The following is a 69,619-nucleotide window of genomic DNA, read 5'->3' as shown; positions in this document are numbered from 1 at the left end:
AAAAAAAAATATATATATATATACAGATAACTAATAAATCAAAGTCAGAAAGCTGTATACGTTATGTTATGTTACGTTTATGTGCATAAAAAGGATGTATGTACCAATAGTGCAGGTTGTGATAATCAACATGACATAGTAATACAGTACATTTGGAATATATATATATATATCATGAATATAATACGAACAATATATGGAAATATGAGTATGTAATACATGTTTATACAACACGTATGCAATATGTATGATACATATAAATACAAGATAACAGAATACAATGGACTACAGTAGCATTGTATAAGAACATATTAAGGACATACAGTATGTTCTATTACTGTACAGTAGGATAGTGTAGGTTATGTATAATAACAGACATAGATAATAATTAAATATCGATTAATTGATTTTCTATTCAACAGAGCATTGTAGTAGCATTGTAGAGCATTGTATAAGAACATATTAAGGACATACAGTATGTTCTATTACTGCACAGTAGAATAGTGTAGGTTATGTATTATAATAGACATAGATAATAATTAAATATCGATTAATTGATTTTCTATTCAACAGAGCATTGTAGTAGTTATATTTGAGGCTGTGTAAATACTTGAGATATTCAGGAGGTGGAGCAGTTTATTAAGGGAAGGTTGGACAATTTGTAGGTGTGTTTCAAGGTGTGAGTGTCCCAGAAAGCATTTCCAAACCCTTTCAACTGTTCATACCACCACCTCCATGATGGTGGACAAATGGCTTGTAAGTCATTTTAGCTACTACTGCAGTCACAGTTTCTGTTTTCTGTTCATCTCTGGATTATCTCAACAGAGCAGTTTAATACAAGACCAGCGGTCACTGGAAGCATCCTTCCTCATCTGTATTTTCACAAAACATGACACCAGCCAGCAAGAGAATTCAAGGTTGTATACTGACGGAGTCTTTCCAGAGGTAAGTGTCCAATTCATTTCCCGAAGACAGAGTGTTAAATCTACAAATAAGAGAACTCTTTCACACTTTCACCTTTTCTCAAAAAGAGGTGACCTCCCATGGACCTATCCATTATAATAATAAATAATAAAGTATCCTGAGGTGCAACAGTTCTGTGATGGGGTGCCCATTGTCCTTGTTGGGTGTAAAGCAGACCTACGAGAAGACAAAGTCCTGATCAAGAAGCTCTGGTCATCAGGCCAGATTGCAGTGACATATATTCATGTATGAAGCTAAACAAACGCCTCTGGGCCCAACTCATCGGGATTAGCCATGCACTTTTACCTATGTACACTTGGTATTACTTTACTAATATTGACTATGAGTGTGTAATCACGAAGTCAAAAAAGTCACACATTCACAACTCATTCGTGGGAATTAAACTCTATTCTGACAGGGAGAAGAGGCCAGAAGGAAAATCAATGCTGTGCTGTAGAGTGCTCAGCCAAGGACATGGAAAATGTGAATGACTTATTCAGAGAGGCAACGAAACAAGAGCTAATGGTGACAAGAGCGCCGGAAAAAGTCAGAGAGCGGGGGAGTTTGTGTGCTTTGTTGTGATGCACGCTCATGGCTCTGACTCACTGACAGTCTCCACTCAAACTGCACGCATGGACACACCTCCTGTGTGGTTTTCCTTTTGACTTCATAGTTTAAAATACATTTTGTGTGAGATTCAAGTGTTTCCTTGTTTGTTTTTCCTGGCTTTTTTATACAGAAAAATGTTAAAAAAAAAAACAACAACAACAACAACAACATATTAATAAAAGATTCATATAAAACTCACAAATCATCTCAGATGTGTTTTATTCTCAAACCGGCAACAAAAAAACAGGCCTGGTGACTCTCAACAGGTTAAAAAGCTGCAGCTCCATGAGCTGCTAACACCACACACAAGCAAAACTTACAATTCAGTATACTGAATATTCACTTTAAAACTGTGCATTGCCACAAGCAGGGAAACCCCTCTATATACAGTAACACGTGTTGAATAAATAAACCACAAAAATGAACCAAAGCACCTTCATTTGCATTGATTCGTTTTTAAAGAAGGCACATGTGGCAAATCCTATGAGAAGTGTCCCAGAGTGTGTGCAGTTGACCTGAATAAACCTGTCTTCTTTCATTCCTTGTAAAAAAAAAAAATTAAAAAAAAGTCATAAAGAAACATCATCAGCAGGTCTTTGGAAAAGCGTAATGACCATTTTACTAAACAGTCTGGAAGTTATTAACCCCTTATGGCTCCTTGTTCTCTGCTACGTGTCACAGAGATATTATCATCTGGTCGGGACATTTGAATGTAAATTTTGGGAGCTCGTGTCCCACAGAAGCTGTTACAGTAGGCGGTGGGTAATACAGACAAAACTGACATTTGAATAATGACCACAGCATTACCTCGATATAAATACAGTATGTTACAATATTCAGTTAAGAATTAAAAATTCAAACTGGTGTTCATCACATGGATTAAAATGGTTGTACTTTGTGTTTGTTGATCAAAAGTTGAAATAAAACATGTATATATTCCCATATAATTAAACTCTCATGTTGTGAAAGATACTATTTCAACATATTTAGGAAAGAATATTTTGGGATGTGATATATTGATGTGAAAATTGTGTCATGACCATCACATGAGAGAATAACTGATAATAAGGAATTGTCTTCCAGCTCTAAATATGTGCACATTCCCTCATTTGAGCTTGGACAAAGATCTTGTACCAGGGTTACAGTAATCCAACCAAAGTAAAACAATTCAACAATGTGCCACAGGACAAAAAGAACACACCCTATACTCCACACACACACACACACACACACACACACAATCTAAAACCTAAACAATGTGCGAACACACTCGAGCTTGTAAACTATGAAAAGTACAAAACATACAAACTTAAAACACAACATTTCCAATACGGACATGCTTTGTAATAATACATTCAGCAATACTTCTTCAAAGCCAGTAACCATTTGAAAGGATTACAGTATATTGGAACTGCAAGAGTAAATGTGAAAATGAGCAAATGTCTCAACTCTTTACCCGATATTGATTTTATAAGAGGATGACTCCTCTGAAAGAACACAAACTCTAATAACTCATTTTGATTCTCCCTTGCTATAAAAAGATGTGCACTGCAGTAACACAGTTAAAAGTCTGCCCACAGAAGTATTTATTTCTAAGAAGTGTTCTTTTGCCTCAGATTGTACACAGATACTGTTGGATGTTAACATTAAGATATTACTTTTAAAGACTTAAAGAATGTTTAGCTTCTTAATTTTCCTATGCTTTCAGATTATTGGAGCTCTTCAAAAATGAGGATTATGCAAAAAGCAAAATGTAAATTGTTCAGAAGATTGAAAAATCTAGGTAAGGGAAAAAGAAGGGAGCAAACATTTGGCACAACCTAAAACAACTGGTAACTAAAATAAAAAGGCCCTACCAGCAATCATTCAGTCCAGTGAGTTTGGACGTGTGTGTTTCAAACACAGCACTAAGGCCTTTTAAAAGGACGCAACTTGTCCCATAATTTTGGTTTTAAAGCATGCAGAAAATGATTCTAATATAACTGATACTTCAGTTTGACAATTCACACCTTGAATATGAACATCTGTATTGATAATAAAGGCTTGGTAATGCTCCCTACAAAGCCTCATTTAAAGCCGAGCAAACGTGAGAACAGGAGTAATAAATGCAACCCACCATGGGGCACTATTAAGACCACAGGCAGATGCAGCAGTGGCGGTGAGTTATAGACTCCATCGGCAGCACAGAATAAAGTGTGAGTTGTGTAAATTACACATTGAAAAGCCCAAACAGAGCCGCGCCACAATCTCTCTACCTGAACTAAACTCAGGTAAACAAAGGGAAGTGCACCTTTAACATACTCATTGTCATTGTTTTGAGTGGATCTTCCTCAGGTCTTTTGTTATTAACAACTAAACAACAACATATTTTTCATTACTGTACAATACAGCTGTGTCGTAATTTGTAGAGGGCTATTTAACTCCATAAAAACTCAGAACAAATTGAGTATCACTCCAATTTCTATGACAGTACACTGAAGTGCAGATGTGAAGTGGCTTTAGCCCCAAAATACGTAACATTACAATATGATATGTTGTTATACAAGTAGGTGAAACGTTAGCGCCTGAGAGCAAAGGTTAAAGGAATATATAATGTGTAGAAGATTATGAGCATGCATTATCTAAAAGTGGACTGAGCCGAAACCTGCATCGCTCGCCAGATGAATGCTTGCAATTTAAAAAAAAGAAAGCATCTGAGCTCAGTTCATATTGAAATAAAGCTTTTACAAGAGATTTCAATATTAAAGCACTGTTGAATGTCCACTGCTGTTGTACACTAACTGGCCATGATCACGGGTAATGGACAGTGGCCTTCAGGTCGTCATTCTCAGCCCGGTGGTCCAGTTGGTTCTGGAGCCGAATGACCTGCTCCAGCTCTCGGATCTGTCGGTCCGTCTTGTGACTGACGAGTGTGCGGTAGAAGTGGACGGCGAACACGATAAAAACGAGTCCAAACGGCACCATGATGCAGGTGGAAGCGATGGCCGCGGCCTCACCGGAACTTATGGTGCCGTTGTTTTCTTCTGTGGCGCTCTTGAGGGGCAAGAACTTCACCCAGCACAAGAGCATCACCTCGGTCAGGAAGAGGAGGGTGCCGATGACCGTGGAGAAAGCCCAGGCCAGTTCTATGTGGAGGTGCATGCGCTCGTGGGGTGACTCGTTGACAGAGTTGAGGTTGTGGACATTGCTGACAGCCTCAAGGTTAGGGAGGATGCAGGTGCTGATCATGAGGGCAAAGAGGTGGACAGCAACCAGGATTGTGGTACAGGCGCTGAAGGCTATCAGCAGCCCTGGAGGATACTTATATTCCCGCTCCAGCTGTACCTCCACCATGGCAACCTGGGAAAATCATACAAGAAAAACATATATAGTGTCTGCATTAATCTTAATGTGCAATTGGGCAATTTTATGATTGCTTTGTGTACATTCAGAGCAGTGATTTTTGCATCCTGCACTCTTTAAGTGGTTCTTTGTGTGTCGGGCTGATGTCAGTCTTACATGAGTCTTTACAAATGTAGTAAACTGGCATAATTGAATACCAACGATACAAATATGACTATACAAAAAAAATGACAATACAAAAAAAAACCTTTTAAATGAGACTACATCAGTAAGTAACGCAAACATGGCTGTCATGTTTACATTACAGTGCATGTTTGTACACAAAGATGTCTCATCAAGACAACGTTGATCACAAAGACAGCTTTCTATATCAATCTAATCATATGTAACAATAAAAAAAAAAACTTGATGGGGTTTCTTCTGTGGACAAAAGCTAAATTCAGTTATTATGAAAAGGTTTGAGGGTTGTAATAAGAGCTGCATTACTGTAACTGCATTGCTTACATACATACGTACATAAATTAAACACATGACTGGCGAAACAGAAGAATAAGAGACAAACCCATATCTGATCAACCTAAATGATTAGCATATGCATCACATGCATAAAATACTTTTTCACAAGTCATCACCCTAAGGAGTTGTCTAAGGAGAGAGGAGCACGAGTATATATATATATAATTATTTACAGTATGTGGTTGTTTTTAATATTTTAATATAGAACTGAGTCATGTTGTTTAATAATTTGCATGTTTATGCTTATTATTAGCTCATAGTTTTATAAATATCTTACTGCTTACTATTACAATTTTGTGGTTTTTGGTTTTCTGTTTTTATATACTTTATAAACCTTTACTGATATTTTACAAAATATAACTAAAGTTATATCTTATCTTAATAGCATCATAAATATTGGCAGTGTTTATATTGCTGATATAAATATGGCTGTTTAGCAACTTTTTGTATGGAAATATATGAAATCTGTGTTGTTTTGTACGTTGAAAAATAAAAAGAAGGAAATTAAAAAAAAAAGGCGTGGATGTTTCAGCGGTGCTGCTGTGCGGTCTACTTGTTACTGCGGAAGACACACGCGGACTTGAGGGTGTGTGAACAATAAGCCCTCTGAAGTTCAAGCAAACCGCTTTACTTTGTCCGTTATTGTGCACTGTGAGAGACATCTCGTGCAAAATCGCACATGACTAAACGGACGAGTCGCGTTTATTTTTCATACTGTGACCTTTGTGTTAGCACGTCCTGGCGGAAATAAAAACGGTTGTTAATGGTAAATATTAGCGCCCAGCGGCCGTCATTAGGCCCGTGAAGTGTCATGATCGCCGCAGCCCTTGAAAACAATCATCTGCGTCACATATGCATCTGCGGCTCACGCCGACGGCCTAAGTTTTGTTTGCATTCATGCAGTAAACAATGCGACGGCTGTAAGAGGAACCAGTGGAGTCAAAGATCACTTACCATTGCGAAGCCCGACAACAGAGCCGAAGTGCGGCTGGTGGCTTTTAACTTGGCTCGGCTCAAGTACAGTTTTCTCCATGACAGAGCCTGCATGGAGTGCTCGTTTAAACTCATTCCGAAAGTTCTTCCAAGTTACCAATTTTATTTTTTTTCTCTCTAAAATACGTAGTTACAAGCCGGATGGATTTACAGGATGTTACTCGGTGAAGTAGACAGATGAAAAGTGCACGCAGGAAATCTGGTTCCAACGATACACGACATCTAATGAACACTGGACACAGATACTGAACTATGCCAAAACTTTCCTGCAACAGCTGACTGACTGTCAGGAAATACAAGCTACCCACAATCCAATGCTCCTCTCGGCCGCTGCAGCAGGTCGCCACCTTGCGTCACATATTCGTCATGAAGCTGAAAGAGTGTAGAAAGAGATGGTTTCAAAATACTGTACATTTAATTATTACATCATTTTTTTTATTTTTATTGATGTATCCCCTTTTCCCTTTTACATTAATTGAGTGATATTAATTATGTACTCATATTAACTGTCTCCACGCTACAGTAGACTGATAGAGTTATTTGACAATAGTAAAAGTAAATACAAGCCTGCATCACCCTCTCCTACACATACAATGACATTAAAGTTAGAAGTCAGTTGTGATGCTGCAGCAGCTCAGGAGAAAGTTTGAATAATCTGAACTGTGTAGACAGAGAAGCTGCAGGAATCAGAAATGGGGAATTGATTTGAGAAAGGGTAGAATAAGGAGTTTTCTGTGTGTGCAAACATATATGTGTGTGTGTGTGTGTGTGCTTCCCGTTACCCTGGTGGAAACTCTGCCCACTGCACAAACAGATGTATAGGAGTACATTCGTCACACATCATGTTCCCTCATGAAAACAGATGTGTACCACAATAAAGGAAGAAAAGAGTTTTTCATAGTTTGAGGTGCAAATGTGTACCAATTAATTTATAAACGAGGCACCTGAGTGGTGCTGGCGGAAAAAAAAAGCACTCATTCTCCACCACAGGTATTCAATCCCTGGCTGCAATGCTTTTGGCTTGGCCCTTATCAAACGCAATTGGCAGTGTTGGTGAAGAAGGTGGTGAGGGATCAAGTCTTTTTAGTTGGTCTGTCTAGGTCAGTAAGGTGCTTGACAGCCCTCAGTCAGGGACCTCTGTGTGACATCATAGTCAGGCATACCATCATCACCATTAGCAGCGCCAGTAAAGAGAAATTGTACAACAACCTGTTTTAATTCAAACAATGTACATATTTAAGATAGACATTGTATGCAGTATAACATCCTGCAGATGCTGGATCTGTTAGTGTTGTTCTCTGAGATACACTCAGATCGTAGTGATGCAGTGTAAACTGTTCCTGTTTAGTAAACATGTAGAGAGTGGACTTTAAAACTTAAAAATTATGCTGCATCTAGAAGTATTCAAAGGCTGTGGCTGTTTTTTGTCCATGGGCCAGCAGCCAGATAAGATTTAGGTAAAGAAAGAAAAAACAGATGCAAAATCCAGTTAAATGTTTTAAAAGATACATGTTTCTAGATCACAGTTGAAAAGTTCGCACTGGCACAGGGACAGATTTATTAGTTTTTAGTGAATTCCTGATTTTGAGCACATTGAAATCTGACCTGACATCAGTCAAGTTCTAGATTTATAAAGGACACCTGAAGAGGTTGTAGGAAGAAAAATTAATGGAGCCCTTCAAACAAACAGGCGTAGGTGTAAGAGAGCGTGCATGCTTAGTCAACCGTTTTTATATTAGGTATATACATTTCAGAAATAAATCTTTTAAATTCTCCTTCACTTTTATTTCAGCTTTAGTAGTCTTCCCAAACTGTCAGCCATAGACTAATTCCTGATACTACCACTGGATGACGACAAAGTGGGACATTTTCAAACCATCAACATAGTGGCTTCATGATTCATTATTATATCATCATCATTATATCATACAGTCCAGTCCTGAGTAAAAGAGTGACACATTTCTTGTTGAGTTGGCTCATTGGAATTAAGTGAGGCAATAACTTTGAGGTTAAACGGCTGTCGCTCACCTTTAATGTGGTTATCAACAGTGTGAGTAAGGTCTTTGTAAACATTTAATTAATAAATAGTCCCCCAATATTATTGGACAAATGAACAACTAATCACAATTAATATCTGGTAGCAAATCTTGTGCAAGGGGTCGGGGTCAGGACACTTGAAATACTGGTGACACCTGTACTTCAGCTCTTACTTATTTCGATGGCTTTTCGCCTTTTGTCTGGTGGTCAGCAGGTGAAACACCAGGTGAAACACCTGCTCAGGTGAACTGAGATCAGGTGACTGACTTAGCCAGTAGAAATTCAAAATAATTGTCCATTAAGCTACAACATATAGAAAATATGAATAACAATTACTGACATCAAACGCATTACATATAATGTTAAGTCAACTAACTCAAAGCCGTGCCGCGGCAGTATAAAACCATTAGTAACCTACTAAGTCATTGAGGATTAAGATGTTAAATAAATCAAATTAACCTTTGAAGAATTTAACTCGTACCGTCACGGATTGACTCACACAACCCAAAAAAACACGCAGAAGCGAAGACGGACGTGTGTAGGAGTGTACCTTCTTGTGTTGGCTGCATATCTTCTTATCCTGTTAGCATCGATGCTGCGGTCAAGTCACACGTTAATAACAGTCGCGACGTATGACAAGGTTCTTATATTATTATTATTAATAATTATTATTAATATTGTTATATTTACTTAGCTTTTTGCATACTCGTTTATATTTACAACACGTGTATAATCACGGTTGCCTTCACGTGTTTCGGTCGACTGTTTTTTTTTGCTAACCTGAATGCTGCGGGGGCATTAAGTAAGCAGGAAGTTGCTGTTTCCCATGTTTCCCATGGTTCCTGAACACAGCATAATGAACATAGCGAGCAGCTGCCTGTGTTGGTGTGATGTGAAGGCGGGGGGGAATGAGCTGAGCTGAGCTGAGCTGGAGCCTTGTTCAGCCATGTTAGTTTTCTGTGCTGTTCACGAACGATGAGAGAGAGGAGCCATGGCCTTGTCATTGAGCGGAGACGATGAGGAATATGATTCAGAGTCTGAGCAGGTCAGAGCTCGTACATTTCATTATGTGACCTCTCTGTATGCGTGTGTTTGTTTTTGTCCAAGTGTGCTGTGTGAAAGAAAGCCTTTTGTGAGCGGGATGGTGTTTTTCTTCAGTTGCTTCAGGTTAACGTCAGGGTTTCACTCGCTCTTCCTCGCTGTAACGTTTTCTAGGCGAGTTGAAAGGAGAAAATTGTCATTTAAACCTTCTTCTACCGTTAGCCAGGCTATAGAGACGAATACCTAGCTAAATGTTCCGTACACAGAGTTTAATAGACTCGGGCTGCTTATCAGAATTGATACCCTGACCGTCCAAACACACCGTGTCCTCTCCACCTTGGACACCATCTATCATGTTAGCCACAACTGACCCGTTCTGTAACGTTACTGACCACCTCTTAATACGGAGCAGTTTCATCCAGCAATGTTACACATTCGTGGCTGTGGACCAGAACCTCAATGTCCTCCATTAGCTTCATACTGCTGAAAGCTGTGATTTACACATGTACACTAACCTCCCATATGCCCTCCTAGAAAATGCTTTTCCTGTGATTAATTTCCTCACACTTCCTGAACTTGCCCCACCACTCTGTTGCTTTAAGAAGACTTTAAGAAGGCAAAATGTTGTTTAGGCAGGGGCCGAGGAGGGGGATGGGGAGAGGGAACAATGAAGTGACTCCACTTCTGTTGCTTGGTAGTCCAGTGGTTCCCAAACTGGGGTCCGGTGACCCCTCAAACCCCAAGTTGTGGTCCGTTTGATTTCAACAGTGTTTTGTCCACTCGTTTTGCACCAAGACAAGGAATATACTGGCCTGGTGATTTTGGTCAATATATTGCCTTGTGGGGTTCCATAGTACTAAGTTTTGATTTGTAGCATGGAGTGCATCTATAGTGGGGTCCACTGCATGAATACTTTCTAACAGGGCTCATGAGGTATTGCACAAGTCTTCATTAGACACTTGACCTGTACAACTCAGGAGAAATATGAGAGGTGCTGGCATGGGAGTCAGCTCCTTGTGCTTACACAATGTTTATACCTACAACACTCCCTAACAGTCCATCAGAGAGGGTGTTTAGACCTCTGTTGTTGTGACACATCGTTGAAGACAGTAACACATGCTTTTATTTGTGTTTGGGATCACTGTACATGAGCAGCAAATGATGAGCCTTGTGACTTCCTCCCACTGAAATTCATGCTGAAGCTGAGACAGAAGACTGCGCTCAGAATATAGGCCATGTTTTTGTTCACAGGCCTCAACAACCAATCCCAAATTCCTGACATATTACTGCACAGAGTTACAGTAAAGACGGGTCAGCTGATAGTTGCTTTGGCGACCACACTTTTGTAAAGTGGCCGATGCTGCTCTGATGTGTTTGTAGCCACAATTTGGTGCTGCTTATTTATTGAGAAGTAGCATGTTAGAGGTCCAAGGTGTTCAGGGAATGGAAGAAACGTCAATTATTTGTTGTGGTGAACACTTGTCATGGACACTTTTTAATTCAAATCACTTTGAATGCTTAGAGGCTCTGCAAACCTGACTTAAGATTTGATATTAGAAAAGCAGTTGTGTCAGACAAGGTCAGGAAAATAATGAGTCAGCTGATCTAAAAAACACTGTGTGATTTTGACAGTCACAGCCACCCCTGCAGCAGCAGCCCTTCCTTTGATGTCTCCCCCCCATATTTGCATGGCAGTCACAGGAATTTATGGTAAGCTGTCAAATGGATTATTCCCTATCTCAGCTGAATTCTCCATCACTAACAGCAGGCGAAACACCTATTGTGCTGGATAAACATACAATTTTAAAAGAAAACATATCTTTCCAAAATCCTCCCGAGGGAAAAACAATATTGGTTCTTTGTCACAGTCGACAGATTGAGGACTGGTTTTCTTCCTGGGTAATATAATTTATATGAGTAAATCATATGCATTTGTCGAGATTGTCGTTATCCTGGAATGTCTTGTTCTATTTCCATCTTGTTTGACCTGTTTGACCTGTCCACAGCATTGTTATCTAGAGATGAAATCATTATGTACTTAAATGCTCTGCTGTTGTGGTAATTATTAATACAATAAGAATAAATGACATCAGAAAAGTGCTCACAGCCTCACACTACACCATCACCTCCTCCTGTGAGCTTATTTTTATCCATCTCTTGCGGTCCTCTTTTCAAACTGTTGCCACCAGCAAGGCAAACGTGTTGCCAAGGTAACCTCTCCTGCTAGAACAAGAATCGCTGTAATGGTCTATGATTTGTCTTATTTTCATGGTGCTTTACGGTTCTGCCATGGCAACAGGGAAGAGACTAAAAATAAATGTGAGAAATTCACAAACGTGAATTAAGGATCATGGATTCAAAGCTCAGTGTTGTGTGTTAGAGAGAGAGAGAGAGAGTGTGTGTGTGAGTGAGTTCCCTCACGAACGGGAAAGATGAGTTTAATCACCAGGTTACCTTCTCTTTCATTTACTCCCGTGAGTCACACCGAGAGGTAATTCAGCAGGCCAGAGCTGTGGGCCCGGTAGCGCTTTAATTATGTTCATGCATGGTTTTGAGATCATTTCATTTGATACTGTTCCAGATTCTGTCTAGAGTTAGAACTATGAGTCAATTAATTGATTAGTCGATCAGCAGAAAATGAATGGCCAGGTATTTTGATAATTGATCATTTGCTGGTTCCAGCTTCTCAGATGTGAAGATTTGCCACTATTCTCTTATTTATATCATTGTAAATTGATAGTATTGAGTTTTAGATTGTTGATCCAACCAAAAAATGCATGTATGTAATGCACCCATTATCTTACTTAAGGACCCTTTGCACTGTGGCTGACACACTTGCACGGTTTGTCTTCCAGCAGCGAGCAGCCAACCGGCCGAAGCCCAAGATGGGGACGACGTCGGCCGTTAAGCTGCCGTCCAACCGCAGCTCATCTGGAGCCAGACGCAGGAGGACGCGCTGCCGAAAGTGCGAGGCGTGCCTCCGGACCGAGTGTGGAGAGTGTCACTTCTGTAAGGACATGAAGAAGTTTGGAGGGCCGGGGCGCATGAAGCAATCATGCATCATGAGACAGTGTATTGCGGTAAGAAAGATAGCACATTCACACAGATATTTTGCTACAACAGTGTATCACAGAAATAATTAGTGCTTTGTCACATTTTCTTCTTCTCAAAAAGAAAACACAAGTCAGTATAATGGTTTGTTGAGTTAAATGTATTTGTTCCTGCAAGTTTTTGATGTTTTGTTCTCAATCCATGCAGCCGGTTCTGCCCCACACAGCGGTTTGTGTGGTGTGTAAAGAGGCAGGGAAAGAGGACACACTGGAGGAAGAGGAGGACAAGTTCAACTTCATGCTGATGGAGTGCTCTATCTGCAACGAGATTGTCCATCCCAACTGTCTCAAGGTACAGAGGGCCAGGCTGGGAACAGCTCCACCTCAGTCCAGTCATTCACTGGGTGACTAATTTCTATTAAAGTAGTGTGCCAGGAATCCCAGGACACCGTAACATAATGTCAGTGACTCAGACAGTTGGACTGTAGTCACTGAAGGTAATTGGATGTGGATTTGGTCTTGTTTATGTAACACTGAACACACTCATCATTGTTATGTGGTTCAGAAGTTTTTATGGCTTAAGTGTGACACCATCATGTTTGAGGATTTGACTTCCCGCCACATGCTGAAGAAAACTAGCGATCGGGGATAAATCAAATATTGTGAGAAAGTAGACCTTACTAGTTGCCGTACTAAAAGTGACTCACACCCTGTTAGTAAGCAGCACACACCCACAGTTGGTAGTAACTGTCCTGTCAAAAACACAACAGGTCATTGCTAGTCAAACCAGTTCTTCAGACAAGCAGTGTCTAGTTGTTTTGCAGCGCAACAAAGGTATTACATCCCCCCTCCCCCCCCGTTTTATACATGACATACAACAATTGAGACAAGTAGGAGTCTTTAACTTCCCTTTTCTATTCAATGCATGAAGCAAGAGTCTGCATGTAAACTATAGCTGAGGTTAAACTGCGCTGACCTGCCCAACAGGCACACGTCACAACAGTCACTTTCACTTCCCTTGTCTTGTTCGTGTTAAACAAAAACTGTACACAGGACTCGGTTATAGCTTGTTGTTTGTGTTGAAATACGGCTCGTTCTCTTCTTGGTTTGTCAGGTGAGCGATGCTTCAGGAGTGGTGAACGATGAACTCCCTAACTGCTGGGAATGTCCCAAATGCAACCATGCTGGGAAAAGTGGAAAAGTGAGTACAAATATGTGTGAGTCAGAGGATTTAGATTATGTAACAGCTTACTAGATGTGTGTTGGAAGTGGTTTCATTCTGAAACCAGTATAAACAATTGCTACTAAAAAATTGCTGAGATTTTCTGAGCTTTGCTATTACCCACATATAACAGTCGCTTTCCTAATTCAGTATTGCTTTCTGCATTTCAGTTTCTGTGTGTTACTCAGCTTGCCACTTCCTGTTTATGCTTTTCTAGTTTGTGAAAGTCATTCACATGTGACTCTGTTTGTCTCAGAAGCAGGAAACCACAGACACACTGTGTTTTGTGTTTTGGTCACAGTGATGAGCTTATTAAACCTTAGGTACACTTGTAGCACAGTTGTTTTTGCTCGTCGCTATAGGCTAAAGGTATAAAGTTGTCTCGCAATTTTTTGTGTCCTTTGGTATTGAAGCAAAAAAGGGGTCCAGGGTTCAAGTACGCGTCCAACCTCCCAGGTTCTCTGTTGAGGGAACAGAAGCCTGTGAAGGAGGAGGGGGACGTTTCTTCTGCAGCCAAGAGGAGACCAGAGAGAGAGGAGACCCCCAGGTACAGACCAGAGGACTCTCTTCACAGACAGCCACCACTACTCTCCCCCTGCAGCCTGCCCCGGCCCAGGCCTGAGGACAAACTGAGGAAGAAGAGGAAGCTGTTTGATGATGATGAGGAAGAGGATCTCAGTGTGAGGAAGAAGGTTTGTGTCATTTATAGAATGGCTGTTTTTGGGGAGGTGTAATTCCACTTGTACCAAACCAAAGTAATGCCAGTTATTCTCATACTGTTTTGTTCCTGCAGGAAAAGTCAGATGATCCATATTTTTCCAAACTTCTGCACCAGATCAAGACAGAAGAGGAGGACGAAGACGCATATGAGGAGGAGGATGGAGAAGGAAGGGAGCCTCACTTCAGGAGTGGTGTAGAGAGGAAAGGCCGTTTTGGAGATGCTGAAGATGAAGGGGATGACAAGGACTCCAAGAACGAACTTTTGAATCCCTGCATTAAAACGCCGATTGGAGACAGTGACCAGTCTCACTGCAGCTCTCCACAGGCCGGCCCCAGCAGCGAGGGCGGGAGTGAGACCCAGGAAAAAGGTCCACGTCCAAAAGCTCGCCGTAAGCGCCGTTTACCTAATAGAGAGCTGAGCCGGGAGCTGAGCAAAGCACTGAACCAGGAAATCCAGAAGACGGAGGACTGCCTGGCCAACGAGAACCGCCAACCCCTCAAGGTGGAGCCAGAGACGGAAAATGAGGAACCCAAGAGGTTGTTCCGCAACGGCAGTGAACTCGGGGACCAGAGGCCCCACCTCAAGACCAAAGAGATGAACGGGACCCCCTGGGAGCTGCGCCACTTCTACCCCAGTCAGATCACTCCGCTGGGCTTCAACAGGAGCACCCCGACCAACCGGCCGGTGCCCCCACACTCGCCGCCCAAGTGTGTCCAAATGGAGCGGCACGTCATTCGCCCACCTCCAATAAGCCCACCTCCCGACAGACTGCCTCTAAAAGATGGTAAAACACATGTCATACAGCGTGAGGTCTGGATGAAGATCTTCGGCTATCTCACACACCAGGAGCTGTGTGTCTGCATGAGAGTTTGCAAGACGTGGAACAGATGGTGAATGCAAAGCACACACTAAAAATAGCATGTTAACATTTTTATACTCAACATCACCGGTATTACAAAGGAGAAAACTCAAATATTGCTGCCCAGAGTGTACACATTTTCCTTTTTTAAGTGAGAAGGAGCAATTAGAGTTAGTTTTTTTTTTTTTAGTCTGCTTTGAAGGTGTAACATGAAGACAATAACATGCAACTCAAATTTTTCTTTCTGTTGTCTAGGTGTTGTGATAAGAGACTTTGGACAAAGATCGATCTGAACCGCTGCACCTCCATCACCCCTCTCATGCTAAGCGGGATTATCCGCCGACAGCCAGTTTCCCTAGACCTCAGTTGGACCAACATTTCCAAGAAGCAATTAAGCTGGCTTATTAATAGATTGCCAGGTACCTAACTGTGTGTGATTCTTGATCTGTAGACAAGGAAAAATCTGTTTTGATTTCTCTGCATCAGTATTTGAAAGTGCTGCCGTGTCTTTCAGGTCTGCGAGTGTTAAAGTTATCGGGGTGTTCTTGGGCTGCTGTATCTGCACTCTGCACCTCCAGCTGCCCTCTGCTGCGCACCCTGGATGTCCAATGGGTGGAGGGACTCAAAGACGCACAGATGAGGGACCTCCTCTCACCCCCCACAGACAACAGACCAGGTAACTCAGCATGGATGGGGGTTTTATTCTTGCCTCCCATGCTAAAATGCATTGTGGTGCCCACTGTGTGACACTGTTAACGAAACCTGATCGGTGATGTTCCTTATGTGACCATCTGACAGGTCAACTGGATAACCGCTGCAAGTTGCGGAATGTGGAGGACTTACGGCTGGCGGGGCTGGACATCACCGACACGTCTTTACGTCTCATCAGTCGGCAGATGCCTTTGCTGTCCAACCTGGACCTGAGCTACTGCAACCATATCAACGACCAGTCAGTCAACCTGCTGACGGCAGCAGGGACCACGACCAGAGACTCCCTCACAGAGATCAACCTGTCAGGTGAGGACTTGGACTTGGAACGGTGGCATAGGAATACACAGGCACTATTGCAGGGGTTCCTGAGTTGTAAAGGAGGCTGACATACAGGTGCGTAAGTTAGGTGCTTCAACTGGGACGAACCCCCAATTCGATTTTTCTGGGGATCCAGAATATTTTTCAGACCTTTTTGACTTGTCATAGTAGGAAAAGCACAGGTGTTATGACAACGTTAATGTTGGCTTCGTTTTATTCAAGTGTCCCAGCAAGCTGTGAAGGGTGACAATGACCCAGCATGCCAGGATACCAGGACCCTTAAACCAAAGCAGACACTTATAATTGAATTCTGCCATCCCACTGTGCTTTGTCTACTGTGGCATGTCAAAATGTCCAAAGAAAAGAATTGCTTCTGTTTCACAGGCTGTACTTAAATTGCTGCCACAGGGTAACTAATGAACTATTTGGAGGCACCAGGATAGACAGGAAGAACAGGTACAAGCCTGTGCTTATTTATTCATGCCAGGCACTCTTGATAAATATACAATGTAAGCAGAGTTGTCCACTAACATGCCGTCATCTGTCTGTCTTTCTAGTGTTCATGTGGTAACCGCAGAGGAAGTGGATGGAGTATGTTTACGTTAATACATTACAGCTGGTGTTAAATACAGAGTAATTTGAATGATGGGGGATGCACTGTATTGATCCAAGAAATTACATTTTTACACTCATGATGTGAGGACGAGATATTTTGCAACCCCTCTTGAATGGAATATAGTTAAAGGTGAAAGTCGTAGCTGAGTCTGCCTAAAGGGGCCAGTTTCAGTATTCCCCATGGGAAGGAGTTGGGGGGCTGCTACATAATTTGTCCTACTTGCATAATATACATGCACTTCGGGATCTTGTCTTTTCTTGACATTATGAGATTTGACAGTGAATTTTCTACCCACACCCCTTTTTAAACATCAAATTTGTGACTGATTATTGTTCTCTCTGTTTCCCTTTAGTTTGTAACCGGGTCACAGACCACTCCCTAAACTTTTTCAAGCGCTGTGGAAGCATCTGTCAGATCGACCTTCGCTTCTGCAAGCAGGTGTCCAAGACAGCTTGCGAAAGGTTCATCGCAGAGATGTCTGTGAGCGTACCGTTCAGACTGAAAGAGGACAAACTGCTGCAGAAGTCAAGCTAGTTCCTGACAGGACAAAAACGATGGGAAAGACTCTCTTTGCACTTAACAGAACAAGTTTTTTCTTTTTAAACTGGTCCTGTGATACGTCTCCATGTCACAGTAAACAAACTGAAATGAGAGACTGATTTCTGGATGATCTTAGATGAACTCTAATGTAAGGAGGTGATAAACATCCACTGGACAGATAAAGAGGAAACGGCATGCATGTATTTGTGTTGAGATTGTACTTTTTATAAAGACGTGCTTGTAATTGACTGGTGGGTTGTTTATTTTTATTCTTTAAATATTTGAAAACAGTATTTTTATACAAGCATCATTTCATGAGTTTACAGTGTCTCAGGAGCTAATATATCACAGAGAGACTGTATGACGTGAACTGAAAATTGTCCCCTTCCTCAGCTTACCGTCATACATCAGTGTCTACTATGTGCCAAAATCTTCGACATTATTGTAACTCCAGTATCAAAAAAATATGTACAGTAATAAATATCTGACTAAATTATCATAAACACTTCCCAAATATTTAGAATGTATTTCAAGGATAAAGAAATATCAGATTCCTGTTACACCCTCACGTCCTCACTTATCTTAATACTTTTATGAATTGTTGAGTGTTGTGTTTGACAGTTGTCTCCAACATTTCAACATTAATTTATTGACTTTTTTTTTTTTTTTTTTTTACTACAGTTTGTATTTATTCATTAACTTGACATGGATGTCTCAGAGCTGGGTCAAATAATGCTTGCAAATAATTTATCGAGGTGGTTCGAGCCTGTTGCAGCTTCCAGTTGGTGGGGTTTAACACCCAAAAGCCAGTGACGGGAAGCTGACAGTCATTGCAAATGTGTGACTGACAACTTACCTGACACTGATTTTCTATAATGCAGTCAACCCCACACACCTGGCTCTCCATACAGGTTTAAATAAGCAACTAAGTGAAAGACTTTTGCAGATGACTCATTTGCAAATGTTTAGATAATAACTCCATACAGTAGGTGTTGTGTGTATTTTGGGGTGTGTCGTGCTGTAATCCATCACCTCAGGTGAACGTGATAATGTTTATATTTGTAAATCCAAAACTAAGTGCTAATATGCATTAAAAGAACATTTGTACCATTACTGAGTCTTGTCAGTTTTCATTGCCATGTTGTGATGGAAAGGAAACATGCCAGGTTGATCTGTTCTTTGAAGCGGAGGTCAAAGCAAAAATGTTCCTTTCAGTCATCTTCCAGACTTATCTTGGGACCCCATGGGCAGGTTCTGATCCCCAGATTGGGAAACATTGATACAGAGTAAATATTTTGATTCTCACAATGTGGAAAATGTCATTTAGGGCAAGATTCTCCAAAATAAATGCAGGGAGTTTCTATTGTACCTGTCCCTTTGTTAATATAGTTTTCTTGTGGAAAGAATGCCCCCACACAACTTAAAACAGAAACCCTGCAGGTCTTCACATGTGACAAGCTAAAACCAGTGGATTGGGGTGAGTGTGATGTTTTTGCCTTAAAAATGACTTAAAAGTATTTCTCAATTATCAAAATTCGATCAATCATTTAATCGACTACTCATGTCCGCACTAATCATTACTTTATCCAAGACAGTACAGGGACACTGCTAGTGATGCATGAGTATACAAAAACAGACTTTAATTAAAATCTTTAATTACCAAAATAAAAAGTTCAACATTCCCAAATACAAAGACCAAACCTTGCACACAATTACACCCTCTCTAAAGGAAAAGTGCAACCTGCTCCGCTACTGTTCATGATTGTAGGGGACAGCTTTACTGTAATAGCAGCAATGTTGACTTTGTGTGGGTACAGTACAGAGCTGGATACTTCTAAATGAGCAGGACTAGAAAATATATATAGGTGGAGAAGATGGGGAATAACATAACCAGTGTCATACAGGTTCTTGTCATGCTCTGGTTCAAGAGGGACAGATAGTTCAAGCAAACCTATGCAGATTAAACACATTTTAAACCACTTGACAGGAAAACGCAACTCTGTAATAATAAACTAACCCAATCCCAGGGACATTTCAATAATCTGATATTACACAATTTAAATCAAATGGAAAAAAATATAGATATATACATCTCATATGGATCAATATATGCAAATGTACATTAGCAAGTCATTATTTCTATATACTTTCTATACCACAGGTGTCAGTAAACTCGTAGCTATATCTTCGAATAGATAATTCAATACATTACTCCTACATGAGAGAAAAATCAACTAAAACGCATTAAGACACTTCATTCCACTCCCGACAATACACAACAAAAATGAAAACATTCAGTTTCACATCCACAGTTCAGCTGGAAATCAGGGAAGATGGTTGGATGAGTTAGCACCGGTTTTTGTCTTTTGTCTCCACTAAAGTGCTGAGACAGGACAGAGGTGACAGCGGAGGTTAGCTATTACTGTAATGACAGACTTTATAAGACCATTTAAATGTGTAATGCATTACAATAAGCGCTTCCATAACAAAAGAAGTGAATATAATAAAACTGACAATGCATCCATCGACTTCATCATGAATCACCAATGTCCTCGAATCACAACGGCAGAGCACCTGCTCATTTGTAGGTCACACAAGTTTAACACAAGCTCAGTGATTTCTAATTAGCCTCTTCCACTTACCTAAACAAAGTTAGTGGCCTACCAAACTCCATCAGTCAAGCTTACATTTAGACAAGGATTCAAGAATTAGTACATGTGCTACCTCAGCCAACATTACTGGTCATAGTTTGCAGTGGGTTGTGAGCAGTGGTGCATAAACACACAGTGTGAACAAAGTGCTTTCTGCTAAAACAGCCACACACTGGCCCACACAGTTGAGGGGAAAAAATAGGTGAGAATCATAAGGGCATGACCCATTATTTGGCACCTAGTTCACTCACCCCCTCTCTCCTGTGGTGAGGTTCAGTATGTGCCTGTCCTCTGTGTTACTAAGATATGTAGTCACTTGCAGCAGTTGTAAAGAGAGGTGCTCTTAAGAATACTCAGCAGAACTGAGTGCCAGCTACAGTTTATAGGCAGATCTGAGGGTGATGAGTTGTGTTAAACAAGACTGCACGTGGCTGAGTGCCACACATTCTTTGCTTTGAAAAAAAACTGTAAGAAAAGCAAAACAGATACTTAGGAATGAACAGAGATTAGAGATATGTTTACTTGAGGAATGACTCATAGGAGGGTACGATCCTACGCTCTGCCCACTGGTGAAACTGAAGAGTCAGATTCTTAAGAAAAACATGTTTCTTATAATATTTCAATGTGCAAATAATGTGAGAATCTAGGGAATACAAACATGGAACATCCACAAAATAAGTCTTTTGGGGATTCAAAGGTTATGAGCTGCATGGTTGATTTAAGGTACAGTCTCAGCCTGAGCTGCTGCTCTGAAGCAGGGGCTGTGTTGTTGCAGTGGCGCATTAGGACTTGAAGACGTGCACAGCCCTCACGACGTACTGCCTGCAGATCGGGCACTCGTTCATCCTCTTACCGCACTTGGTGCAGGTGACCATGTGACCGCACTCCAGGAGAACGCAGTCGATCATAGCGTCCATGCAGATCCTGCAGAGGTTGTCGTCATGGATCATCAGCGGACCCTTTTCACTATCTGCAAGAGAAAGTCAAAGACGCAGAGAGGTGACTGGAAATGTTAAGAATCTGCTGCAAACACAGAAAGCAGAGTGATACACCATGCAGCTTAATAAAACACCTTGTCTTATCCAGTGTGCCATATCTTGGTAACCTACGCTCACAATCACCTCAGAAATGTCAACACCTGTTATGGGTATTATGTTATGTGTCAAGATGTTTCTATGACAACCACACAGTCTTCATCACTGGAAGCGTGCTGGTAAGAGAGTGAATATACACAGCTGACATACTGCAGCTCTCAGTATAATACGCTTCACGCGTGGAGCACATGAATAGATGACTGAGGGAGATTGATCTCATGGTGGATCAATGTTCCCAGAGCATGACGAATGAAACTGAATTATTTAAATTTCTGTTCCTGACAGGGAAAAATTTTATAGTACTTTTCATCCTCAATAAAACAGCCAGAGACCCTCACAGTGAATGCCATTCCACAGGGAGGACCACATATAGGGACTTCACAAAGATGAAAGTCGGATAACGAATGAGAATGGGTTCACGGTGAATACAGATGTGGTGATGACGCTGTTTGTACGATGGAGAGGCGAGTCACAAATGGTACGTGTGGTGAGCAATCTATAAGCCTTACCTCCGATGGCACCGTTGCAGATGGGAGGGGGGAAGGCCACCACTTTAGTGTGGGAGGAGTAAAGCAAGCAAGAGTCATTTCATCATGATTCCGAATGAGAAAACTCATTTGAATGACCCTGCTTGTGATCAGTGCAAATTATTATCACGATTGTCTACAGTGTGTAATACTAGCAGAGGACGCAGAGATATTAGGTTTCTATGGTAAAAAAAGGATGTGGTATCCAGTACTGACATCTAGGACAGTGTGCACGCAGATGAGTGACAGCTTACCTGTGGTTACAGTACTGCTCACATTTTCCACTGCAAGACAAAGAAATTAAAGTTACTATAGCAACTTACTATAGCAAGGTATATTTTAATTTAGCCTATAGCCTCTGTGTTCAGTAGATACATTCTATTAGTACATTTTCATAGCTAACAACTGATAAATAAAAGCACACAGTTAGTACCCACATGATTTCCTGTTCTCCTCCGTCTCTCTGTACAGTCTGCTGACCCGCTCCACCAGCTCCCACTTCTCACAGCACCCTGAATAGTTGACAAAATTCCTGGCCAGGATCTCCTTTAGCTGCCTGACCGACAGGCCCTCGATGTCCCTCAAGCTGGAGATGTCTGAGAGAGACGCTCTGGCCCGACGTCGCGTCTGAGGACTGACCTAAAGGAGCAGGAATCAAGACATTAGTGACGAAATAAAAATGGAAGTTGAGATTCCCATGACGAACCTTGTTTAAATGACCTTAATATTTGATTACATAAGAGGCAGCCTCGTGCAGAACAGTGAAATGGGGTAGCACACGCAGTGACAGAAACTGTACTCTGGATCATTAAAAATGTAAATAGTCAGTATGAAAGTTAGATTAAAAGACAGCTGATATTTCCCAAAATTCTCCATGTGTTGTTTTTTATAGTAAGAACACACCACCGCTCAATACTTCTTGTAATTAAAAATCGTCTTTCATTGTGCATCACAAAAGGGCTTATTACTGCTTATTTTGTGCAAAAAGCACTTTTTGACTATAATTTGAAAGTTTGAAGTACATCGGGTACTGCAATCTGCAAGACGCTGCAATTTTTGCAGCAAGGGAGAAAGCAGTTTCAGAAAGCATGCTTAGCAAAACATTCTGGTGTGGAATAAAATCTGTGGCCAATAAATTAAGTCTCATTGTTTTTTCATTCAGATCCAGCCGAGGAATTCTAAGCATTAGCATCTCATTTTCAACCCTTTTATTGCTTTCCTTGCACTCTGTTGCGACACAAAAAAAAAATATATAGCTGCGTCACCAAGTATTTATATAGTATTTATACTCCAGTTTAAACATTCAGCAACAGAAATGAAATGAAATACATTGGTCAATACTTCACATATGAAAGATTTCATATTGATCAGTCACTGATCACCTCAGGAGTGGTTTCACTGGGGTCCAAGTTGAGGAGAGACACAGATGTGGCATCACCTATATCCTGTAACACAACAACAGCAATAACAAACATCAGTGTGCACTACATGCAAAGAACAAGCCAGTTAACTGAGGCTTAGGATTAGACACTCTTCAGACAGCCCATTGATACCTTGGGAACGACAATGTCTTGTACCTTCCATTCATAGAAAAGCTTAGAGCTCCCTGAGCAGACCAAGTACAAGTATTTATAGTGGATCCTGGCTTCTTGGAGCTGAGCTCCCTTTTCAGTGCTAGTTGTGGCGCTTCGTGTTCTCTCCTTTTCTTTTTGCCTCTCTGTCATCTAATATCCTGATCAGTTTCTTTACAGCTGGCTTACACATTGTAGTAAAGCCAGGATGAAAGGGAGAACAATAAACCTCACTTCATCACTTTGTTTCTATATTTGCCTTTGGTGACAGGTCAAGTGGGTCCCATAGACTCATCTGTGGCAGCTCAACAAATGGTATTACTAAGATCTGCACAAATAACTATCATGAGTGGACTCTCAGAAATGTGTGCTTTGTGCCGACAGGCCACCATTACGGAACTAAGTTTTAGGAATACACGGGAAGGGCTATGTGAGTTTCAAAATTGAGAGGCTAGTAGACTTACTTCTGTGCCTTCTGTGAAAATAATTACAAAGATATATGGCTGATGTGTGGTGTTATTAAAAATCATAAATGGTTTAAAGCCGGTCCTGACCTGGTTGGTATCAGAGCTATCACTCCTGCTGAGTGGCTCCTCCTGATAGGCAACAAAAGTAGACAGCTCTGAGGCAGACTGCGTGGTAGAAGGGGTCGGCGTATACAGGGACCGCGAGTGGAGGCTGCCCGTATCGGGGTCCTCCTCTTCCTCAATGCCTTGGTGACAGAGCACCAAGTCCACCAGGTCTTCTTTTTCCCTGCAGGTATCGGTGGGGATGTTACGGAGCAGCAAATACTGCCGCAGGTCCTTGACTCGTAGGCGCATGAGCCGCGGCCGCTGAAAGGCTGTTGCCTTCAGCAAATGACATGTGGCACAAATGCGCAGATTCTCCTGAAGCACGGAGCACAAAGAGCAGAAGCTCTTCTTGCAGTCGCAGCAAATATACTGCAGAAACAGAGTGGAAAAAATGAGATGATGGTAATGAGGCAATTTGGGATTTATGCACAATATCAATATCAATGCCAGTAGACTTTCCTGCATTTTTCAATCATTCACATCTGCTCTACCTCTCCAGGCACAGAAGCAGGAGGCAGCTCATTTCTTTCAAGTGACAAACATCAAACAGTAATAAATGCAAGACGTGGGATTCAACTGGCACGGTGAGTGAGTGAAGCACAGTTCACACAGAATGAGACCCTGAGCCATACATGAACGCGAGCACTCAGGGAAGACGATATTACAGAACAAGTAGGTTGTCCATCTGTTTCTGCAATCAGCTAGAATTACAAATCGTTTAAGAGAAATGAGTAGCCTCTGGGTATAAACTAAATTAAGCCCCCCCCCACACACACACACACACACACACACACACACACACACACACACATTGTTTCAGCTCAGTGGTCAGTTATGTTCTGCTCTATAACCAGTGCTTCACAATTTTAACATCTTTGTAGTAAGGACTAGGAATTAAGAATATTTTAAAAACGAATAATTAATGTTTAATGCCTACATAGACTTAATTAACTTTCCTTTTAATTTTAGGTCCATTGGCCTGACAGCATTAAATATATGAAGACCCATTACAAATGTAGAAAGACAATTAGCGGGAAAAACATGCGCTCTATCTACACACCAATAACTAGATGACTCGTTTTCCAAAGTCAAGTACAGCAAGTAATTAGTACTTCTGTCTAAAATATTCATCTAATATCCCCCTCTGCTTCTACACATGCATATTTTCCCTCTCAGTCAGCACACCAATTAACATGTACTGGCATCACACAGAACATCCAGATACCTACCTTCCTCCTGAAGACAGAGAAGGCCTGACCACAGGCCTTGCATACAAGATTGGGACTCCCTGAGCTGGTGGGCGGGTATGTGGAGTATCCCGCACTGGGGGCAAATCTGAAGGGTCCAGCGCCGGCCCCAAACCCTGGCTGCTGGCCTCTGACGGCCCCAGTACCCATGACTTCATTCAGCAGACCACAGCATGAAGCCCACATGGACGAGGCCCCTGCCTGACAGTCACAAAACACCTTCACTTCAGTATTATCTTTCCTATTAATCTTGTTGATGTTGTCGATACTGACAGCATATCAAACATGAGTAGGTGCATCTCTAACATCATTTATAAACATGGTTACCACTAAAACAAGACCTACTATTTGTATAAAGGCCACATATGGGTACTTATTGTAGATGAGATGACTAAAAGCCTTTATCCACAATACTAGTTTAACACAATATAGCACAAAGCGTGTAGACAGGAAGAGCAAGCTGTCAAAACACTGCCACAACACAAGCAGACAATTAAGCTAGTTAAAATACAACAGTTAAACTATTTTGATAACCAGCTGACGCGTATGTTACAAGAAAGCAGAAAAATAGCAAACCTTCCAACAAATTTACCTAAATACTTTCATGCTTAACATTACTGTCATGTCGATGTTTAGTGACAGCTGTCAGAGTTGCTGCCTATCCGATCGTTTTCAAAATTAGCTTAGCTTAGCTAGCACTCAGCTCCCCCGATACAGCGACATGAAGCTTGCGATTCACTACCTAACGTTAGCTAGCTGCTGCTAGCGATAGTCTCAGCAGAGCTAAAATTGGAGCAGAGGTTACGCAAAGAAAACTACAACCTTCATTGCAGCTCCGGCGTGTCTACGGTGAAAGGACAGTTTGGCGGTGTAAACATTGTAGTGTGGAGCGTCACTTATTTAGCTGAACTGCCTGAATGCGTTTCTATGTGATGACAGCAACGTCGAGCCCTGATATCACTGATGCTGCTGCTACTGATGCTGCTGCTGCTGCTGCTTCTTCGTCGTCTTCGTCTTCTTCTTCTTCTTCTTCTTCTTTCTGATGCTGCAACGACCCGCACGCAGAGACATTGTATTGCTGCCCTCCACAGGTCATATGTAGAATTGAATGTAGTTTATTTCCCAGTCATCAACACCTTACTACAGTTTGGGACACTGTTCTCCGTTTTTTTTTCTGGAGATTGCAATTGATTCCATTATTTATTGACTCAGTCCAAACACACTGGATTTCTTCGAATGCAACAAAATAAATAGATGTACTATTTTCCCACCAGAACTGTAGTGAAATGGTTTAAAACATAGACCTTTACGTCATTGCGTGGGAACGCAAAACTTAATGCGAAGGAATGCAAAATATTGCAACGGACGCAATATAGATCATCATAGATTTAACCACAAATGCAGCCGTAATCCGAGCAATATCAGTATCCACACCTTCAACCACCTCAGCCAGGGAGAGCAGCTTCAGCTGTGCTCACATCATGTCCTTTCTGTGTTATCTGCAGTGTTTCCCTAAACTGGCTCTGTATTATAGGTGGACTGGACCATCACACTAGCTGCTCCTGTTATCGGGGGAAATGCAAACTTAATGCGAGGCAACGCAAAAGCAGTCCTCAAAAACATTTCGCCGTGATCCTTAGGGGGGCTCAATATTCATATACAATGTAAAATGTGTAATTAAAAAGTCGTTGACAACAAACAAGGGGCACTTCCGGTCCGGCTCTCCCTCTCAACGAGCGCGTCAATAGCAAACGTCTCCACCTGATGACGTTGACGTTGACCGACGCGTCACCGTGTTTTGAGTTTCAGCGCGTCCACAACCCAGGAAAGGTTGATTCCACGCAGTCTATGGTTGATCCCGTTCGCAGGTTTAACGATGGAAAGCGGTGTCAGTTTGATGATCATGTATGAGGATGAGTCGGTGGATGTTCGTTACGGAAACGGAGCCCAGTTACAGCTGTCGCCGTGTGGCTGTGAATTCATGCTAGTAAAACCCACAGACCCCTCCGGACATCCTCTGCAGCCCACGGAGAGAGTCCGACAAAGAACAAGGTTCACCATCAGCACTTACAAGGTGTAAACCTGAAGTATAAGCGTTTCTTTAGAAAATTGTTTAGGCTTTTGTGCCTCTGTTGTTGTGTATTTTACACAATCTGAATCTGCAAAGTCACTAGTAACTAAAGTTATCAAGTAAATGTGGTGGAGTTAAAAGTACAATATTGTGCCACTGATACGTACTCGAGTAAAAGTATTAAGTAGCATAAAATGGGAATACCCAAGTGCAAGTGCCTCAAAATTGTACTTCAGTAGATGTACTAAATGACATTCCACCACTGGCTATAGGCTGTTGTTTGCAGGGATAAATGCACACAGTTTGGTTGTCTTCTGTATTACACATAGGCTCAGTCCCACTGTATTCAAAGCTATGATGTCATTTTACAGGCATTGATGGTAGCTGCATTGGCATTTAGGAATAAATATGCTAGCCGACCATATCTACCAGAGGAACTCATCCCTGCTGACCACAAGAAGGTACCAAGAGCTATTTCCTAGCCCACTATTAGTCTCTCAAATTATATTTGGGCAATTATATGTGTATTTTTTGCATTTCCTCCTGCAGGCTTTTTTCAGCGTTGACTCAGACGTGCAGTGGCCTGAGTGGCCTTCCTGTGATGGTGAGCTCAGACGTGGAGGTGAGACCACAATCAGGTCACAGGGGGGACGAGCAGCATTGATGCTGTCGCCCTCAGGTGAAGAATTCTCAGTCGAGTTCACATGCAGCCTCAGTCAGACCCAAAATCAGCACCACAGCATGCAGGGTTTCAGAAGAGACTCTGACAGCAGCCCGGGAAGTCAGCAGCAAGTAAGCAATCTGATCTGTCAGACCACCAATGATGAGACCAAAGTGGTTCATCAGGGAAGAGGAAGCAGAAGGGATGAGTCCATTAGATCAAGGTCTTGCTCTCCTCGGATTACCAGCACTGCTCAGCCAAAGGTAATGCATCTTAGTAATATTTCTGTGCTTGTATCATAGCTTTAGATATTAGATATTAGACATTTGACTTCCCTTCTCTTCCCTTCACAGCCAGAGGACATGTACCAATCCACCACAGTGGTCCAGCATCACTCCTGCTGTGCTGTCGACCCTATCTGGTGCTACCCTCTCTCCTTGGCTCGCCATCTCTGGACGGCTCGTCTCACTAAACCTGAGGATGTCAGAGCAGAGGGAGCCCACGATTTCCCCCAGGCACACAAGAGAACAGACATGTCAGACATATCCACTGTAGAGAGAAGGTCTCACCTTCCTGAGGCGCTGCCTCTCACATGTCCATCACCTCACTGGCACAGGTTGAATGATCACCTGACTTGACAGACACCTGGAGCACTATTTAACAATGTTCATTGACTGATTTAAGCTTCCTTACTCATTTATTTAAGGTGGAAGGTCAAAGACGCCCTGGCCAAAAAAGAACATTCAGATCAAGATCTTCCAACAGAGCTGGTGAAAGTGATGCGGTGTCAAGGAGTCACCTACAGGTAGGTGTGCAGGTTTGTAGGATTACTAAGGACCTTAAATCTCTGGATCTTTAACATTTTGTGTTTAAAGAATTTGAATATGAATACAAGACAAGACTTCTGATTTTAAGCAGCTTGTTATGTCAAAACATGCCAGTATAAGTCCTTGCTTTCACCAAATGAGTTGTTCACATTTTGTTTTGTGAAGGTAAAAACAAAGAGCCAAAGAAGCCCTGTGTAGTGATGCATACAGCTTCATTGTAACTGTTAACCTGCATGTCTTCTCTGTAGGATACTAAGTGGAGCTGTCCCCGTCATAGAGGTTTCCCCAGGAGATGGATCAGTCATCCGGTCTAACGGTGTCCTTAACACTTATTTTACCCACCACAAACCTGAGCTCCTGTCAGAGCGGGTACATTTCAGTCTCTCATCATATAACTGTCATAGAGTCTAATCTACTATATTTAAAATAGCATTGGAGCAAAAATACAAAGCTAATGAGGCATTAGGTTATTTGCATTTTTGCGTATATGTGCAATAGCTGATTCATTGATTGTGTCTATCTCACAGGTGAAAGAGGTAACATACCATCTGAACAGCCTTCCACCTGACGTACCCGGACAGCTGTACTCTATACGCTCTATTGTGAGCCGTGCAAGCAGGTAAGCCACCACCTCATCACAGTCTGATGAATTTGGCGACTTTATTTCATCAGCCCCTGACCATCACACCGCTGTTTGACAGGATCCTCACCTGCTACGAAGAGGCCAAGCAATCACTGAAACTCCCTGCTACACCCAGCTGCTTGCAAAAGGTGAAAGTAAGTAGTCTCCTGCTGATATTACTTCAAATGTTGATATCTACAGTATTTACAGCTGTTAAAATTGATTATCATGTTGTTTCCAGGGCAGATATTTTTCTAAACCAGAAATGATTGAAGAAAACCTGTCCAATCCTGTGTCTGTAGAGCCGCATGTGAATGTAACACAGACGGTAGAAAGTCGGTGAGTTATATTTTTCCGATCACTCCTTTTATATTCTCTTACTGAAAGCTGAACAGCTTGTATATAATGTTACATGTCTTTCCATTCAATTCAGGTCAGATCTTGTAGCTGCAGAGCTAGAGAAGATACAACGATTCAACTGTATCCTGACATTAATATATTGCACATTACCCATGTTATAGTATCATGCCGGCGGCTTGTAGGCTAGTCACATGCACTGTCACTGCGCATAGATAATGCTAAAGAGGGAGACTGCGTTTTGCTCTTTAACATCCTGTGCCTAGTTCTGCTGGAGAACAGCCGCCTGCAAAGTATGAAAGGATGTGCAGAACTTGGAGGTAGCTCCTCAGAAGAGTCGGCTCGTGAACCAGTGAATGAAAACTGCATCGCTGAAGCTCTTCAGAGAACATCCAAAGCCATACAGGACATCGACGCTCTCATATCTGCAGCCACACTGACTTGAAAGAAGAAACCCCAACGTATGAGCTTGACTGTTATTCAGATATATAAAGCTGTTTTACTGCTATGTGTAGAGACTGAAATAAAGAGTTGTCTTTACATTGGCTTTTAACTGTTTGATTTGAATTTACTAGAAATGGTAGATGGTTATATTTCACTACTGACTGCCAAAAATACAAACACTGGTATGAATTTATATCAGATGCCAACAACATAACATACACAAAGTGTTTTTCCAGTTGCTGATTACCAAGTCATTGTCACCACACAGTCCCTTCCTGTCAGGCTCAGAGATAAGAGCTTGCAATGGTGCAAAACAACTTGATGTTTCCTCCCTACACCCATGACAAATTGTGGTTTATAATGTACAAGGTGTGACTGATAAAATAGGCCGCAGTATGCACTTGTCACTAATTCTGGGTTATAAACATACGTGCATGTGTTAATATAGGTCACTACTCAAACAAGCTGTTGTCGTGCGTTTATCCACATGCATCCTGTGCAAGTTGTTTATCGGCAGAGGTGACGGTCCAAAAAGGGACTAGAATCTTCTTATATTATGCCCGAAAACTACAGTTCAAGAAAGGCTTAGCATTGTATTTAGCTTATCAAAAAGTAACATGAAATATATAAGGGAATATAACACATTATGAAAATATACTACGTTTTGTTTTTCGTTTCTCAATAAGCACCTACATCTTTGTCAAGTGCTTGTGTTCAAATTTGTCCTCTCCGTCTCTCAATATTAAAACCCACAGAGTCAGCAGTGGTACTTCAATGCATCTGTATTCTGTGTAAGACACAGTTATCTAGTTTATCATTTTACATTATATGACTTTTATTCTTTACATTTGGATCTAACATGCCTGTTACAGTATGCCTTTTTAATGATTGGTTGCTCTTGACGAATGTCAGAGGTTCGCATATTTTCTAGATGCTCAAACTAATTCCCCGCAAATCAAAGTGTAGCTCATAATAAACTATTGAATCATCCATTTTTAGAATGTGTCTTGAACATTTAACATGTTTTACTTGCCAGTCAACAGGTGGGTTGGTGGTCTTTTAATCATACTTTTTCACTTGAGTCAAATACTTCCTTTATAGGTGGAGCACTTCAGTTGCTGTATCACACAGTCTCTGGCCACACAGACAAACACAGCACTTACACCAGGTGAGTGGTTACAGACTACTTTTTCAAGCAATGATGTTCTTTATCCTTATTCACAGTTCTCTCATCTGCTTCCTGAGGTGAAATGTTGTTATTTATGTTCATGCTTGTGACACTGTAACCTCTGTCTTGACTTTTCTTTCCTTCACTAATATGTGGCAAAATGATGTTGCAGTATTTTTGAAGACAAGTACAAAGATTTTCTTGATTTACTTTGCTCTCCATGTAGGGAAAACAGTAATACATCTGGGGACCCATGGCTCATTTCAACAAAAGTTGCAGCTCTCTGCCAGATGCGTCCTATAAGCTAGCACTGCGACAAAAGCTGTGCACTGTTAAGGAAAGAATAGCTGCCTTGGAGGAGAGTTTGTCAGGTGCCGCGAACACAGCCGGCAGTTCTCACACTCCTAAGGCTGAGAGAAGATTTAAAGGTATTCTCGAACAAAATTTGAAGCCATCATCACTGCCATCATTTAAACCTGCTGAAACACAGAGGGACAGTGACTCCTCTGGTTCCTCTGTGCCTTCTCATCTGAAGAATGTAGTAATGAAATCTGCAGTGAAAGCAAATACTTGTGTTTCCAGCAAAACCAGTGTCTCTCTTGCTTCAGCCAAGTCAGCATGGACTAATTACAGTAGACTGGATTCTACCACAATTCTGAAACCGGAAACCCAGGAAGCCAATGTGCCATCCTTTCCCAAAGTGCACCGGGGATCCAAACAGCAAAACAGTGTTACCAAAGAGCAAAGTTTGACTGACAGTGAGGAAGGGGTGGAAAACATCTTCCACACTAAACCCCCCAAACTTCCAGAAAGGCAGAAACCTATCTATCTCAGAACAAGTGTAACTCAAAATAAAGTGCAATGGGAGAGCACTGACCCCACTGTTCCAAAGAAGAGCCTTCCTGGTGTGCTTGATCTGGGAAGCCCTCCTCCGAAGCCTAACAGGCCTTCAAGTGTTGACATCCATCGATTTAGAAGGAACAGAAAATCTTTGGATGATGGTGAGAAACCGTTTTAAATGCTGTTTGATTCATCAAATTTCATCATTCCCGCATATGGTTATTGTTTCTTCAAATACTATGTTAAAACATGTAAACAGTAATAGAGATTACAACCACGATGCCATGTCTGTGTGACAGGACCAGGGATGAAGACATCACTCCGTGTTGCTCCTCCACCTCTTCGTTTGTGCCCATCATCCAACCATGCAGCTGCTTTGTAAGTGTCCATACTGTAAAGCTGCTGTATTATTGTAGAAAATTATAGTGCAGGCAACTTACTGTAAACATAATGAGATGCAGGTATACACTGTATATATTAGGTCCTTCCTTGGTTATGAGCTTCATCAAACTGATCTACTGTGGATTCAGGCTTCACAGTTGCAGCACTTTGCCTGCTGCTTCTCACAGGAAGCTGTTGTAGTTTGTCAGATCCTCACTGATCTCAGCTGCACCCTTTAAGAAATAGGACTTTCATTATACACCGTTTTTATATTACAATAATAACTTAATGAAGTCTCTTTCTGACCATAATCAAGGAGTCAACAGTTGGACGAGGATGAGAGCTATGATGATATAGGCATTATGAACCCGCGGCCGCTCCCCAGTGAAGGTCATTCCTAATTGTTATCGTTTTGCTAAATAAATCACCATTATTTTTATCAGTCAGGTGGTCGTGGTCTAAAATGTCATATTACACATAAGCAAGTAAAATCAATTGAGGGACAAGATTGCTGAATTACTTGTTTGCATTGTCTTCACAGAATATCCTTCAAAGAGGACAGAGGTGATCCATTCATCCTGCCACGTTGCTGTAGAAACCCACAATGATTGGTGCAATGATGAAATAGTATTTATGTTGGTAGTTACCATCAGTTTGATCTGTTTTGTCTCTACAGGCAGATTTGAGTGATGACACATATGAAGAACTCGATGATAAATGGTACGAGTCAAGCTGGAATAAGGCAAATATTGTATTGTGTATCTATACAATATATATATATATATATATATTTTATATTTTCCAAAGGATGGAACAAGCAGAAAAATATAAAGAACATCAAGGAAGTAATAGTGGAAAAGAGGACACAAACCATGGCAAAGTCTCAGGGGAGAAACAGGAAGTAAGTGGTGTCACTAAATATGTGTATTATATGAAGTTGGTGTCTTTAATATTATTTTGATGCAATAATAACTATGACTTTTTTTTTTTTTTTTTTAAATGTCATATACCAACACAGATGTACTGCCATCGTACATTATGCAGAGCAAACCACAAACATCTTTATAACAGAGATCAAGTTAAAAAAAACATCTCCTTATCCTCTGCTAGATTGACGGACCTGGTAATGTTCGCAAGAAGGCGAGGGCACTTCATTTTGAAGGAGGAAAATCTGATCTGCCCCTGAATCAAGGTGAAATCGTCTACAATACAGGTACCTCAGAGGGGCAATGGCTGGCCAGGAAAATGGAGGGCTACTGTAAGTTGCAAACAGACATTCTGTGCTCACTAACAGTTGTAGAGGAGAAAGGAGAAAAGGGGATGATGGGGATATGTGTACACTAACATAATGTCCAGACAGTGATCTGTACTGATATATGGTCCTATGTTCTTTCAGATGACAATGTCAAGACTGAGTCTGTCGATACAGGCCATGATGAGGAGGAGCCAGGGCCTATGTTTTACCAGCCTGAAGCAGAGTCAGACATTTATGATGACATTGGGGCACCAGCTGAGGTTTGCAGGTGCAAAATGCCTCTAAAATACTGCAGGAACATCTTGAAAGACAAAAATTAGAGTGTAGTTTTTCTGTCACGCCTATTATTACGACCTCTTGCTGATTTTATGGTTTCTCTCCCTTTTAGTGGGCTCAACATGTTAAATCGTAAGTAGCTGCTTTTAAGTAATTCAATTTGTTTAAATATGACAATGTAATAATAAGTAACACTGTCATCATTTGTTCTTTCTTCTTGTTTTTGAAACAGTCGGGGAGGATGATGTTTATGACGATGTGGATAATCCAGACACAAGGTTGTACTCTTTTTGTATTTGTTACTGTAGAAATTGCAGTGGGTGCATTTAAAGTAGATGCTAATGATGTGGGAGACAACATTTTCTTTGATGGAATCAAGTGTAAGGTAGAATAAATACACAGAATAGAATGTACTAAAGAAATACTTCTAACAGTGCAAGTGTCCCTTGTAATTTTTTTCAACCCCCCCCCCCCCCAAATGTCAGTCAAAATGTATGTTATGTATGGGTGACACCTAGTGGTTAATATGATTATTGCAACTATCATAAACTGCTGCCATGATGGTTTTACACTTGAAACCTTGAAAATCTTGAACAACTAATTTAATCCAAGATAATTTTTCCCTACAAATACTACCTTTTGAATCGTATAATGTACAATTTTTGTTGAGGCTGAGTCAGAGAAGCGTTCATTTCAGAATCAGAATCAGAATCAGAAACTGTTTATTGCCAAGTAACATACATTACAAGGAATTTGCTGTGGTCTGAAGGTGCTATTGTTTTCATAACAAATAAGTAGAATATAAAAGCTAAAATAAGAATAAGAATACAAATAAGATAAGATAAATAACAACAGTGCAGTGACCAGAATAAAGTAAAGTGTCCAGGTAAAGTGTCCAGTAGGGGGTGGGTGCGTTAATGTAACGCAGGGGGGACAGGGGTGATGTACGTTAATATAACGTATAAGTAGTGTTTGTGTTCGGGGGTCAATGTAAGTTCGTCATTTCACTCTAAGACAACCCTTTCTGTAAGTATTTATGATATCCTGTTCATGAACTTTATTTTAATTTTATTTATTTATTTATGTTTAAATACCACCACACAGCATCTTCATAATGCTTTTTCTGTTTTCCCATCAGAGTTTCTAATCTGCCACAACCAACCACAGATGAAGGTAAATATGTCAGAATTTCTCCTAATATGTTTGTGGAGGTCATGGCAATGTTACATACTAAACATTAATTGTCTCTGTGCCCACAGATAATGTTTATGATAATGTTGATTCCCAGAATCATCCACTGCCTTTTGACAGGTAATAATGTCAATCACATATGTCAGAATATGTTCACCTACATATTGTTTCTCTTGTGTTTTTTTTAAGCTTACTACAAATATATATGGTATCCAACTGCTGCATGATGTAATGTCTGTATGACAGCATCTTATAGATCTGATTATTATTTCACACAGGTATGACATCTATGATGAAGTCAAAGAAGGTATGTTCTGATAACTCAAAATATAAAATTAACAGACTAGCAGTGGTGTAAAATAATTACATTTAATCATGTACTGTACTTGAGTATAATTTTGAGGGAAGGATATATTGTACTTTTAATTCCACTACATTTTATTTGACAGCTATAGTTATTAGTTATTCTGCACATAACATTTTACATAAAATACATGAGCGATTTATGGAATATGATTCATTTATTTCATTTGAGTACATTCAACTGATAATAATTCTGGACTTTTACATAACTAAAATTTTGAATGCATGACTTTTACTTGTAATGGAGTATATTTCACATTGTGGTATTTCTACTTTTACTTAAGTAGAGGATCTGAGTGTGTCCACCACCACTGCAGACCAGATATCCATTAGATTCAATGTAAAAATAAATAAATAAATAAATGAATTTTAAATGTCCTTTTTTCCACAGACTGTATCTATGAAATGGACTAATCCACTTTGATGATTGTGACACTGTGAAGATCACGGGTCAGAATCCCGGATCATTTTAATGCCACACATCAGTGTGCATTTGCGTTTGTGCGTTGTTGATGAACGAATTATAACCTGTAATCATCATTTACTGTTTAAATTATTGTGCATTTTCTAGATCAAAGAGCATGGTTAATAAAGATCCATTAATACATAAACTACATGATTCTTGATTAATACCTGATATTGATGAATATAATGCAACCTGTTGTAACTACCACTATTTGATGTTAAACTTGGCAGTGCTGGACTTTTGAACATTCACCATTGTAATGGTGACATTCTTTTACGAATATGGACAAATCCTGTGTATCTTCAGTAGATGTATTGGTTGGTAGATTATTTGGTTGGGGGAAATGTGTAGGAAACCATTCATATCATTTTTATATTTATTTATATTAGCAACTTCTCTACCTTGGGCATGGGTTATTCATTGTTAGTGCATACGTTGACTGTCAGAAAGACTGTACAATAATTGTAGGCTACATAAATTCATAATTGGGTGTGGTGAAGTTAGTTTTGCAGCCTATTTGAAATCTCTAATCTCTATTTTAAATGATGATGAGATCTGGGATGCAAACTATCCAGTGCCGCGCTGTTAAATAGCGCCCTCCTCTCTCACCATAATACTGTCACCAGGTCAGATTTATGTATTTATCCCTGATAGGATTAGAGTGGGATTAAGGAGGATCCGACTGATCTCAGGTCTGTGGGAGGTCTGCTGCGTCTGTCGCGGCAACCCCCGTTGTCTGTTTTCTCGCGAGAAGCCGCGAAGTTTCCGGTGTTGTGTATGTTCCTGGAAACATGGCGGCCAGCTTCCGCGGCCGTCCTATCCGGAGTCTTCGGATGCGAGGTAAGCGTGAAAAACTCGATTCAGTAATTAGTGTATTAGCGGGATATTGCAAAAATAGATTTTCTCAGGCACCTGATGACCCTGAAGTGATCCCTCACCATGTCCGCGGTGTGTGTTTTTGACAGGTCGGAATGACAGCGGGGAAGAGAACGTACCGCTGGATCTGACCAGAGGTAAGCAGAGGCTTCATCACATCACCCTGAAAGCGATTATTGTTCAAAATGGATGAGGAGCTTTTCTGCAAACACTAGCCATATGAAGTGAAAACCCCGTTAGTCGGTGCACTTGTCCTGTCATTGCTGTTGTCATTTCGTCAGTTTTCCCTTTCTGTTTCGTCTAATAACATTGCTAGCGATATCATAATAACAGGCGGTAGCGAGCTAACTAACTAGCTGAGTTAGCGTTAGCTAGCTGCCACGGCTAACCAGCCATGACGACGCTCTGTTGTTGTGATTGGTGTGAGTGGGCAAGATAGCCTGTTATTTTGCCAACCAACCATAAGTGCTGTAGTCATGCATTGGTCATCGCTGGCTGCATGAGAAATTTGGTTTCAAGGCTGTTAGCTGAGTAGCCTTTAGACAGCACATTGTGCGCAGGGTAGTTTTTCAAGTGGCACACTGATTCACGGCTGCACAGCCTGGTCAGATTTACTCCTCCAGCAGCAGGACAGCATACCAATTTGTTTACATGGAGCAGCAGTTCTCTGTCCCATTCTTTAGGACCCAGACACCGGCTGGTTTTATTCCAACCGTGTAAACCATGGGAATGGCAGATGAATCCAGCATAAAAGGCCAACACTATTTTCGTCTCATTGTCATGATTTTAACCCCCTATATAAGGGATGGGGTACACTTAATCTGTGAGCTGTTTCATCGTGGATTTTTTTCGTAGGATATTGGTCAGCCTCAATGTGTCATTTCAGGTCTGGGTGTGTGCTTCATGACATTATGGTGGTGTTTCACAAGAGCTTTGTGCACTCCTAAAACTGAAGACTAAATTTCACGCTCAAGGGTTCAAGACCAGGAAACCCAAAATGCAAAGTCCATGTCAAATGTTCATTCTTACACGGGACACATGCTCAAACAAATCCTTTTGCAAGAGACTATTGCATGTATAGATAGATTCCCATCGCTGCCTATCAACCAGTGGACCTCTGGTTATATCTGATACATTTATGCAACATTATATTTTACTCTAAGATTGACTGAACATACTGGGTTAATTTCTTAAAATTTAATATCGCAGAGTAAATAACACTGTGGTTTAGTATTTTTCTCCTATAGATTAAAGAACATTTGTACATTTTGTACTTATTTAGGTAGAACAATTTCAGTGCTTGCAAAACAGTTTGCAGTAGTCCAATATTTTGAAACTCTGGTCTGGTGTTTTAAGTTATTGTGACGAATAGTGATTGCTATTACTGTTTGACAGATAGAAACTATATCTGGCTCATCGTCTGGTAAACTTTGTTACTGAGGAGAAAATATTTCATGCAATTCATTATGCCTGTGTATTCATAGTTTCTGCAGCATTTATCTTTTTCTTGAAATGCAGTATCTTGAACTGGTTTCCATGTGAACTGAACTACTCTTGAGGCACTGATTCTTTTTAAGGGAATACTCTGTTTTGAAAACCATCTGTCTTTTGTTGAGAGTTGAAAGGAACTGAAAACATATAACACTTCCCTCCTCAAGTCTCGCTTTTACAGTCTAGACCTTGTTTTGACTGTACACACTAAATTAGTTTGACCAGCTAAACCAACATCCTTCCTGCAAACATATCAATTACGGTTAGTCTGCCGATATTATGGCAATATGGCTTAATGCTTGTCTTAGTTACATTGTATTTCCCTTTCTTTCTCCTGCAGAGCCATCAGAAAACTTCCGTGAAATCCTTCAAAATGTGGCCAAACCGCACGGAGTCAGTAACATGCGAAAACTGGGCCACCTGAACAACTTCATAAAGGTGAGGCTGTCAGGCTATGATGCTTTTACCCCATTGTTTTATTTGTTATATTAGGCAGTGTTGACAACACTGAGTGAAAGTGTCAAGTTGTTTTATTCCCAAAACCAACAGGAAGACCCTGGTGAAGCTGTAGATACAAACATGCAGCTTTTCAAGAGGGTTGACTCACTGTTCAGATATCTTTAAGATTGACTAGCTGTGCTCCCCCTCCTCTATAGTGTCACCACCGACCTCTCCCTGGTCCTCCTCTCTTGGGTGTTGCTGCCAGCAGGCCTAGCTGTGCCTGTCATTGTGACACTGACAGTGAATGTAACAGAAGCTCTAGGGATGCGAAAGCACTCTAACGCGCCCTAACATGCATCAAGAGCAGCACTCTTACTTTGAAACCTGAGATTTCTAATGCCTGGTTGTTCTTATGAACCTCAGACACTCCCAGTTCTCTCTGTTTGTATGTATGTGCATGGATGATGAACTATCAGTCTCAGTTTTGCACTGTAATGTTGATAGTAAAAGCAAAGATATGAGTACATATTGTGCGATGTACATCCAGATTTCTCTTATGTCGATGAAAGCAACTAAATTGTGTGTTCAGGTGAACTGAGACATAAAACAAGTGATCATGGACAGTAGGAGGCACCAGAACAGGGGTTTAAAATGCTGAGACCAAGCTGAATAACTGGGCTGTGCCTGTCCCACTTGATCAGCAGCTGATGGCTGTGATACACAGATTTATTGTATGCAAATGAAAAAAGGAGGAAGAAGAGATTTAGTTGTTTGTGCAAGTGCAATGGAAGTTATTTTCACATGTAAACAGTGGTTTTAGATTTTAGCATTAGTGTGGACTGTGTCAGCCCTATGATGGACTGGTGACCTCTCCAGTGTCTTTTGCTCCAGTTTTCCTGTTATTTTAACCCGTAATAACAGGGTGTTGGAAATTACTTACAAAACTGTAGGCAAAGTATGAGGGGAAAACATTTATTTGATTATCTTTGCTCACCATCACCTCATTGAGAAATGGCAAAGCTATATGCACAACTGTCCAATTCACCATCCCGAGCCTCTGATTCCTGCTCAGACGTTTGCTGATTTTTGCTGAGCGATCTGCTGCCTTAAACCAGGTCTGACTTTCTGTCACTGACATATTTTGACCAATCGCTGGTGGCCGCACAGCCAATGAGTGTTTGCCTCGTGGAGCTGGCACTGTAGCAAGCTGAAGGCTGAGTGTGGGCCTGAGTTGAGTGTCTCTAATCCATACACCTAACTCTCTTGTTTACAACTGACAGGAGGGTAATAGCCATGACGTGTGTTTGTGTGTGTCTGTGTATATACGTCTGTTAGAGCACCATGCCTCTGATTCCTTATAAGGGTTCCAGGACAGTGAGGGTGACCTAATCCCCCCAGAGAGTGTCACATGCCCCTCTCCCCATCTCTTCTCCCCTCCTCCTGCCCGCTTGGGCTCTGACATCACAGCTGGTTTAAAACAACCCCCTACACACCATCCCATCCCGCTCCGTCTCTCCTCCTGCTCTGCGGTTTATGATGAAGGAGAGAGGACATTTAATTCTAGAACAATTCACACAAAAATGACCCGTTTAATTCACTCATCGGCTCCACTGCTGGTGCTGCATCGAGATAGGCAAGGGTAGACTGGTCTACTGTGATGGTGTAGCACTGACTTGATGGTAGCGCTAGCGTGCCTCGGGGTGCCTGTGAGAAATGGCAGCATCGTTTGCCCAAGGAGCTCATTGCTTTGTGCTTATAATGAGTGTCAGACTGTTCGGTTGTTAGCTTTGGCCTGCCACTTGACACCGACTATTACTGAAGACTTATTGTTTTTATAATAAACTGCTTTTGTGCACATAAAATCTGAATCTCGTATACACCGGCTGTGTGTGGGCCTCTGTTTATGATGGAGGACCTGTGGTGAGGGAGCTGCTAAAAGTGGCAATTCATGCTAAAAACAGGGTCCATTTCCAGGCCTGGTAGGGTACAAAAAACAAGCAGAGGAATACAATACAGTTAGTCAAACTGTTGCTTACTTTCTGTTATCACCCTTTATTTTCATACATCCAACACGTATATTCATACAAGCGCATGCACCCACAAACAACAAATGGTGGAGGTGACACAAGCCAACACCCACGACTGGACCTGTGAATGTGTTGCCCCAACGCTTTTGTAATTATAACCTCCATCTACCACCAGTGAAAGCATAACATTATCCAGTCACAATTCACCTACTCCAAACAAGTCAGCATGTAACAGACAAATGGAAAAATACAACAAACACACCTGCATGGCTCCTGCAGCACCCTGCAGGAAAGTGTTGTGCTGTTTGTTAGTTGTTGTTAGTTTGATGTTGTCTTTGACTCAAACACCCAGGCGAAGGAGGGTGCCATTTTGGAGTTGCTGAACTCCCTTATAAACACCTTGAGGGGCCAGAGTTCTACCATAAGGCCTGTGCTAGTCTTACTTTTGAGCAAAGCCATGTCATTGCATTCCTTGAGTAAATCAATTCATGTATTTTCCATTCTGTCTCTGTGTTATAGCTGCTATGCAGCATTAGCCACCGTGAGGAAAACTTTGGGTTTACATACGAAGAAATCATCATTTGGTAAGTGTTGTCAATAACCAGTGATTGTACATCATGTTCTGTTTAGCGACACGTGTTCCATTTCCAGTTCAGTGACTTGTTATTTATGCAGCCAAGTGAAATAGTTTGTAAGTAATCAGTCGTGATGTTTTGCATTTGGAACATTAATTTGATGAGCAGCAGGAATCAGAAAGCATCATGCTTATGAAAGAATTCAGGAAATAGAAGAGAAGTTTGTTAAGTCTTAATGAATCTTATGTCACGTCCATTTTGCAATTTTGGACTCATCGAAGTGTTTGATTTTTAACCCCCAGTCTGCGACTAGCTCTACTGAATGAGGCTAAGGAAGTGCGTGCCGCAGGGTTGCGGTCGCTCCGCTACCTCATTAGAGACACCACCGTGCTGCAGAAGGTCCTCAGACTACAGGTGGACTATTTGATAGCCAGGTGAGATCCTGCTTTGACCACAGTCAGGTAGAAAAGTGCAGTCTGGCTGACTTTTCATTTTGTGGGTCAAAGAATATTGTTTTACTGGAAGTCACTTAATTTGTTCAAAAGTTCCTTTGAAATGTTATGCTTCAGTCACACATGTTTTTCTCCTGCTGACACATTTATTTTTCTCCTACTGTGATAAAGAGAAAAGGACAAGACTAATTATGCTTGTGTGCTTGTTTAGATGCATTGACATCCAGCAGAGCAATGAGGGGGAGAGGACTCAGGCTCTGAGACTAGTCCGAAAGGTAAGATAATATGTATTTTGTTTATTACCTCCACAGCCATTCTTTCTCTAATTGATTCAGTCACTATCATGTTGCTAGAGAAATTTGCCCTCTGCCCTCAGTGCTCAGCCTTAGTACCACCAGAAAGACTGTTGGGTTTGCAGCAGTGTCAGTGTGTGGACGGTTTACACGAATCTGCAGGCGAGGTTATTTATAGCTCTTTCTGTAGTTTACTGTAAACCCTCTTCACACTCACACTCATGTACACAGAGACACATAGAGTCAGGGTCTGGTTTCAGAAACCGACTCTTGGCCTTCCAGGCAGTAATACAACCCCTGTGTTCATTTCACGACATATAGCCTGGCCTCTTATCATAAAATACATTTCCGTTATCACTTCTTGGATTGTAAATTCTCACATATGTGACCCTCGGAGTGCATTCAGGAACTGAAAAGTGGCCATAAAAAACATTGTAGTTATTTTTTGGCCTCTGTTTGTCTGGACTTGTTTGATGACTCATTTTTTCCTCCCCTCCCTCCCTTTGTAGATTATCACTGTCAACGCGATGCTGTTCCCCAGCTCTATTGCAAACTCTCTAATTGCTGTGGGCACTGATGGACTACAGGAGAGAGACCGCATGGTCCGCGCGGCCATCGCCATTGTGTGTGAGCTCGGTGAGTACCTGGCCTTTTGAGATGGCGATAGTCAGGTCAAGTCGATTTTATTTAAATTATATCACAAATCACACATTTACCTCAAGGGGCTTTACAGTCTGTACAGCATACGGCACCCTCTGTCCTTAGACCCTCCGTTCAAATGAGGAAAAACTCCCCAAAAGAGCGGAGAAAAAATGGAAGAAACCTCAGGAAGAGCAACAGAGGAGAGCTGTGAATAGATTGTAACATACAGTATATGAAGAATATGAGCTACACAATGCAGATGTGAAAGAACTATTAATTCTGCAAACACAGTGGCTTTGTTAAGAGCCCTCAGGAAGTTGCAACATAATGGACATAAAGGAATTGTAAAATATCTAGGTTGTTATGAATGAATATGAAAAGCCTCTAATATGTCTTTGTTTTTGACTCGCTGCCTCTGTAGCCCTGAAGAATCCAGAGGTGGTGGCCAAACGGGGAGGCCTCTGCACCATCTTGAAGAGTGTGATTGACTGTCAGCTGAGTCGCATCAACGAAGCTCTGATCACCACCATCCTCCATCTACTCAACCACCCACGTACCCGGCAGTATGTGCGCGTTGACGTCGAACTGGAGGTACACACATACGCACTCATACACGCACACACAGATATGAATTCAGGGGAAGCTGCTGTTTATAAATGAGCCAGTGTGCTGGGAGTCATTCCAGCCAGGATTAGCAGCTGTAGGTTGCCCGTCTCTTTCCCATGGAGCTTACAGTAATCAGTTACAGCGTTTCTCTAAAGCCTCATTGTCTGTAAACAGACACCTGGGGCCGAAGCATCTCATCACCACAGTCATAATATCCACACCGATGTCATATGAGACCTACAGCAGATTAATTATTATTTCAAGGTGTTTCGTGGGAATATTTAAGAATGCTTCCACTTAATTTTCTGTTGTGTTTTGTACTTATCCATCTTTTGTGTGTGTGTTCGGTCCTTCAGCAAATCCTGGCACCTTTCACAGATTTTCACTACCGTCACAACGCTGACACGGCTGAAGGGCAACTCAAGTGAGTGTGTGTGTGTGTGTGGCATATGAAGAGTGTCACTGTTACAGTAGAAACAAAAAGATAGTGTTCTGACATTTCCCTCTGTTTACCGTTTGCTGTGTTCCTATATTGGTAGCACCATGCGTTGAGAAAGTTGAGGGTTTGTATAGTGTTTTTGTGATTGGACCCTTGTTATCAGGGCTGCTTGACTCCAGCATGACTTGCCTGAGGAAGTGGAGCAGGCAAAGTCTGCTAATCCTTTAAGTCACCCTGAAAGGTTTTGCTTTTATATAAAAATATATTTTATTGATTCCCCTTGACTGCCTTTCGTGTTTTGCTTTTTGTTTTGCTTTTGTGGTGGAGTTTGATTCTTTGGGAAATGCTTTATAATGCTCTGTGAGAAGTACCTCACAGAGATCTTAATGTGTGTATGGAACATGGTGTCCTGTTTTTAAAGTGTTTGTGTTTTCATGTTCACAGGGAGGACAGAGAGTCCCGTTTCTTGTCGAGTAGAATGGCCATAGTGGCAGCCTTTCGCTCCTGGTCTGGTAAGGACTGAGATGTAGTACTGAATGTGGTTATTTAAGTGAGAATTGTAAATACATAGACTAGTTTGCTTCATAGTACTTGTGTTTTACTGTTGAATGTAACTCAAATGTCTCTTTCTTTACTCAGGGATTATCAACCTCTGCAAGGCTGGAAATTCTGGAATCCAATCTTTAATTGGCTTACTTTGCATACCAAATATGGAAGTTAGGGTGAGTATTGATAACAGATCTAATTGATAGATTGTCCCACTAGACTTCATTTTGCAGCTAGTGTTTCTATGTCAACAGTTACACCTCGCACTGGCCATGGCATGAGCCACGTAGACCTGTGTTCTTTTAAGATGGAGTACTTCAAATATAAAACTAAAACAAGACTTTCACCTGTTTTGGCGTGGAATCTGGTTGAAGTGTTTGAGCACTGAGTGAGGTATACTTGAAGGCAGCCATGGCACAGATAGATCAAATCTGATGTTATCACACACCAGTAATATTGAGGTATTAAAAGTGCTCCTTTGAGTGCTGGCAATTGTAGCTTGTGCTGTATCAAATGTGTGCGTATCTGATTGCTATAATACAATTTGCCCCGCAGAAAGGCTTGTTGGAGGTGTTATATGAGATATTCAGGCTCCCTGTACCCATTGTAACTCAAGACTTCACAGAAGCTCTTCTAAGTGTTGGTGAGTAAAATGTCTTTTTGTACCTTCAGAATTCATTTTATACTTCCTCCCAGTATCTCAGTATGGAGTAATTAGGGTGTTTTTATATACAGTGCTTAATATGTCATAGCAAGTGGCTTTGTATGATCATGACAAAAAGCATACTCCAAAGTCTGACACTAAAATGCTTTGGTGCTCTTAGAACCCAAATGAGTCCATCATTTACACACAGAGTTTGAGGTAATGTTTGCTCTGGTCTTCTTCAGACCCCGCCAGGTTCCAGGACACCTGGAGACTGTCTGATGGGTTTGTTGCTGCTGAGGCCAAAGTCATCCTTCCCCATCGGGCCCGCTCGAGGTGGGAGATGACACGAGAGAACAGAAATTAAATAGCGACTGTCAGTTGTTTACACGAGCCATGAAATGATTTTTTCTGTTTGTGTCATTAGGCCTGATCTGATGGACAACTACCTGGCCTTTGTTCTGTCTGCCTTCATCACCAGTGGGCTGTTAGAGGTGAGCTGAGTGGTTTTTTTTTTTGTTGTTTTTTTTTTTTTTGCTTGAATATTTTTTAGGGGTATCACACATTATGGCTTCTCTGATTGCTTTGTGTTACAATTCTACACCACATATTTGCATTACATTTGTGCACAGCAGTTCTGCATTTTGAATGTTGCTGTTAAACCATATCCTCCTGTCTATTGTCACCTTTGTCACTATAGGGTCTTGTTGAAGTTGTGACCAGTAGCGATGATCAGCTTGCTGTCAGAGCCACCATCCTCTTGGGAGAACTTCTACACATGGTAATATTAAAATGTGGGAAGTATCTCGGACACATTTATTTATAGTATTGTTTGACACCCTGAAATCTAGCTCACAAAAAAAAGAAACAAGACTTAAATGTTTGTGCTTGTGTGTCCTGCAAAGTAAACATTGCATAAGTCTGGAAGATTAGTGTTCTTACAAAAGCTGCCTGCGACAGCTGAGTTATTGTGATTCTAATACTAAATGCATTTTTTTCTTTTTCCTCCACCCTCCCCTCTTGTTTAGGCAAACACCATCCTTCCTCATTCCCACAGTCACCACCTGCACTGTCTTCCCACCCTCATCAACATGGCAGCCTCCTTTGACATCCCACAGCAGAAACGACTGTGAGTACACTCAGACATGCGTGTCTGTTTTCACTTACAAAAATCATTTACAGTCCTAACTCATTTATTTACCAGACATGCTCTTGTAACAGTGAACATGGTACAGAAGTGAACTATGAACTTAACATATTATGAATGTACCTTTCAAACCATTTGCAAACCAAATTTCTGAAAAATCCAAACATCCCTCATGTTTATTGTGGTTCCAGTCGGGCAAGTGCAGCAGTCAACAATCTGAAGCGTTTCCATGAGAAGAAGAAGAAAGGTTTGAAACCACACAGTCTTTACCTGGACCAAGTCATCCGCAAGTCTGTGTCTTCACACAGCCGCCGAGAGTCACACTCACGTGTCCACAGGGACATCTATGTCATTAAGGTAAATATGAACATGCTTTTCAAATTCTACATTTTAAGTGTAGCTGCCTCTGTGCCTCAGCAATATATTAAGGTAGTTGAAAGGAATACGTTTAGGGAAAGATGCTTATTTGCCATCTTATCCACAGTTGATGTCAAATTCATCTTTGTGCGTTCAATACAAATATCTGGGGTGTGTTTAGTTTAACTTGGCACAAACACTGAAAAAGGGAAGAAGTTAGCTTCCCTCTCAAATGAAAACAATGGTCTTTTATATTATTTTATAGGATTATTATTTTGATAGAGAACAAGCTATATTGTTTATATAATATTGTTTAGAGTTTGGAAAATGTACAAAGCCAGCTGTGTGCAGCCAGATGCTGTTAGTCAGCAAATGGCTTCGGTATGTATATTAACTGCTACTTAAATCACAATGTGTCATTTCTACATGACAACACACAAGATACAATTTGAGAATGAGGCAGCTTTGAAGTTATAAGAAGGGACCTTGACGAAGCTAGGCTAGCTGTTTGCCTTTGCTTTCAGTGTTTGCGCTCAGCTTCGCTAAACACACCAAAGAGGTTGTAGTTTACTGCAGTTTTAAGACAGATGTGCTGTTTGGCACAATGATTATTTAATTTTTTTGCATTATAATGAGTGCTTCTTACTTTGCACACAATAAGTATCAATATCTTTTGCATTTCTGTTATTTTTACATTGTCAAATCAATGTTTTCTGTATTTGTGTTCAGGACACAGAAGAAGCACTGATGATGAACCTGAGAGACAGCCACATTCTCAACCACAAGCACAACCTGGAGTGGAACTGGTTGCTTATTGCCACCATCCTTAAGGTCAGGATGTTCTCATGTAGCACAGCTGACTCTGTTTTCAGTGTTTTTTCTCGTCTAATGTTTAAATGTTGTTTTTCTCTCCCAGTGGCCAAATGTAAACCTCAGGAACAACAAAGACGAACAGATGCACAAGTAAGATTCCTTCATATCATCGAAAGCCACTGAAACATTTTAAAAATAGTTTGGCGGATTTTTTTCTGACATCTTGTTTTCAATCCATCTTTGCTTTCTGTGTGGTGCAGGTTTGTGCGCAGGCTGCTGTTCTTTTATAAGCCCAGTAGTAAGTTGTATGCGGGGCTGGCGTTGGATCACCCAAAGGCCAGGCAGCTCACTGTGGTTGGCTGTCAGTTTGTTGAGTTCCTCATGGACTCGGATGAGGTTAGAGAAGTGCCCGTACACACAAAAATGCACATTCCTGTAACTTTTTGTCATTTTCTAACTTGCCTCTCCTCTCCTGTCTGCCCTCTCTGTCATCTCTTCCCTCTGTCAACAGGATGGCCAGGGTTACTTGGAGGACCTGGTGAAGGACATGGTGTCATGGCTGTCCTCGTCCTCAGGGCTGAAGCCTGAGCGCTGTCTGCAGAGTAACGGCCTCCTCACCACACTCAGCCAACACTACTTCCTCTTCCTGGGGACGCTCTCTGCACACCCACAGGGAGTCAAACTGCTGGAGAAATGTGGCCTGTTTCAGTGGTGAGTGTACAGAAAACAAAACCTTGCATAGACATTCGTATGAGCTTCCGTAGGCCCATAGAATGTAAAAGTAAATTGAAGCATTTTATTAAGATTCTGTCAACAGCACTTGTTTTCTGTTTTTTCAGCCTGCTGAATCTGTGCTCTGTGAAGAACCAGGATGCTGTGCTGAAGCTTGCTGTATCCACACTGGACTACAGCAGAGACGGTTTGGCCAGAGTGATCCTCTCCAAGATCCTCACTGCTGCTACTGATGTAAGACAGCCACAACAACAAGAGGGATTGACATACAAACAAAAAATACCTCTAAAAGTTTCACAAGTTGTCAATAAATGCACAGTTTTTCAAACATTAGATATCACATTGCGAGTCATTATATACAAAATCATATTAGTGCAAAAAAACATTATGGACCCCAGGTGTATGGGGATTGGCGACTTGATTGAGACTTGAAAGACAGAGTTAAATAATAATACATTTAAATCTACTCTGCTAATCACTGCATTGTTCCTGAATCTACAAGAACTGCTAGTAACCTCCTAATGCCCCCCTTTTCTCCCACAATGCTTCTTGTCTTACGGAGCAGGTGTGCAGGTTGTATGCCACCAAACACCTCCGCGTGCTGCTGCGTGCGAGCGTGGAGTTCTTCAGTAGCTGGGGCATGGAGCTGCTGGTCACACAGCTTCACGACCACAGCAAGGCCGTGTCCATGGAGGCCCTGGACATACTGGACGAGGCCTGCGAGGACAAGGTGACTGCTTGAAAACGCATGCGTCACTTAGAGAGCTGTTTGTCAGACATGGGTGCATTCTTCACGCAGTTTTACTTCCATAGTGTTAATGGTAAAAGGCGGTGCTGAAATATGAATGTGTTGAAAGACAATTAGATTGACCTGTTGTCTGATTTGGTATGTTGTGCTGGTTCACAGGCCAACCTCCACGCTCTAATCCAGCTGAAACCAGCTCTGTCCCACCTGGGAGACAAGGGCCTCCTGCTGCTCCTCAGGTGGGTGTTTACCACGACAGCACTGCTTACCAGACACGGCTTTAAAATATATGACATGTTTCTTTTATGTAGTCCAGCAGCCTTCTTGAATACACTGTACATCTTGTTTCTCGTTTAGGTTTCTGTCCATTCCTAAAGGTTTCTCCTACCTCAACGAGAGAGGTTACGTCAGCAAACAACTGGATAAATGGCAGAAGGTATTATCAGGAGATTGGCATACAGCAAAATAAATTGTCATTTGCAATCCACTTAATATAACAGTAATATTTTTTCAGTTTTGTTTGGCTACTATATTATCATAAGACCACACACTAATAGAGTTTTTTTTGTTTCACCCTTTGACCTAAATACCTTTTTGTTTGCAGGAATACAACCTTAAGTATGTGGACCTGATAGAGGAGCAGCTCAACGAAGCACTAACAACCTACCGCAAACCTGTTGATGGAGACAACTACGTCAGACGCAGCAACCAAAGGTGAGAAGCAGGAGTTTGTTATCACCCGACGAGCCACGGGATGCACTGCAGAGTGTGTGCTTAATTTCTCTGGTTGTGTCTCCAGGTTACAAAGACCAAATGTCTATCTCCCTGTGCACTTGTATGGTCAGCTGGTCCATGATAAGACGGGCTGTCATCTATTGGAGGCTCAGGTAACAACTTCAGCACAGCATGCTCTGTTCTTTCAAATGTTTAATTTGATATATTCCTGACTCTGGGGAGCAGTGGGTTGTGGAGATTTAGCAGCCTGTCCTCCTAATGTCTGCCCTTTTTCTGTTTGTCTCCAGAGTGTGGTTCCTGACCTCAGCTACACGGTTCGCTCCCCGATGCTGGACACCTGGGAGGGCATTAAACAGCTGAAGGCTGCTCTCTGGGCCCTGGTCAGTATCATGTCACCTCAGTTACTCTGCTACTATAATGATAATATTTACAAAGAGATGGCTCTGATGGTGTATGTTGTTTTTCCTCACAGGGCAACATTGGCTCTTCAAACTGGGGTCTGAATCTCCTGCAGGAGGAGAACGTCATTCCTGACATCCTCGCGTTGGCGCAGCACTGTGAGGTGCTGTCAGTACGAGGGTAAGCTTATCGTTTTCGTTTTTTTACCAAAAGTAAAGGAGTAGATCACTTTAAACAGATGTTCACCTAGATTTTATGTCCCCATGCATCTAAAACTTGTTTTGATTTCTCCTGCAAGAACACAGTGTTCACAGTAAACAGGGTTTTCTGGCGGTGAGGGCAGCGCAAAATATAGTTGCATTAATAAACAGTGAAAATGAAAATGAACTACTTATTATGCTGCAGACCAGCAAGCCCTCAAAGTCATTATAAACTGGATATCTGCATTATTTGCTATCACACAGTGCTGTGGGAACTCCTCTTGTCCCTCAGTCTTAACAATATATTAAAGATGCCCAAACTGTTGTGAAATGAGCATTTTGACTTCAGCTGCCCCTCAAAATTTTACAGAAGGAGGATGTTTATCTTTTATTCAGCTACATTTGGTTAGTCATGTTGACCTGAATTCTCTCTCCAACAAAACAAATAAAGCAACGGCACATATTTCTGAAAGTATAAAGTGAGTCGACAGAACATATTTGCATGTTTAGATGCATGTTTACTAACCGTCCTCTCCCATCCACAGGACATGCGTTTATGTGCTGGGTGTGATCTCCAAGACCAGGCAGGGTTGTGAGGTGCTGAAGCAGTACGGTTGGGATGCAGTCAGACACAGTCGCAGGACGCTGTGGCCTGTCACTCCGGAAGAGGTCGACGCACAGCTGACCTCTGAACTTTCCTCAGTACCGAGCACGCTCAGTCTGAACTCTGAATCCACCAGCTCGCGCCACAACAGCGAGAGCGAATCTCAACCAAGTACGTAGTAATTGTAATTATGGTAGACATTAACCCATTAATGCTCCTATTGTGTTCTTAATTCACTCCTTGTTCTCTCAGACATGTACATCCTGGACGATGACAAGTGCGATGTTCTGGATCAGTCCGACGAGCCCTCTTTCTATCTACACTCCAAACCAGTCAAGGACCGCAGCCCCTTCACAATCCTGGCCTCCACTCGCTTCGTTCGCACTCGCTTCCTCAACTCCCTGTCCCTCCCCAGCAAGAAGCTGCGCTCCACCAGCGACCCCAAGACCCCAACAGGCTCTCGCACCCCTACTGAACTCAAGACGGGGAGTATGAGGCGGAATAGGACAGTGACGGAGCCCTCCGTCTACAGCCCAAACCAGGGGGACGTCTTCACCTCTGTGTTTAATGGCAGAGGAATGCCGAAGAGTCCCACAGTCAGCCTGGAGACGTCCTTTGTCGGGACCAGGGGGGGCTCTGAGGAGCAGCTTGTGGATGGCAGGCTGGCAAGGGGAGGAGGCTCAGGCCTTGGACTCAGTGGTCTGGGAGGGCATGGGGCCGTGGAGCACCCCAGCCGGGAGAGGGAGCAGAGCAGCCGAGAGCGCCTAGCAGGAGACGGTGGCTCCTCGTCTAGTGGAGGCAATGTGGGAGGGGGCGGAGTAGGTGGCGGAGGTACTCAGTTTAAAAGCCGCAGTCAGAGCTTTAACACGGACACCACAACCAGCGGCATCAGCTCCATGAGCTCCAGCCCCTCCAGGGAGACCGTTGGAAACCCTGAGCATCCCGAACCCGAACCAGACTCCTCTGACTGTGTGAGCCTCAACACAGTGGTGTCAGCCAAGACTGTCAAAACGCTCTCTTCCCTCACCCCCCAGGCTCAGACCAACCACATGTCCATGTCCAAGTCCTCCACTGTCTCTCTGGTACCGCCGGGCTCCTCGCACACTCTCCCCCGCCGAGCTCAGTCTCTCAAGTCTCCTTCAGTAACCACCATCAAGAGCCTGACTGACTGTAGCTTCATGTACACCAGCCCACGGGACGCGCTGGGCTACGCTACACTGAAGAGGCTGCAGCAGCAGAGGATACACCCGTCTTTGTCTCACAGCGAAGCGCTGGCTTCACCGGCCAAAGACGTGCTGTTTACTGACACCATCACTATGAAGACCGGCAGCCTGGACTCCAGATTAACGCCTCGCAGGTAAATCAGCCATCGCTGCAGGACAACTTGACAGAGAGACTCTGTTGCAACTGAATGTATCTATTTGTTCTTTGTCCACATCAATGTGTTGATGACTTTTTTTATGATATGTTCATTGTTGCATGAATGGAAAGATGTGTGTTTACTGAGAAAAACTCAAAACCTGCCTCCATTTGTGCCTCTGTAGCCTGAGCAGTTACGTGTATGAGGTAGGGTTTTGGTTTCTGTCTACCTTGGCAATGACAGATGTGAGTGTGTCTTTTTGTGCACCTTCTGCTATGTCTGTCAGGCTATCGGACAGAAGGGGGACCTGTCCAGAACCCAGCGTCTTAAGTCCATACCGCAGGCTGTCCAGAACACTTGTACCGCGGTGGGTGGACCTACCCAGTGTCCTCCTTTGTAGAGATGTAGCTTCTAGCACCGATCCATACAAGTCCAGGCATTCTTGCTGCTTTTACTTTAGTAGCAACTACATCTCTATGCCTACAGTTGTTTGGCCGTTGCTTTGACTCCTGTAGCCCCGTAGTGCGAGTTTGCCCCCTGTAGATTGGTGACAGTTGCTGGTTGTTCCCTCCTCTCAGAGCTGTGACCCTTCCTAGAGGTATAAACAGCACACAAGTAGAGATGGGTGCCACAACATAGGTGCGGCTATGCTGTTTGTTCCGGTATGAAATGGATTCTAAAACAAAGGCGGGTGAAGAAAGTTAGACAGCGCAGAAGGCAGGAGAAGGGGCAACATGCTCTTTAAATTTCAGGTGATAGATTAACACTCTTGCAGAGCATTAAATCACACGACAAAGAAATGATGAAGGAAAAAAGTAAACCAATTAACCTGTGAATCCTTTTTTTGATTAATCTATTGATGGTTTGGTCTGAAATGAAAGGAAAGAAAATAGTGAAAAAGAGCCCAAGGTGACATATTCAAATAGTTTGTTTTGTCTGTCCAGTCTGAATAGTTTTTATTTATTGTTGTTATTATTATTATTGTTATTATTATTATTGTTTAGTCTAACAAATATCAGAAAACAGTAAAGAATGCTATCACACGTTTGTAGAGGCCAAGCCAAAGTTTCAGGAAGCAAATCCTCACATTTTAGAAGCTTGAACCAGCGTTGTTGAGCGTTTCTGCCAGAAAAAAACTATTTGAATGATGAATAAATTAGCAAACTAGTTATTATATATATATAATAGTTTAATATTATAGTTATAATAGTAACTAATAGAATTATTAGGTCATACTTTTCAGCTCTAACCCCTTTTTTTACCTTTCTAATGAACTTCTGCCCCATTCAAACTCTTACTGGGTATTTTTTTTCTGTGTGAAGCTACTGACGCTGATCCTTGGGTGCTTTAGTGTATTTTAAAGTTATGCCAAAAGGTACTTGACATTGCTTTTAAGCAGTGATATCACACTGTGGATCGTGTCCTCTGCTGTGAGTTTACCTGTAGCTGCCGCCCTGATAGCTTGCTACAGTATGTGGGGCTTTAGAGCTCATTGTGATCCCAACCTCTGTCACTAAGTCTCTCTGTCTCTGTGCTTTTATCCAACATTTTTTCACTCACTCCTCACGTTCCTTTTCTGTCCCAGTCTCTCCCCCCGGATCCTCTCACGCACCTCTCCTCTTGCCCTCCCTAGGTTTCTGAAGGCTCTGAGCTTTGCCTCTCTGGATAAAGAGGAACTTCTCAGTCCCATCAACCAAAGCACCCTACACCGCTGCTCTTCAGTGCGCTCAATGGTCTCCAGCGCCACCTATGGGTGTAACGACGACTACGTTGGCCTGGCACTGCCCATGGACATCAACGATATGTTCCACATCAGAGACTCGGCCTACTTTCAGCAGAGGATCAGCCCGCCGTCTGAAGAGCGGAAACGCTTCCTATTTGGTGATGGAGATGGTAAATGCAGGTTTATGCCTGATTAAGTGAAATAATGAAACGAAGAGAAAGATTTTTAAACAGATTGGTGTGTTTGTGCTTGCCATGGTTTTTCCCTCTGTAGGTGATCGCCCTGCTGTCCCGCTACTGAAGCAGCAGTTCAGTATCTCTGAGCTGATTGTGTGCCGAGGCGACAGCCAGAACCACACGGTGGGTTCAGAGGAGACGGGACTGCAGGAGCACACTGACGAAAACTGCCTCTACTGTGTAGGAGCCATCGTCCTCGGATACCCCACACAGCCACAGATGAACAGCACACACCCTCGGACAGGTGAGCCTACACATGCACATTCAGTCGCTCACCTGGACCCACTTTAACCTCAGTGCAGAATAAAGCTAATTATCTTTTTTCCTGCCAGACTATGTCGACTTCCCATCATGGGGAGGGCAGAGCGGCCATCGTCTGGAAGTGATGCCTCAGTCCAAGTTCTCCGGGGTGTCAGGCTGCAGCGACGCTGCTGTGTCACAAGGCTCAATCTGTAGCACGCCCACACCTGCTGACATTGTCATAGGTAAGACCACAAAAAACTACAACCACTCGGGCCTGCCTTTTGTAAAATTCCTGTTTCATTCCCTTATTGTTGTAAAATGTGCTTCATTCCTACTGTGTGTTGTTTTTCAACAATTTTTCAGTATAACATTAGTTCTACTACAAATTTTGAATTTGTTTTGTATTTTCACCATATTAAATTCAATTGCACTATCACTGCCAATGGCTGAAATGTCTGAATGAAATTACTAAAACTCCAGTCTAAGATTTGTCTTCAGCATAGTTCTTTTTTTTTAATTTTCCCTTTTTTGTTTTAAATTGTGCCTTGAGTGTCTTGGCCTAGACAGGCACCAGTAGCAATGATTTGCAGACAAACAATCAAGACAGATAACACAAAATATGCCTCAGAATTTGTGGCTAAAAAAAAAAATCTGTCCATAAATACTTGATTCCAGTATAAAAAAAAAAGTAGCTGGCCAGTTGCTCCTGAACTGCTTGATAAAACTTATTATTATGGAATTATATCACTTACAGAGTGAACAAACATTGACACCTACCTGACAAGAACAAACCACGATGATAAAGAAAATGAAACAGTACTTGTTCAGTGGGCTTTATATTTACTGTATTTATTGTGGTGGATATTTATTTCTATATGTCATTTAGGAGGCAAGGCGATATCAGAAGATGGCCCCGCCTCCCGAGTCTTGCTGAGGAAGGAGGTGCTCCGCCTCATCATCAACCTCAGCTCCTCTGTAGGAACCAAAGGCCACGAAACAGGACTACTGACGTAAATCTCTCTCGCCTCCTTATTACGCACACGTTCTTTGAGATTGACGTTCAATTGCAGAACAATAGAACTCGTTTTTTAAGGCTTGTTCAATTTCTCCTTTTCCTGTAGGATAAAGGAGAAGTTTCCCTATGCGTTTGACGACATCTGCCTGTACTCCGAGGTTTCTCACCTCTTAGCCCACTGCATGTTTCGCCTGACCTCCAGACGTTTCATACAGGAACTCTTCCAGGACGTGCAATTCATGCCAGTAAGACGTCACACCACCTCTCCCCCTGTATTTTCTGAAACTCTACATCTTTGTGTTTACCATGCCACGTATTACATTCCTCTTTTCTTTTGTTCAGATGTTTGAGGAAGCAGAGGCAATCCTGACAAAGCTACCAAAACCTGTTGAAGAGGATGTCGACCCTCCTGCAGAATCCTGATCATCCTCCCCCCCCTTGCGTTTCCCCGCACAGCCCCGGTCCTGCCACCCTACAAACATGGAAAGAACAACTGAGAGAATATAAGTTATGGCTATAAGGATGGGGAGGCGTCTGGCATGTTTCTGTTGCTCAAAGCAGAGAGTACTACAGCCAAGCAAGAGGAGGAGGTGTCATCGCTCACCTTTCTTCTAGCAAACGCAAGCTGGAAACAAAGGACGTCGGTATCTGTAAACAAAATCTAACCCGACATGCCTAATGCTGTTTCAGACTTAGTTTTTTTTTGTTTGTTTGTTTTTTGTTTTTTTTACAGGAAAAAGGGGGAGCAGTTTAACCAAATACTGTTTTCAGATGGGTTGGCAATCTTGAGCATCACTCAATAATACATCAACATAATGCTTAAGGACAAGCTGGATCATTAAAGACTCACATTGTGTTTAAAAGAAAAAGAAAAAAGAAAAAATTCTCTCAACATTTTATCTCTTTCCAGAGGTGGTGTTTTTCTGTAATGAAATGAATAAGGCATGTTGTTGTGTCTACCCAGTGATTCCTTGGACCCTGCGTTCTTTTCTCCTTATGAAACAAAACACTACAGAGGGGGTCCTGCTGTGTTTTAAATATGTATCTGGATCCTTCCCGGTTCATGTCCCACCCCAACCTGCGATCTGTTCTAGCCAGATATGTGCTTTTGCTTCTCTTGCCTCACCACTTCCTACAACCTGTAGCCTCTTGTCAGCACAGACAGCCAATTACTTTTCTATTTCTTGTATCTCAGACAATCAAACATCACTAGTATTGTATTTTCTAAAGCACTATGTATGCCACCCTTACGCCGTACATGAGGAGAATAGCATGTCATTTAATGCTAGTTTATGCCATCCTTTACTTGCTTAGGACCTTTTAATGTCTTTCTTCAGCCATTGCATTATTAGTAAGCTTCTCAGGAGGTGGGTTGATCTTTGGTTCTGTTTTCTGTAGAATGATTCATTACAGATTTAATACCAAACTCTGCTCGCGGACGTTTTCCGAAAACCTGCATAAGCCCCGCAGCTACCCAGCTCTATGCCTTCTTACCTCTGTGCTTCACTTCCGCTGCATGTGCAACAAGCATGGCAAAGTTGTATCGTCACCTTAACGTGTTTCTTGCTTCTAAAAAAAGAATAGGTTGCCATTACATGCTGCCATTACATTGTAGGAATTTAATTACCCCTGAATCTGTTTCCACAATGCAATATCATTGTCTGTCATTGGCTGAGACGGAGGAGGGGGGAGATTGGGGGTGCGATGACTAAAGGATTTGTAAAAGGTTTCCAGGGAAACGGGGATCTCTGTTTCCATTGGCTTGTTTTTTGCTATAATGCTGCTACACAAATGGACTCATAGAGAGATGATTCATAGATCAGCTGAGTGATGTCAGATCCGATCTATTTATTATATGTCTGTACCATAGAGTGAGCTCAACCAGAGAAGAAAAAAAAGTTATTTATATTTTTTCCTCAAGACTGTATTATAATTTAAAAAGATTTTTTTTCTTTTTTTTTTTTTTTCTTTTTTTGCCTGAATCGTGGTTTCCCTTGTATAATGTGTACAGTATGTTTTGGGGGGCATTGATGACCTAAAGAAACATACAATCCTATCAAAGGGATGCATTGTTAATAAAACAAAATTTGAAATACCTAAAAATGTTTGACACTCATTTCATTTTTATTTAATTTTGTATCAGAATGTACTCAAACACTGGGCATATCTCAAACTGTAGAACTATGACCTTGAAGAAGTTCTGACATGTATGTGTACGTTGGGTCAGGATGTTAAACGGTTATTAGGATGGACACGTCATGTAGCGGCATTACTTCTGCAATAGATGTAGGAATTTTGAACATTATCAAACTCTCTTTCTGAAGGTAGACATATAAACGTCTATATTGCTTTAGTTGTACTGTCAAAATACCCGCAGAAAAGGGCAACAAATTGTAACAGTCAAGCTCCCAGTATCTACAGTGTTCTGAGTTTCCTATTTTCATTAAACTTTCACAAAACTCAAGTTCTCCCGTTATCGCTGCTCCCTACCAAGAAAAGAGTAATAATTCCCATGTTTAATGAACACTTAAACACCATATCCAACTCAAAATGCAATTTTAGCCTCTAAAAAAATATGCCAGCTCTACGACAAGGATTGAGAGGATAAAAGACGTCTGCAATGTGAGAGTTCCATATTTTTAATTTTATAAATAGAATTAATTGCATTAAAGTGTCTACCACTCAAGTATGCACCAGGTGGTACAAATAAAAACATCCACTTGCTAAAATTTATTTAGTTACATACACAAGCTTTAAGTCATAGACCTTTTTTTGTTTAGAAGGCGCGAAATCTAGTGTGAGGAAGTTCTTTTTTGTGCCATAAATAACTTAAAAATGATGATGCCAAATTTTTAAACACGTTTAATATTTTGTCACTGATGTCACTGCACATTTTACAGCAATGCCAGCGGACTGCTATTAAAGAAACTATAATGTGAAGTGCTGGAGTGTGTGTTCATTTAAATCACTCTAAACAGTGAAGTATTCACACATACAAAATAATTACATTCAATAAAAAACAAATACAAAATGACTCATTCGAGAACACTTGTCGACCTCCTGTACTGTCAAATAATTCCGCAACTGAACAACCAATCTTGCTCAGCTGCAGTGCTCGTGAAGGCAGACGTGTAGTTCCTCACGTGTTGAGGCAGGAAGGTTTGACTCGCATTGCTCAGAAATATTGCACAACTGTGTGTTACTGTCCTCTGTCCCACTGGTCCATTTCTGATTGAAGTACATAATTAAGTTAGTGATTTCCATACGGAGCCAAATACATGACTCCTTGCTATCTCCGTCCTTTTCTGCATGCATCCTTCTTCCGTTTGTTACAGAGGTATTTACTCATCAGAGCTTAAAAACTGCTTTGTTGCTGGTGCTCAGAAACGGTCAAGTCTCTCTTCTTTCTCCTCCTGTTGCTTTTCTCTGATTTGTGAAGGGCTGCTGGCGTCTGTTGGGGGCTTTGTGGAATTTGAGTCCGGGTCCTGTTTTGTCTCATAGTCTTCATAGCTCATGTTATCGTAGACTTGTTTCATATTGTTTCTCATCTCTAGCTCCTGGCTGGCCTTTGCTTTGGCCTTCTGGAGCTGCAGCAGCACTGCTTTATTCACACCAGGACCTGGGAAAAGTAAACATGAAGATGTGGAAAAATTGTGATTATATTTCGTATTTGGCTCTTCAAACCTCCTTGCGTACATAAACAAGCACCTATAAAGTACATACCAAAGTAGCTGAGCAGCACAGGAAGGAATATGAGTCCGTGAGCCAACCCCAAAAGAGTAATGACCAGGTTTAATCGAAAGAAGAAGATCTGGATGAGTTGCGCTTTGGCAAATGCCAGCACAAGGATGCCTGGCAGGTTGGTCATAGCTACACCAGCAAACACCTACAGGGTACAAAATAAACAGATTTAACTCAGACAGCTGTTACTGTATGTGGATATTTATACAATTAACTGTCACCGAAAGCTTTAAATTTGCTTTAAATTTGTGAGTGATTAGCAATGTCTGCACTAGATTGCCTTATAGTTTACTTACCGCGCTGCCCATGTTGGCTGTAGCCTCCTTAGCTCTTTCTACATGTGTGGGCTTAGTGCTGAGTGCAAAGGATCTTGTCATATGGGACACAAACTCCACAGAGATGCCCACCGCCTGCAAACAACATTGAGAATGTAAGTTACCCTAGAAATGGATTACCTATTATTGTTTAGAAATTGCAATATACAATTCAGTATTTACACTTGTATAAGGAGACTAAGGATTAAAAACGAGGAGGAAGAGGTTAAAATATCATGGTTTTCACTCCCTAGTATGGATGTAAGCTCCAAAAACACTGGATCCTACATTACCCATAATGCAACTCAACAGCATCTTTCATTCGGCAGGAGCCTGATGAACACCCATGTCTTTCTCCACACCTCCAGCCCAAGTCAAGTTAACTCTGACAATATTTTTTTTACTTTAAAAAGCAGAGGACATTGTACAACTGTCTTCACAGGCTGAGTAGCACTCCTCATGATGAGTAAAAATTACTTCTCATGTAAAATGGGTGGGTCGCCCCTTTAACCCCCATCACAGACTTACCGTGACCAGATTGATGAGGGCCACTGCGTTGTAATCGATGTTCCACAGTGTCATGACACCAACAGTATCCACGATGATCATGATTATGGTGATTAGGTTGAGCAGACCGGAGCGCAGATCCAAACCCAGCAGCAGACAGCACACCACGAAGGTCGGCAGCAGACACAAGGAGATGTTGAAGAGTCCCTCTGGCACAATAGTCAGGTACTGCTCATAAAATACATTAGTCACCCTGGAAGACGGAGGGGAAGAAAAATACAGGTCAGAGACTACAGACTGCATAGATTTAATGACATTCGCCATATGAATAACAAAAAAGAAACATTCACAGAGCTGTAGGAACAAGAATAAGCTCTTGTAGAGGAGGGAAGATGAGGTGGAGTTTGGGAAATTAGAGCACATACGTGTAAGGAAATACTTCAAAGTCAGGTGAGGTGCCTGGTATTTTCCTCATGCTCATGGTGATGTTGTGGGCCAGCTCTCTGGCCTTCAGCAGCGCAGCAGTGAACTCCTGAGAGTTGGTTAAAGGTGTGTGGTAAGCCATGAACCGAGACGCTGGCAACACAGGGGGGAAAAAAAAGGTGTTCACTTACTGAACATTTTCTTTTAAAACAATATCTTTGACTGCTTTAAGGTGATTTGAGAGGACTTACCTATAATTTCTCCACTCTGATCTCTCACCACAGCTGTGTCATAGGCTCCAAGACCACTGTTAAAAGAGACACTAAGCAGTGAGCATGTTGTTTTCATGTTTTCATGTTTTTGTTTGTATGTGTGCAGCGGTGATACACACCCTTTGGGGCACTGCAGGTCAGGCCTGTTACCCAGGAAGTCAGGGAGGAAGCGGTTGAACTGTTCCACACTGGGCCTGAGGACGGCATTTGGAGGAGTATTCACACACTTCCGGCCACAGAGGAAAGACGCTATTGAGACACGGGAGCAGGTGTTAATAAAAGAAGGGCAATGTCTTTCATCACAGTAAAGAATGTGTGTTAATGTGGTGTTTTCTCAGAGGTGATTCTCACATTGGCTTGCAGGACAGAACTCTCCAGCATTTGGGCCCACTGTGTACAGGCGACAACATCTGGATCCAGGGTTCAGCCAGTCGATGAAATCATCTACCCAGGAGTTAGCAGGAATAGCCAGGTAGGATCTACAGATCACATCATCAATGGGTTAAAGGAAGGCAGGAATTCAAATATCTAGACTAGTGTTATTCTATATTTTCTTACAGTCACCAAATCCCAGGAATAGACCATTGTCAAGAAGAAAAATATCCCCCAGTGCACTCATCGATGTGTCTTCAATCTTTTTTTGCATTGCAACATTGGAGCTCTATGGCACAGAGGAATAAGCCATATCGTGCTTTTTTTTTACACAGACAATTCTTGTTATTGTTGGGTTTGGTCTTTTCAGGGGACTTACTGACAATACGAAAACATAGAGTTAGATGAGAAGATAGATACCACTCTCATGTCTGAACGATAAATAAGCGAATAAGCGTATTTCTCAAAATGCCAAACTAATTCTTTTCAATTTTGACAGTGATATTTACATTATTGACAGCGATAGGAACCTCATTTATTAGCAAGCATTTGGGAAAACTAAACCCTCTCCGGTAAATGTAATACATTTCTTATTTAGCATCATTACTTTTTCCGTCTCACATCTTTAACTTTTCATATGATACTGTAATTCTGGCAAATTACAGGAGGCTTGCTGTTTGTCAGTAAGACAACTGATACTGCTTATGATAAATTAGCTCCATAACCCTTCTTATCTCCAGGAAACAATCAACAATCAGTCACAATCCCCTTCAAGTCATCTATAGTTCATAGGGATACTGTAAATCATAAAAGGTACTGTAAGTGTCGGGATTTGTTCTGTTTGGTGGAAAAGATAAATACTATACTGCAAGATACTTTACTTTACAGGGAAAAATGCTGCAAGTTACTCCTGTTAATTAGCCCGGTCATAAGCACAACACAGTGGTTTGAATAGGACGCAGCCTCTGATTCTATTCGTTCATTTGAGCAGTAATTATAGGGGATGTTTTGGGTGTTTGCTCTCTTTGCCTGGCACGATCAGTTAGAGGAGCCCTTTATCTGCTAAGAGGCGTTCATGTAACTGAGTTTATCATTAACTAATCTGATTGGCTAGTATGTAAGAGGTTGCTACTATGATATCAGCAGGTTCAAGGATCTGTCAGTGACAAATAATGATTTGAAGGACAAAGGCAGGAAACCACTCTTCACTGTTCTGTGCAGAGGAACTGCGTTTAACTGAGCAGCCACATAGTAGTAAGACCTAGTAAAAAAAAGTCTACAACTTGTCTAAAAGCCTTTATTTTCTCCCGTCAGATTACGAAAATGAAACTCACAGATCAGGGTAGTTGGCGGCGTACTGGATCTTCTGGGTTAGCGAGAACTGATCACAGCCCACGCTGGAGCAGACCGCATTCATGCCCTCCACTGAGGTGAAGTTGAAGCCCCTTTTTGTTACAAAATAAACAGGGACCCCGACTTCAAAGTATTTGTACAGGTACTGGAAATAGTCCAGCATGTAAGAGCCCTGCACCAAAAACAGAATAATCTTTGTAAGGTTACACTGAAAAGGGAGTGTGCAGACGTTCATTTATATTTATATACTTACTGACCTGAGGCATAGCCAGCTCCTGATCCAGACCCACGGTCACATTAAACATGAGAAATACAGATCCACAGAGTATGAAGATGAAAACCAACATCTAAAGAGAACACAGGAAAGAACAAACAACAAATATCTAGTTAAAACACCTCCGTGCGGTAATAAATGTTAATTTTACTGGATTGTATGTCACTGATAACCTTGGATTCCACATTAAATATACACCAGAGGCCACAGGTTGAGAATAACTGTGAATGTGTCTTATGGGGTTGGTAGCTTTACCACTATGATCCTGGTGTAGCGGTGCAGTAGGACAGGGGCGTAGTATTTCCTCATGAAGGGCAGCAGGAAGCCCTCGTTTGGCTTGTTGGGACGCTGGGTGGACACTGTGACACAGCAGAGCAGTTCACAGCGGTTGTTGTCTTGGCGCCGGGCGTCCAGGGACAGCAGCGCCACAAAGGCTGTCATCTGCAGGACAAAGTCCATGAGCACGGCCAGAGCAGCATACAGAGCAAAGGACTTCACTGCTGGCATGGTGGACAGGGCCCCTTGGGTAGCAAAACAGACACAGTTGGAGATTAACACATTGTATATAAACTTGATGGTCCCTTCTTACACTCTATACGTGCACAAGTGTATTGCAGTCATCTCTTTATGTCCATGTCAGCGTTACCTGTTGCACTTTGTTCATGTGGTTTTTTTTTGTCAAAGACTAAAAATAATGCAAACGTTCACACCTAGAAAGAAGCAGACCGACTCAGAGAGACTGCACAGGAGCATGCTGGGAGCCACGTTTCCAAGGACACGACCAATCTGCTCCTCTCTCCTCTCTCCGGGCCTCCGAGCATCTCTCTAGATGGAAGGAAGAGTAGGTTGATGTCACTAAAGATGAGATTCATATGTTACAGAATCAGAAATACTGTACATTCATGGCGCACACAAATATACACACCTGGTACTCCAGAACAAAGATGAAGATGTTGTCAGCTCCAACAGCGAGCACCAGGAAAGGCACGACCTGCAGAATGACCAGCGAGGAGGGGATGCCGATCCAGGAGTAGAAGCCCATGGAGGCCAGGACCGAACAGCCAACAACCAGGATCCCACCCAGACCCACCAGAAACTTGGAGTCCACCTACAGGACACAGAGATAAGAATCCAGATATACATTCAACTCAGTGGACTTTTTCTTTGTCCAATATCTTTTTATGTATCATGTCTTCTGTATTGTATAACTTAACATGGCCAATAAACCTACGTGCTTCACTGTCGAGATAAGCGCTATACAGCTGACACAGCCATACTACTGCAGTTTCTCCTTATCGTACATGTGATATGTACTGTTTAATCAATTTTACTTTCTTGGTGGAGGCTTATCGTATCCCAGGCACATGTTGTATACCTCTATTTCCATGGCAAAACAACCAGTTATGTAGCGACAGTTTAACAACACTAAACATCTACACAGCGGCTCTGTGAGGCTGTACTTAGGCACAACGGTGGCTAAAAAAGCTGAGTAACTAAAACAGCTGAGTAACGTGAAATGGTGCATTGTAATAAAGGTAAACCTTACTCTCTGAAGTCTTACCAGAATGCGTTTCCATGAAGTGTACTCCCCAAGTGCCACAGCAATGTAAACAAAGATTACAGCATAGCTGATCATGAAGATGGGGATATCCTCCGCTGTTGTCCGATTAATCTCATCCTCCAGAGACCTCTGTAGACAGAGAGAAATAACGGATTAGGGTCTTAAGAGTTTAAAAAAAGACGTGAGGTGATAAAAAGACAAAGAAAAAGATAAAAAGAAAAAGAGGAAAGAACTCAACGCGCCCCTTGAGGAAGCTGTGACGGCAGATTTTACTGTACCTCTGCCATGTATGCAAAGGTGAATTTGGTAGCAGGGTTTTTCTGGTAGTCCTGGACAATTTTAAGAAACTCTGTCTCCCACTGCATCGCCACTTTGAACTTGATGTTGTTGCGAGCGTAGTTGTTGAGGGAGAAGGTCAGGATGAAAGCCTCAGCGTTGACGAAGTCGTCATCTGGGAAAAGCAAGGCGTGTAATGTTCAAGTGAATTGCCTTTTTTGTGTTTATTGCACAGGTATCTCATAGTACAAGATGGTGCACTTACTTTCATAGCCTCCCACAGCCAGAAAAGGGAAGACTGGAGCTCCGTAATCAGCCATGCAGCTCATACCCAAATCAGTGATGTCTTTGAAGGACAGGGGAGAGCTTGAGAAGAGATGGAAGAAGAGAAGGTTATGTTAAAGTTTCTGAGGAATTGCAGATGAGTCGTCCATTTGATTTGAAATTTCATTTGATGAATCCTTACTTGATGCAGTAGATTAAGTGGTCTCTCCAGTCCACCTCTTTGGTCACTCCCAGCTCTGTCATGTTCACCTTAGCGTTAATGTTGTCCAGGTTGTTCTGGAAGTACTGTGGCAAGCTGTTGACCGCACAGTCCGTCAGGGAGGGGTTAGATGGGTTCAGCGGTGCGAAACACACATCCTTCAGACTTGCTGTGCGGTTCAGATCCTCTGACCAGAACTCAATGTTCTAAAAATGGCGTAGAAAAAGTCATCATTGTGTCTAAATCATATGGTGAGCTTTTGTTAACACTGTCAACTTTGATTCTGGGCACTTTACCTGAATCTGTTTCTGAAGCTCCAGCAGCTCAATGATGAGATCTTTGGATATAAGCCCGCTAAAGTTTTGCGGTCCAAACAGCAAAGAGTCGTAAATGTGGCCTTTTCTGCCCGGCACTGTCAAGATCAGCTGGTTTGTCCTGAAGAAGGGGTCAAAGTGTGTGTCGTGGAAGTCTTTCTCCTGGCGGGCGCGACTGTTTGGAGCAGACCACAGCTCCACTGGGTCTGTGGTGAGCTCAATGGACTTGAGGCCAGCAGAGAAAACAGCCACAACTACAGCTGACACCAGGAGCACCTTGAATGAAGATAAAATTTCAACTGAGAGACATCTTCATCTGGCTGACAACCATTTTTAAAAAAAAAAAAAAAAAGAGACAATCCTGGTCCAATTGTAATTGCCATTTGTGGCCACCTGTTCAGCAAAAGTTACATAGTCTTACTTGTCAAGTAAAACAATAAGCAGAGGTCTGTATCAATGCCTGACATTATGTGTTTTACATTTTCTGGTTAAAAATACTTTGGTGAAACTAACCGTGAAGGGATAAGTGGCCATGAGGGTTCCCCAGTGCCGAAACTGTAAGCTTAGGAAAGCTTGAGCAGCCATGCTGTTGCTGTCTGCGCACGTCACCTCTGACGGATCAACGACGTGCTGAGCCACATCATTACTGTTCTGGTCTTTGCCTTTGCCCTTTCTCTTTCCTTTCTCTTCATCCTGTCTTTTCTGAGACTTCACCAAGCAAATGATGGAGAGGTGGAGAATGAAGGCAAATATCAGGAGACAGAGTAAGATAATAGATATCACAAGGAAGCCATCTGTCCCCAACAGTCTAAAGGGGCCGGGGGGAAGTGGAGGAGGTGGCATCCTCGGGCATGACTCTTGGCAGTCCTGGCAGGAGCAGGCCTGACCTCCTGATGGTATGGTCTCGTTACATTTCAGAGCACGTCCATTGTAGGGAATCACACCCTTTGGTAGTCCCTCAGTGTCTCCCTCTTTTATCAGGTTGAAGTCGATGTCCAGTGGAGCCAGGCCGTTACTTGAGTCTCCCTGGAAGTCATACCAGTTCTGAGGGGTGCACAGCTTGGCGCCATACCGACCACACATGGTGGCGATGGCGAAGCCCCCTGTGGCGGGGATCCTGACATTTTTACACGACTGGAAGGCGGCGTCCGCGAAGGTGGCGCTGAGGAATGCCTGGTAACCCACCACAGCCTCCCTCGTCTCACCCAGGGTGGTGACGTTCATGACCTTTGTGACTTTTATTGCCTGGCTCTGGTTGGGGCTGCAGGTGTTGATGCAGTGCAGGTGGACAAAGTTCTCAGCGCAGGAAGGGCAGCGGACCAGCACAGCCTTGGACAGGGCCAGACTCCTTTCCAGAGAAAGCAGCTGTTTGAAGGAGCAGCAGGCGTACGTGTTGTGCTCTCCACGGTCCAAAATGGGACACACCTGCAGCAAGAACAGGTGCTGTTTTATACATTTACAGACGCAAACACAAGCTCACTTCTTGTCAAAAGGATACTGAAATTATTTCTTAAGAATAGACACAGAAGACTTAAGAAAAGACCTACTCTACCATGTTTTTATTCAGTCCTGTTCTCTGCTTCACTTAACCACTAAGCGGGATCTACCTTTTTGAGTTTTTTGTAGTGCTCTCCTGTGAGGTGACGGGACTGGCTGTAGTTGAGACAGGGGACGATCGGAGGAATGAGGGTCTCTTCTAGAGACGGGTTACGACCGCACTCCTCATAGAAAACGCAGTAGCCCGGCTCATGTTGGGCCTCTGACACCACCTGCATGGAAGACGGAGTTGTCAAAAATAATCACAGCAGGGGAAACCACATTATGTTGCAGGTAAGTGAAGAAGAAGGCACTCTGTCACAAGTAGAAAGGCACTACCTTGCATCTGTCTCCGTACGTTTTCCAAAAAGTTGCAACTAGCAACAAGATTTGATTTCTCATGTTCACCATCAGTAGCACAGATCAGACAAGAAGACGTTACAGTGTTAACCCATAAATACCACAAGTGTCATGATGACTTGAGTGCTGTACTACTACTTTGATGCCACCTTGAAAGTTGCAAGACAAATAAAGTATGTTCAAGTTCAAACATGTTGCGTATGTTCATGGTTTATTACAACCACCATCCAGATCTGTGACTACAGAAGAAAATAACAAAATCCAAAAATCAATTACAAATTGATACATCATTTTTCCTATCACTCTTTAATAATTATCTTTCCCTATAGTTACATTTTAATCAAGACTTTGTAAACTTCTAAAATGGACAATTATTCAACCATATGGCTCTCACTATTAGACCTTCCCAGTCCATTGGTATTTTTCAAATCTGTCTAAAGCCTCGTTTTTATTGTTTTTATTTTATTTTTTTGAATGCTAGCATAACTGTTTATTCATTTATATGATAAGTACTTTGGTCAACAATAATTCAAGTGTGCTCACTGATTTACACTGACTTAAACTTGAATGAAAAAAAAATGGTTAGCCAAACACAATATGGACAATATGGACTCTTGGAATTTAAATTTGTAATACATTTGTAAAATGTATTTCATTTTAATTTTGAAATTATGGCAAAGTGCATTCATTCATCCAGGGCTGATTTACTTTAGCTCTCATTTTAACTCTTTAGACATCAACTAAAACCAGATAATAAGTCACGGGACCCTTTAACTGTGAATTTTAACACTACTGTGAAGAATGAAAACAGACATTAGCCTAGATGGAAGTTACGAACATGTTTAAGAGTGCCACTTTTTAAATGTCATCTTAATCTTAAAGATTACAGCCAGTGAACATTAGATTACTTCATGTAAATATAATCTTTACTATTTCTTCAGAACTTTGTTATGTATGCATACATGAAAAATGAAAAACACATTACAGTGCGTGTTTTACTTCACTTTATGTCTCTATGAAATTAAAACCACAGAAGATGTTGAATCTGAGGAGACATTTATCTTCTAGTGACTTACTAGTTCTTTGCTGCCTGCATGAACACTTCTGTAACGTTGACTTTGGATGCAAAGATATGACAAATCACTCCATTATTATTTATTGCTTTGACATTTGTGGCGCTTTACTGCCGAAACAAATTCAGGTGTATTCCTTCTGCGATTAGCACCATCTGGATCAGTGATTACAGTTCAGTTAACGTAATCAGTAGTCAGTCATCAGTCAACATTGTCGTTATATCTGGAAGTGATTACTTTTATTTAGTATTTGGTTTACAAAAGAAATTACATGTTTTATTGTATATTTCAATCCTGGTCACAGATCATATCCTAGTAAAGACCTATAAAGTTTTTAATACTGGAGTATGAGAATAAAGTAATGTAAGGTTATTATGCTGTAAACTGAAAAAAAGTGTAGAGTGTTTATATTAAAGTACACCATTACAGAACTATGAGGTACAGATTCCCTAACAAAGGAAAATTAGCAGACCAACTTACCATACAAGCCAGAAAAGTGATCAGGGCTGCAACACCGACCATGATTCCTGAGAGTCTTTCAGCAACAGAAGAGTCAGGTCCTCAGGTACAGTAAAATGGAGTGTATATTAATCACTGCTGCCCTGTTAGAAGATACATAAGACAAAGTAAGACAGTGAGAGGTGCTCTGTAGCATCTAAGTTGTCCTCTCTCCCCTGTCGTCCGTCCGTCTGTCCGTCTGACAGTGTTAGGGTTGGGGAAGGAGAAATCATGACATGACATGCATCACCACCTCCTGTGATGTCACACCTTTCTTATCTGGTCTGATGCAGCGGCTGGCCAATTGCAGCTGTGGATGATCAGTTCCTCTGACTGATAATTAACATGGGAGAGATTTTGATAGGGTTGCTGTGGAGATCAAAAGCAGCTGGGAAAAACTATAGGAGAATCCGAAATAACAACCGCACCCAGTTCTTCACCTGAGTCATATATTGTTACTGCAACGTTTGGTGTTTCTAGACAGATAAACTTACAGACACTAACTGATATAATTCAGGTCAACCAGTGTCTGTAAGTTTATCTGTTTCACAGACAGCAGCATATAGGATTTTTTACTTTTACTTTACTTTTTTTTTTTCGTTTTACCTTTTTACTTTACTTTAGCAGTGGGTGCCACAAATATGCCTGTATGGCTGAACGTGACCCTTAGACCATCATGCGAGAGACACTGCTGAACCCAGTGACGGCGTGAAGATGGTAGTGGGCCGCCAGGCCAAGTCAACATGACTAATCACTTCCTGGATCACATCTTACAGTCTAAGATCAACTTTGTAATTAA

At 41.9% G+C, this 69,619-nt stretch overlaps 6 protein-coding genes across 8 annotated transcripts; 3 read left to right on the top strand and 3 right to left on the bottom strand.

Moving 5' to 3' along the window:
- Positions 1 to 4,362: 4,362 nt before the first annotated feature.
- On the bottom strand, positions 4,363 to 6,516 carry LOC139283841 (calcium release-activated calcium channel protein 1-like). The gene is made up of 2 exons (XM_070903883.1): positions 6,385 to 6,516; positions 4,363 to 4,911 (listed from the first exon to the last, which is right to left on the bottom strand). Exons 1-2 carry the CDS (start codon positions 6,496 to 6,498, stop codon positions 4,363 to 4,365), a joined length of 663 nt encoding a protein of 220 aa, XP_070759984.1. The 5' UTR covers positions 6,499 to 6,516.
- A 2,923-nt stretch (positions 6,517 to 9,439) lies between these two features.
- Positions 9,440 to 18,648, top strand: kdm2ba (lysine (K)-specific demethylase 2Ba). 2 transcript variants are annotated; one of them, XM_070903793.1, is made up of 10 exons: positions 9,440 to 9,505; positions 12,357 to 12,581; positions 12,760 to 12,903; positions 13,666 to 13,752; positions 14,187 to 14,465; positions 14,567 to 15,384; positions 15,609 to 15,772; positions 15,868 to 16,029; positions 16,152 to 16,370; positions 17,351 to 18,648. In XM_070903793.1, exons 1-10 carry the CDS (start codon positions 9,452 to 9,454, stop codon positions 17,530 to 17,532), a joined length of 2,334 nt encoding a protein of 777 aa, XP_070759894.1. In that variant the 5' UTR covers positions 9,440 to 9,451; the 3' UTR covers positions 17,533 to 18,648. The 2 variants fall into 2 exon arrangements, with proteins under 2 accessions (XP_070759894.1, XP_070759895.1); XM_070903794.1 differs by having other exon boundaries at positions 9,487 to 9,505; positions 12,360 to 12,581.
- A 505-nt stretch (positions 18,649 to 19,153) lies between these two features.
- On the bottom strand, positions 19,154 to 26,156 carry rnf34a (ring finger protein 34a). 2 transcript variants are annotated; one of them, XM_070903795.1, is made up of 8 exons: positions 26,023 to 26,156; positions 25,183 to 25,401; positions 23,936 to 24,322; positions 23,193 to 23,255; positions 22,248 to 22,449; positions 22,065 to 22,094; positions 21,793 to 21,834; positions 19,154 to 21,159 (listed from the first exon to the last, which is right to left on the bottom strand). In XM_070903795.1, the coding sequence occupies exons 1-8, from the start codon at positions 26,026 to 26,028 to the stop codon at positions 20,972 to 20,974; spliced, it is 1,137 nt and encodes a 378-aa protein (XP_070759896.1). In that variant the 5' UTR covers positions 26,029 to 26,156; the 3' UTR covers positions 19,154 to 20,971. The 2 variants fall into 2 exon arrangements, with proteins under 2 accessions (XP_070759896.1, XP_070759897.1); XM_070903796.1 differs by lacking the exon at positions 21,793 to 21,834.
- A 920-nt stretch (positions 26,157 to 27,076) lies between these two features.
- On the top strand, positions 27,077 to 30,248 carry c4h5orf34 (chromosome 4 C5orf34 homolog). Its single transcript, XM_070904945.1, has 11 exons — positions 27,077 to 27,274; positions 27,643 to 27,732; positions 27,821 to 28,195; positions 28,286 to 28,548; positions 28,639 to 28,737; positions 29,008 to 29,128; positions 29,287 to 29,378; positions 29,461 to 29,530; positions 29,623 to 29,720; positions 29,815 to 29,861; positions 30,005 to 30,248. Exons 1-11 carry the CDS (start codon positions 27,077 to 27,079, stop codon positions 30,181 to 30,183), a joined length of 1,632 nt encoding a protein of 543 aa, XP_070761046.1. The 3' UTR covers positions 30,184 to 30,248.
- Positions 30,249 to 36,913: 6,665 nt separating this feature from the next.
- LOC139283766 (rapamycin-insensitive companion of mTOR-like) lies at positions 36,914 to 56,246 on the top strand. The gene is made up of 37 exons (XM_070903800.1): positions 36,914 to 36,962; positions 37,088 to 37,135; positions 38,830 to 38,927; positions 41,477 to 41,541; positions 41,835 to 41,966; positions 42,196 to 42,259; positions 42,787 to 42,913; positions 43,341 to 43,510; positions 43,882 to 43,949; positions 44,409 to 44,476; positions 44,604 to 44,686; positions 45,066 to 45,153; positions 45,399 to 45,489; positions 45,581 to 45,647; positions 45,854 to 45,934; positions 46,182 to 46,282; positions 46,492 to 46,657; positions 47,387 to 47,488; positions 47,574 to 47,620; positions 47,731 to 47,866; positions 47,982 to 48,181; positions 48,310 to 48,436; positions 48,768 to 48,932; positions 49,110 to 49,186; positions 49,305 to 49,383; positions 49,552 to 49,661; positions 49,747 to 49,834; positions 49,970 to 50,062; positions 50,155 to 50,261; positions 50,827 to 51,056; positions 51,138 to 52,242; positions 53,879 to 54,138; positions 54,242 to 54,448; positions 54,537 to 54,689; positions 55,334 to 55,457; positions 55,569 to 55,707; positions 55,805 to 56,246. Exons 1-37 carry the CDS (start codon positions 36,914 to 36,916, stop codon positions 55,883 to 55,885), a joined length of 5,196 nt encoding a protein of 1,731 aa, XP_070759901.1. The 3' UTR covers positions 55,886 to 56,246.
- Positions 56,247 to 58,842: 2,596 nt separating this feature from the next.
- npc1l1 (NPC1-like 1) lies at positions 58,843 to 68,844 on the bottom strand. Its single transcript, XM_070904203.1, has 21 exons — positions 68,803 to 68,844; positions 66,961 to 67,122; positions 65,867 to 66,778; positions 65,336 to 65,629; positions 65,022 to 65,245; positions 64,821 to 64,921; positions 64,558 to 64,730; positions 64,280 to 64,408; positions 63,644 to 63,826; positions 63,429 to 63,543; positions 62,974 to 63,239; positions 62,702 to 62,791; positions 62,426 to 62,616; positions 61,071 to 61,198; positions 60,839 to 60,968; positions 60,699 to 60,754; positions 60,450 to 60,600; positions 60,046 to 60,277; positions 59,500 to 59,613; positions 59,186 to 59,348; positions 58,843 to 59,081 (listed from the first exon to the last, which is right to left on the bottom strand). The coding sequence occupies exons 1-21, from the start codon at positions 68,842 to 68,844 to the stop codon at positions 58,843 to 58,845; spliced, it is 4,095 nt and encodes a 1,364-aa protein (XP_070760304.1).
- Between the last annotated feature and the right edge of the window lie 775 nt (positions 68,845 to 69,619).

This window comes from Enoplosus armatus, chromosome 4 (assembly GCF_043641665.1).
Source record: "Enoplosus armatus isolate fEnoArm2 chromosome 4, fEnoArm2.hap1, whole genome shotgun sequence".
Lineage (NCBI taxonomy): Eukaryota > Metazoa > Chordata > Actinopteri > Centrarchiformes > Enoplosidae > Enoplosus > Enoplosus armatus.
Note: the sequence above shows the minus strand (reverse complement) of the source record. Positions and strands in the feature narration are given on the sequence as shown.

Bases quoted from the DNA above. Each gene is read 5' to 3' on its own strand.
- LOC139283841 (XM_070903883.1), bottom strand. From the start codon at position 6,498: ATGAGTTTAAACGAGCACTCCATGCAGGCTCTGTCATGGAGAAAACTG. The intron at 4,912-6,384 runs GTAAGTGATCTT...TGATTTTCCCAG, and splicing joins TGTTGTCGGGCTTCGCAATG to GTTGCCATGGTGGAGGTACA.
- kdm2ba (XM_070903793.1), top strand. From the start codon at position 9,452: ATGGCCTTGTCATTGAGCGGAGACGATGAGGAATATGATTCAGAGTCT. The intron at 14,466-14,566 runs GTTTGTGTCATT...TTGTTCCTGCAG, and splicing joins ATCTCAGTGTGAGGAAGAAG to GAAAAGTCAGATGATCCATA. The intron at 16,371-17,350 runs GTGAGGACTTGG...GTTTCCCTTTAG, and splicing joins CACAGAGATCAACCTGTCAG to TTTGTAACCGGGTCACAGAC.
- rnf34a (XM_070903795.1), bottom strand. The intron at 24,323-25,182 runs GTAGGTATCTGG...CTGTTTCTGCAG, and splicing joins TCTCTGTCTTCAGGAGGAAG to TATATTTGCTGCGACTGCAA. The intron at 21,160-21,792 runs GTAAGGCTTATA...TTTCTCTTGCAG, and splicing joins CTGCAACGGTGCCATCGGAG to ATAGTGAAAAGGGTCCGCTG.
- npc1l1 (XM_070904203.1), bottom strand. From the start codon at position 68,844: ATGGTCGGTGTTGCAGCCCTGATCACTTTTCTGGCTTGTATG. The intron at 63,827-64,279 runs GTAAGACTTCAG...TGTGTCCTGTAG, and splicing joins CTTCATGGAAACGCATTCTG to GTGGACTCCAAGTTTCTGGT. The intron at 60,755-60,838 runs GTGTGTATCACC...CTCTTTTAACAG, and splicing joins GACCTGCAGTGCCCCAAAGG to TGGTCTTGGAGCCTATGACA.
- c4h5orf34 (XM_070904945.1), top strand. From the start codon at position 27,077: ATGGAAAGCGGTGTCAGTTTGATGATCATGTATGAGGATGAGTCGGTG. The intron at 29,379-29,460 runs GTAAGCCACCAC...GCTGTTTGACAG, and splicing joins ATTGTGAGCCGTGCAAGCAG to GATCCTCACCTGCTACGAAG. The intron at 29,721-29,814 runs GTGAGTTATATT...CATTCAATTCAG, and splicing joins ACACAGACGGTAGAAAGTCG to GTCAGATCTTGTAGCTGCAG.
- LOC139283766 (XM_070903800.1), top strand. From the start codon at position 36,914: ATGGCGGCCAGCTTCCGCGGCCGTCCTATCCGGAGTCTTCGGATGCGA. The intron at 45,154-45,398 runs GTGAGTAAAATG...GGTCTTCTTCAG, and splicing joins AGAAGCTCTTCTAAGTGTTG to ACCCCGCCAGGTTCCAGGAC. The intron at 50,262-50,826 runs GTAAGCTTATCG...TCCCATCCACAG, and splicing joins GAGGTGCTGTCAGTACGAGG to GACATGCGTTTATGTGCTGG.